Source organism: Callionymus lyra, chromosome 3, assembly GCF_982586985.1.
Source record: "Callionymus lyra chromosome 3, fCalLyr1.hap1.1, whole genome shotgun sequence".
Lineage (NCBI taxonomy): Eukaryota > Metazoa > Chordata > Actinopteri > Syngnathiformes > Callionymidae > Callionymus > Callionymus lyra.
In genome coordinates this window covers 16,905,164-16,977,252 of record NC_141820.1, presented here as the reverse complement: position 1 = coordinate 16,977,252, position 72,089 = coordinate 16,905,164, and the positions used below count along the sequence as shown (strand labels likewise).

The 72,089-nt window shown below is 40.0% G+C and overlaps 3 protein-coding genes and 1 long non-coding RNA gene across 12 annotated transcripts in view; 3 read left to right on the top strand and 1 right to left on the bottom strand.

Moving 5' to 3' along the window:
* Positions 1-3,004, top strand: part of LOC148083576 (uncharacterized) — a 16,565-nt gene extending 13,561 nt beyond the window's left edge. The window contains exon 3 of the long non-coding RNA XR_015710688.1: positions 2,952-3,004. This is a non-coding gene — a long non-coding RNA (uncharacterized LOC148083576). The remainder of the gene's footprint in view (positions 1-2,951) is intronic.
* A 3,930-nt stretch (positions 3,005-6,934) lies between these two features.
* LOC148083575 (uncharacterized) lies at positions 6,935-10,239 on the top strand. Of its 2 annotated transcripts, none has more exons than XM_087786647.1 (2): positions 6,935-7,070; positions 8,437-10,239. In XM_087786647.1, exon 2 carries the CDS (start codon positions 8,451-8,453, stop codon positions 9,531-9,533), a length of 1,083 nt encoding a protein of 360 aa, XP_087642773.1. In that variant the 5' UTR covers positions 6,935-7,070; positions 8,437-8,450; the 3' UTR covers positions 9,534-10,239. The 2 variants fall into 2 exon arrangements, with proteins under 2 accessions (XP_087642773.1, XP_087642775.1); XM_087786649.1 differs by having other exon boundaries at positions 6,943-7,082.
* A 1,727-nt stretch (positions 10,240-11,966) lies between these two features.
* tmem79a (transmembrane protein 79a) lies at positions 11,967-18,518 on the top strand. Of its 3 annotated transcripts, none has more exons than XM_087786644.1 (6): positions 11,967-12,123; positions 12,291-12,336; positions 13,288-13,832; positions 14,303-14,497; positions 14,562-14,784; positions 14,898-18,518. In XM_087786644.1, the coding sequence occupies exons 3-6, from the start codon at positions 13,316-13,318 to the stop codon at positions 15,088-15,090; spliced, it is 1,128 nt and encodes a 375-aa protein (XP_087642770.1). In that variant the 5' UTR covers positions 11,967-12,123; positions 12,291-12,336; positions 13,288-13,315; the 3' UTR covers positions 15,091-18,518. The 3 variants fall into 3 exon arrangements, with proteins under 3 accessions (XP_087642770.1, XP_087642772.1, XP_087642771.1); XM_087786646.1 differs by having other exon boundaries at positions 11,970-12,123; positions 13,288-13,826; XM_087786645.1 differs by having other exon boundaries at positions 12,078-12,214.
* A 1,806-nt stretch (positions 18,519-20,324) lies between these two features.
* mef2d (myocyte enhancer factor 2d) lies at positions 20,325-42,975 on the bottom strand. 6 transcript variants are annotated; one of them, XM_087786641.1, is made up of 14 exons: positions 42,785-42,975; positions 35,062-35,442; positions 33,286-33,489; positions 32,502-32,639; positions 32,241-32,336; positions 32,120-32,180; positions 31,508-31,564; positions 30,323-30,504; positions 29,854-29,883; positions 26,921-27,050; positions 26,670-26,853; positions 24,824-24,892; positions 23,223-23,273; positions 20,325-21,349 (listed from the first exon to the last, which is right to left on the bottom strand). In XM_087786641.1, exons 2-14 carry the CDS (start codon positions 35,113-35,115, stop codon positions 20,884-20,886), a joined length of 1,722 nt encoding a protein of 573 aa, XP_087642767.1. In that variant the 5' UTR covers positions 35,116-35,442; positions 42,785-42,975; the 3' UTR covers positions 20,325-20,883. The 6 variants fall into 6 exon arrangements, with proteins under 6 accessions (XP_087642767.1, XP_087642763.1, XP_087642766.1 ...); XM_087786637.1 differs by having other exon boundaries at positions 32,120-32,336; positions 42,785-42,974; XM_087786640.1 differs by lacking the exon at positions 23,223-23,273 and having other exon boundaries at positions 32,120-32,336; positions 42,785-42,973.
* Positions 42,976-72,089: the final 29,114 nt, after the last annotated feature.

Genomic DNA, 72,089 nt, shown 5'->3' with positions numbered 1-72,089 from the left:
TGAGATCCATTAGGAGCAGGGAAGAGGACTTTTAGACGGCTCGGGAGTTCCCTTAACAGAGGACAAAATGGCGGACGGAATAGGCAGAAGAGATTTTTTTCTCCAAACACTGGATGACGCTGAATAAATGAAACGCTACAGTATGGATCGTGCAGGATTCATGTTTGTTAGTTGATCTTATTAGAGATGCACGTACAGTATTTCCTCATCGATGCAGCCTGTATGAACTTAATAATACTATAAAACTGCTCATTTATAAATCTTTAAAATCGGTAAAACTAGTTCAACCCTACATATATTTTCCTTAAGATCTTTGTTTGAATATCTTTTGTTCTCCTTTTTAAATAAAATGTATATAAAGTGTAATATTAAACAATTGATTTACTTTCAGTATTAATGTAATTTCTTTATCATGCACATTTATATTTTCCTAAAGATCTGTGTTTGCATTTCTTTTTTCACCTCTTTTCTTTTTTATGGGTTTTTGTTTGATACTTAGTGCTTTTAATAGAATGATAATAAATGTAATAAATTAAAATAAAATGATGGCAAAATGACACTTGATTTGCGTTTGATGTATTTTATTTTAAATGGTAAAATATATGAAATATGATTTTTAGAATCTTAAAATAAGATTAATTATATTAAAAATTATATGCAATCAGATTAAGAACTAAGATTATTTTTTAATTTTACTTTTATTTATTTATTTGAAATATTCCCTTCCTCTTTTGTAAATGTATAATTAAAAAATAAAATAATTTTGCTGTATAATGAATTAATATATACATACTTTCTTATGCATTCCTGTGTCTGCTTTAAAGAAGCTGTATCTTTGTGTAGACGTGGCGTCAGTTTAACATGACGTGACAGACGACGGCAACCAAGAGCAGTGACTCCAGAACTTGTTTGACACTGTTGCCATGACCACACGCGCCATGTGTGACACACTTGAACGAGTCGCTGAGAGGCTTTCATCGTATGGTTTCGGCCTGGTAAATCCACCGCGTTAACGACAAATAAAAGTGATGAAATTAAACGCAATCTCTTAGTTCCTGTCAACACCGGTGTCGGTGTGAGATTTACACAAGATTTACGCTGATAGTCTCAGATCTTCCTCTACAAAGAAGTCCAAAAAAAGAATTTCTTTCTGTACAATTTCTCATTATGAGAGTTTATTACGAGAGGGTCATACCTTTAACTTTATAAAGACTTACTCTGAAAATAATCCAAACCATAGTTCACATGAGGGTGAGAAGAAAATGAACCTTGAATTTTGGGTGATCCGTCACTTTAAGAAAACTTGTTTAATTTGAGATTTGACTCAAAACAAGACGATTTGAAGATGCATGGTTTAAAAAAAAGCTCCTTTTGTCCCGCTTGAGTCTCACTCCTCAGGCCGGTTTTCAACATTTGCAAATAGTGTCTCGGTAGCTGGTCAAGAATCAATACGATGCGATCAAAGCACCGAATCCAACAACAGCCCCTCCTCGATGAAGCCATGACTCGTCAACTAGTGAGACTGCAGCAGCGAGAGAGTTCCAAAATACGAGTGCGTCTGATCTACAGCTGGAAAATAGTGACGAGTGGCGGCGGATGAATGCGATTTAAAAAATAATCTTGATTGAAAGTCATTGAAAACGAAAGTCTTTCATCCTTTTATGCCAGTGATTTGTGTGAATAAACGTCGCCGCACATCAGGAGCTCTCCCTCCCTCGTCCTTGTGTAACAGTAGCTGACGACAAAAATGTTGCTGCTGCTGCTGGTGAGAGTCTCATCAGATATTTGGACTAGAAATTACTTTGGCTTTTTTTTTCACGTCGGTCCTACAGCTCATGTCTCTGGAACGCTAGGGTCGGGTGTTTGGAAGACATGGCTGAGAAGTGATCAGCGTCGAGGAGGTTGTGACAAATGAACAAACGGCTTAACGGCTACACGTCTGTGTGCGAGTTGATATGTAGGTGACACAGATTTACGGACGTAGGAGGTCATAGATGGAGGCTGGTGGGGGGTCGGCCATAATGAAATCCATCAGTCTGTGTGTGCGTGAGCGTCTCACCTGCCTGCTCCGGACTCTAATCACCAGGAGGATTGGTGGTGTGACTTGGCACACAGCAGAGCCAGGGACAGCGCCAGAGCGACGGATAGATGAGGAGAAGGAGACACAAAAAAAAAAGGAGAGCGAGGGACGGAAGGGTTGGTGTGCGGGGAGGATAGATTTTCTGCTTGCAGCACCGAGAGGATGAAGACGAGGCAGAGTATGTTATCTTCGTTAACTCTGGATTAAACCGGGGCTGGATTTTTTCGCCTGCGGCGGGAAAAAAATCGGATCAATAACTGGTTCTTTTGTGCATCCGTGCGTCGCCTGTACCTGCTGATGTGTTTTTGGTGTGTTCGGGGGCAAATCGAAAACGAGGGCGGCTCGTGTGTCCAGACGAGCTAATTGATTGACCACCCGATCGAACGGGAGGTTCGGTTGGCAAGTTTTTGGGTTCGAAAATATTACAATCTCGCCTGCAGTTGCGGCGCGAGCAGCTGTGGAGTCGATAAAGTGGGACGTTGGGAGAGACAAAGAAGAAGCAGTCGACTTTCACACAAAGGCGACGGCGTCTGCGTGTGAAGTCGCAGCAAGTTCTCTCTCCGTCTCCAGTCTGAACGACGTCGATCTGTAGCTGCTCGTCGCTCACAGCCACGAGGGAGAGATTACATAATTGTGGGGAGATCAGAGGAAATACGAGATGACGGCGGTGTGTGCAGGAGCAGCGAGTTCGTCTGTGAACTCGCTGAGCGGCTCCAAGCAAATTTAAATTTACGTTTTTTCAGCTTTAGCAATGCTGGAGGGAAATGCTGTCTGTCTGCCAGCAGGGGGCGTGTCAACGCATCCATAGGAGACGGCGGCATATGTACAAGATTCTCCTGTTTATTGACTTCTTTTTTTGCTTTTGTTGCAGCGGCGCCGTCCGTTGTTACCGTGGACCGGGCCAGCGGCGAGGAAAGAGGTAATTATCCGAACCACCTTGACGTCTTCAGGAGCATTTCATTTACCAACTTGAGTAAAAGTCAATCTAATGTCGATTTTTAACAAATATATGCTGAAGTTTAATTATTGTTTCATTATATTTCCATTGGTTTTTTTTTAGATTCTAATCTTGATTTGAAAATGTTCTAGTATTAGGAGAAAATGCTGTGTCATCCAATTAAAAGATGTTGAATTGTGAATACTTAGTTAAGGTAATAGGTGTGGGACTTTATAAAAGACATCACAGAATCCATGTTTAATTTTAGCATCAGATTTTTAATTTTTTAATTTTTTTACATTACTCTGTCAATCCATCTTGTCGACTGTTTTCCGGACTGCGCTCTTCGTGGCAACCGACCAAATGTCCGTGTGTTCGATTGTCCCTGAGACCCTTAACCTGTGATGACATAGAGGTCACAGGTGAGGTCCTTGGGAACAAAGAAACGCACTTTTGTCGTCAAACGTCTGTCGCCCAGTTGTTCTTCAAGCGTCAAGACTGTGAAGGGGGCGGAGCCTGTGGGCTGACTTTGTGTGTTACATTTAATACCATTTGCTTGAAGAAGCAGCTCAGGGCTTTGACCCCGATGGACGACTCACCGGGAATCCAGACAGAAGACGATGTCCACGTCAGACTCTTCAGACGGTGATCAGTTAGACGTGCGAGTGCAGCAGACAATACTGAAGCTAACTGTGATGAGAGAGCAGAACTCGATGTACAGTGAAAGTACAATAAAAAAATGTGCTGAGTAAATGTTTTGTGTCGCTTTTTCAAGATGCTTTTTTAAATAAATAACTTTTGATGATAAAAAGACTATAAACTCAAACTCATGATGTTTCTTAACATGTTAAAAACTCTTAAATGACATCAATAAACGGACTGAGATGGTGACTTTGAACATTTATATATATTATTAATAGCCTCTCACCGGACTTTTATTATTCCATTGTTTCTGCTGTAGTCGGACATGAAACACGTCCTCATACTCATTCTAATGGTTCCGAGTGAGACTCAAACATCTTAACAACACTGATCAACTCGTCTTATAACGACATCACATTAGAAAGTTAGTCTTAAACTGATCTTGTTAAGAACTATTTTCCTGTCTCACCCCCTCTCTGTGAACTCATCAGTGCAACTAAGACTAGTAGATTTTTCAACCCTCAATTCTCTCAAGTGCTTGTGACTACCGTGATGATCGTCGTATGAACACAAAATAAAATCTTCTCTGCCTTCAGACGGTCTTGTTATTTGACACGTTTTGACCATTAAGATAAAAAACAATAGTTTCAAACCTGCAGAACAAACACCTCCATTGTCTCCTGTAACTTTTCACCAAAAGAAAATGGCCCCCAACCATTAAATCGCATAGAAACTCCAAAGTCTGCAGAATGAACCAACGGACGGGTCGTGAGTTCTCAGTTGAGATATTTATATTTATATCGTTCTGAAATAGGACGTTACAATCTCACTGCTCTTCACGCTCTGTTGTAAGTGTTTTAAAGCTAAACCAGATCAACAATTCCGACTGTTTTGGGAGGCTCCTGTTTTTGTGTGCTGTACAGTTAGACAGCCAAGCAATAAACTTTGGTGAAGGCCCTTATGTTTCCATGTATGACTTCTTGTCTGGATTAATATTCTGAAACAACACAAGCATTCATGGTGTTGGTGTGAGTGCACCTCAAGAACGCCTCTGCTCGGCGTCAGCACTGCTGCATCGTTCTGTCAGGCTTTGAAGTGATAAGAAGCCACATCACCACCATTGTCATGGTATCCACAGAAGAAAAGGATTGAACGACGCTTTGTTTCGACTCTTCCAGGCACGTCTTTGAACCGCCCTCCGCCATGATTGTGATTCTAAGACATCATTTTGGTATGTTTTTTTGTCTCTCACACGCGTGTCACCTTCATTGTGTTCGTGCCATCCCAGGATGGTGTGCGGGGGACACATTAGTACCCAGCTCGCTCCTGCCATCCAGACCCACATTAACTGGCTGCTTCAGGAGCCCTGTCTGGTAACCATGGCGAGGATGAGGAGGGAGGAGGCGGCGGGCCAGGCCGGGGGGTTCGGCGGGTTCAACGCTTTCGCCGGGGTCCGGAAAAACGCCGCTTTTTTTTCTACGGCCACGTCTGCGGTTTCTCAGGAGCCTCTCCGACACGATTTGCATATTCGATGGTCTCTGTTGGAGTTTCTCTCATTTATGCTGACCTCATCACTCCGACTCACCCTCCCTCCCATCTCTCTCCCCCGCACACACCGACTCTAATTTGATTGTTCTGCTGATCTGACTTTTCAGAGCCTCCCACACGAGTGTTGAGCCTCGTAATACCTCTGATCACATGACACCCACTTCAGATCCGTCTAGACCAGACCTGGGTGAAGTCTTGCCCGGGGGCCACGTGTGGCCTTTTTGCTTGTGTTTATGTGGCCCTGATGAGGTCAGAATGAAAAGGTTGAGCTGATCTTTCTAGAAATGGCAGCTATCTGAATTCTCCTCCTTAATTCAACAAATATAAATACCTGTATCTCTAGGAAAATCTCAGTCAGAGCAGAAACTATATCAAATGGAATTTTCAAATCAAATAATTTGTAAAGAAAGGTTATCTCAGCTGACATGAATTAAGCTACAATTACGTAACAAATTGTTTACTATTTTTTTTTATATTAGATTCTGGTTTAGATTTTTAAAAATTTAAATGTAAGTAAGTAAGTAATATTTATTTGTATAGCGCTTTTCCAGACCAGGGTCACAAAGCGCTTAAACAATCAAAACAATATTTAATAAAGTATATATTTTATAGATCAAGATAAAACTGATAACACAAGAGGAGTTCCAGAAAATCAAGGAAAAGCCTGAACAAATAAAAACGTCTTAAGATGTTTCTTAAAGGAGTCAGTAGATCCATCAAGCGCAGAGAGAGAGGAAGATCGTTCCATATAACATTTGTATTCTATTTCACATTACAATTATTATTATTTTTTTTACTATACTGTTTCACATATAAGGTTGTTTTAAGGCAACTAATGTGAAAACTCTCCTGACTCACATGTTTCAAAGTCTTCAAGATGCAGTAAGTCTCTCATCATGACCGTGTTTTGAACTCATTACTTTATAAAGTTCATCTGAAATCTCGGCGAACAAGAGGTTACGAGAGCGGAGTCTATTATGACGTAATAATGGCTTCACTCCTCCTCCAGCCAGCTATAATCGCGCCCACTTTGTTTAAACAACAAGTAATGATAATAAGAATAATACATTTGGGGATTGATGATGTGCGGTGACAACAACTTGAAATATAAATCACAGCAGAGTGCTTGGGGTAAACGAGAGTTCATCTCCAGGAGGGCGGGACTTAAGCACATTTTCTTCTAATGTAAATATTTCAATGAAAAGACAGTTTTGTACAAACAGACACACATTGATTATAAAATAGAGGTTCAAGATCAGTATAAGATGCAATTAAATCAACGCATTTGTTAATCGTTTTACTACATGGTTTGTGCCTGGAAATGACTTTTCTAACTCTAAACATGAGACAACACTGCCGTCCTCAGGCCGTGGTCCGCCATGACTGAAGAACCGATCTACTGGTGTACATTGTTCATTATTTGCGGTTGGCATCAATTTCTATGCCTTTTTAATGACAGTAAAACATGAAATGTATTGTAATACATGCAAGTCTTTTTTTTTTATTTAACATAATGTTAATTTCTCAAAATGTACTAGTACTAGATGTTTTTTTCCAAATGACATTTTAGCTACGACATCATTAGGCATATCCTCAGGAGCCTCAAAACTTCTTCTCAATGAACCTCTGGGGGTCACTCTTGGTTGGAAAACGAACCGGACGTGAGTTGAAATCTCCCTCCTGTCCGGTAGGTGGCAGCGACGCTGCAAGACTACGCGTGGCAATCAAACACATAGAAGAAGCCTGGGCGGATACAAATTGAAACTACACCGTCACATGAACAATAGATCACAGCTTTGATTGTCCAGGATTAAACTCTGCGCCGGAAGGTTAATCCATGTTTATTATTTGAAGACATTCGAGGTAAGAGAAAAGGTAAAATTTTCGCTCGCAATCTTTAATTTTCCATTTCAAAACAGTTTCTGTCCTCTGCCGTGTCTTTTGAAACCGACTATGTGCTGGAAAACAATCTGTTCCCTGTAGCATACCGAGCCGTATTTTCCAGCTAGCGCTATAAATGTATTTTTCTGACGCATAGCTCACATCTGGTGAAATTTACGATTTTTATGGAGATATTTTAAGACTTTTATCCGTTTTTCTATAGTTTTCGCGAACGACATAGCTTTATTTTCGTCACGTTTATTGTGACTGTTATTGCCAGCGATGCTTCTTCCCGCCATTCTAGTCCAGAACATGGAAGGTACCGACGGCGTTACTCGTTAACATTTTAATCGCCGTTTCCTTTGCGTTAAATATACTGAAATAAATTATTTAAAATTTCTTATGCGATTTGGTATTTCTCAGACATTTGTACGTTATATATAGCCAATCTAAAATGAATGGTTCGAGTAAAAAAAACGAACGAAAACATTCAAATGAAGGACTCAACCGTTGAGCATGTTGCACTTGTATTTGCACTTTTTAATGAGATTTTTATTAGATTAATTATTATACTATCGTAGTCCATTTTTGTATTATTTCTCATTTAATTACAAAAAAAAACATTTGCTTTGCTTTTACAACAAAGCATGAGCAAATACTTGAATACTCGATAAATACAGGTCCTTCTCAAAAAAATAGCATATTGTGATATATATTACAGTTGGTGTGCAATGAATCTAAAATATATGAAAGTTAAATTATTATCATTACATTATGGAAAATAATAAACTTTATCACAATATGCTAATTTTTTGAGAAGGACATGTATATACTTAAAAGGTCAAGAAAATCAGGGAAAAGCCTGCACAAATAAAAATGTCTTAAGATGTTTCTTGTAATGTTACAGTGTTTAATTTTTTTAAACTTTAGACTTTGTTTTAAATCCAAAATGAGTCCAAAAATCAGTTTTAAAAGCTGCTTAAAAGTTACGTTTGCTGTGAATATTTGAGTGTCAATTGTAAAATAAAACATCAAATGACTGTCTTTTATACACACACTAATGAAACGTAAACCTTAAAATAAAACCTTATTTCAAAGTTGTTGGTTTTTTAAATATTGACGGTGCTATTAAATATCTATACTGTATTTAAAATCAAAATATTGTGATATTTTGTAATATCTATATTCTTAAACCCCCATTTGTAACTGCCTACCAAAACTGATCACTTTACATTTCTTTGATTTGCATCCATCAATCATTGTTTCTCATTTGAGATATCCTGCAAGAACCAGCTTACAATAAATGAAATGTGTTTTATATTTCTACTTTCTACCATTTTTGCTGCAGATAAAACTGAATCCATGGAGGAAGCAAAAAGTGTGGAGAACACTGAGCAAGGTGAGGCTGTCGACCAGTCTGTCGCCGAGGACAACGACAGTTCCCCTGTTAAAAGAGGAAGAGGACGACCGAAGACCTCCAAGGTCCCGCAAGATTCGGACGAGGTCACCAATGGCGACGCAGCGACCCCAAAAAGAGGTAGAGGGCGACCAAAACTCACTGAAGCGGAACGTGCTTCCTCATCTAACAACACCGATTCGACTCCCAAGAAAAGAGGACGGCCAAAGGGCTCACCCAGCAAATCAAGAATTTCCGGAAATGAATCCGATGGAGATCTGGTGAATGGTTCTGACAAGCCAAAGGGGAGAAGAGGAAGTCCTAGGAAATCCACCAGTAGCGTAGGAGGTCCACCCCGGAAAAGGGGTCGTCCAAGTAGGGTCCAGGGTGACTCAAATGGAGTCTCGGCGGCCAAAGGTGGTCCGCTGGTCAAGAAAGGCAGAGGGCGTCCAAAGGGGTCTGCCAAACCGCTAGAAGTTCCTAACAGTTCAGGGAAACGGGGCCAAGCGAGAAAAAAACCAGCCAAGAGAGGGCGGCCAAGGAAGTACCCTGTGTCTGCAACCTTGAAGAAGAGTAACAAAAACAGAGTCTGGAAGCCTCTCGGCCGACCAAGGAAGTACCCTCGCGAGGAGCCTCCAGAGGGGGGTTCAGCAGATGAGGAAGGGTCTGCTCTGGTTGTACGCAGAGGCAGAGGGCGGCCGTCCAAGTCACAGTCCAAGAAAGGCGCCCACCTCCGGAAGAAGGGTCTTTCAGCTAAAGATGGTAGCGAATCTCCTACTAAAGATGTTACTGAAACTCCACGTAAACGAGGCCGTCCTCCGAGTGCCAACAAACCAGAAGTGGAAGCACCAAGTGAAGACCAGTCGCCGCGTAAACGAGGCCGTCCCACGGCTGGCGCCAAAAGAGGCCGGCGTAAAAGCACTGCCGGCGATAAAGAATCTAAAGAAGACAACTGTGAGGAGGATTCCACGGCAGAGGCGGAGGAGCGAAGCAACGGGCCGGAGGAGACCGTGGAGGAGCCCGTCCAGGATGAGATGCTCGTCCACTGAGCACCATCATGAAGCAAGAACGAAGCAGTGATTCACAGAGCCGAGCGTTAAACGCATATAGAAACTACAGTCTCAGTTTTCTCCTCGACGTCCTTCGGATACACTTTTGTACAAACTAACTTTGTTTCTGTCGCCTTTTTCCAGCATGTAGACTAGTGTTGCCATTATAGTCTTAGTGTACTTCTCAGTCTTAGTCCATTTTATCGTAAGACTCCCCCCTCTCCCCCCCTCTCTCTCTTAAGTCGTAGACCTGGACGGCGCTCGATTGTCGTAGATGTCCTTAAACGTTTTCTCAGCTTATTTTACTCCACCTTTCTTTGGACTTAACTAGCCTTCATTGCCAAAGCTCTGAATGTACTCTTGTGTTGCATCCACTTTTCGATTCATTTCACTTTATTTTCTTTTTTTTACGAGCTCACGGTCGCCATGAAGATTCCTCTGCCACACTTGATTTGCAGTAGTGATTCGTCCGCCTCTTAAACACTTTTATTCATATTAAAATGGTTTTATACTGTTAGGAGTTTAGAGTGATTGTTGTTGTTGTTTTTAATCCCTGTATAAACAAATGTTTGCCCCATACGGCCCAAATCATCTTGAGTCATGTGGAATATGATTGATTGGTTGAAACGCCACTTCTAATCTGGTTTAAATTTGATAATGTAAATGTGCAACAAAAATAAAGTGAAATCTTCTTTCTGCAACTAAATATTTTATTTGTTTTCCTTTTCTGGTTGAGGTGTTCTGAGCAGGTCCCTGATTTAAAAAGAAAATTATAAAAAAAATACTAATCTCTCATTGAAATGATCAACACTTTTTCAATATGAAGAAAAATGTATTGAAATCTTAAATAAAAACAATTGTACACCAATGAGCAAAGTTTGAGATGATTTGTACTTTTGATTAAAACAACTTCTGCATATAAGTTGTATTTAAAATGTAACTGGTTACTTTTAAATAGCTGGTAAACACTGCCAAACAATGACTAACTTTACAAGTCTGATCTCACCAGCGAATACAACTTATTTGGTGAAAATGTTATCCATACAAGACCTCCAGCGACTCGTGTCGACACTTGTGCTGCGTCTCAAATCACATACTTGCGTACTCAAAGTTAGTATTTTTAGTGCGTAAGTGCGTCTCAATTCTAACTGCGAAATTTAGTGCGTCATGCACACTAAATTGACGAACTAAAACCCCACAAAACTGAGTATTGTTCGATGGACAATATCTACCCTAAACGGCCCCTGTAGGTACAATATCGCCCCCCCCTGCAATATTGGCCCCCCCCACTTCCTACGTGATGACGTCACACGCTGTATATGCGAACGTCTCTTTAAAATATTTTTTATGGGTTAAAGAAACGTCAACAGAACGTTTACATGAAACTTTTTACCGCATAAAACATTCATATTAACAAAAAGACGATCTTCGTCAACATAATCACTTTCCTTTCTTTCATTTCCTGGTCTGACGATACATGTGACTTTGAGACCAACGGAAGTGCCCGCGCTACATGTGACGAAGCCGCTGATTGGCTGAAGCTGTTTTACTAATAATAACGCACAACTGTACAATGCAATACAAACATTCGAGTTCCGAAACAATTCGCTTATATACATTTAATAATTGATTTAAATCGGGGGAAAAAAATCGAAATGAAAACTAAATAATTACTGAGGGGTTTATGATGCTACAGGTAGAATGAGTTATAGAAAGGGTAATATTCTAAAAATGTTGTTATTTGAAAAGCGAATTATTCAATGACTCAAAGTCACGTGTGTCGTCAGACCAGGAAATGAAAGAACGGAAAATGATTATGTTGACGAAGATCGTCTTTTTGTCAATATAAATATTTTATGTGGTAAAAAAGTATCATGTAAACGTTCTGTTGACGTTTCTTTAACCCATAAAAAATATTTTTAAGAGACGTTCGCATATGCAGCCTGTGACGTCATCACGTAGGAAGTGGGGGGGACCGAAATCAAATAAATTTCAAAAGTTCCCTTTTGGTCGTATTGCAAAATGGACACTTGTTCACGTGCTGTACTGACGTCACCAAAACCAGAGGAAAAGCGTGTCTAGATACTGGTTTGTAGTTTTCTGTCCGTGTGTCTGAAGTTCTGCCTCTAAGGAGAGTGAAACGGAATATACGTAGGTGACGTCATCATCAGTGGTCTCCGAGAACAAAGCCACTAGAGGGAGCCAGAGAGGCGCCAAAGAGAAAAAGGTCGTTCAGTTAAACTAACAAAACATAACTAGTTTTTAAGAACCAGTCCAACATATTGAGATTTACTGTAACGTGTTGATTTTTTTTTTAGAATGAAGAAAATGATTGAGAAGTTACTTATGTTATAACAAATCTTCCATCTGGCCATGATGGATGAATAGTTGCCAAAACAAAAAGTGTCTAAATTGTAATCCAAAAAGTTTAGTTTGAGAGCTGGATGACGTCGAAAAGCATTGAGCGTGATGACGTCACGGACAGTACGCAGCGTCGAGCGAAGTCGTCCCGCCGGTCCAGCCGCTCCAGGTGAGCACGGATCCGGAAATCTAAAACTTTCGAGGCCTCTGGAGAGAGTTTCGCCCGCTGGTGAGTTTTTTATTTCTATTTTCGTTTGTCGCAAAAAGTCCAGCCATAGACGAGTCACAGTAAAGTTGTGAGGCGAGCGAACACCTGTCAGGTGTGTTGAGTCAAACACGTCCTGGAAACACAACTTTGAATTCCTCTCGTTGACTCGTGTTTGTTTGTTTATTCAGTTCCCGAACTTTGACTGTCGGCCCGAACACGTTCTCTGTTGACGAGGTAAGACAATAAAACTACACCTGCTCAGAAGATCCGTCTTATTATGACGTACAGTCATTAAACTCTGAACTATGGTTTATTTTTAAGACGTTTAAACCTTTTACGACCATGTTTCTGGGAGTGACTGTGTTGAGGTGTGGTTGGAATAATAGTTAGTAATAGTTGTTTTCTGCCTTCAAAACAATATTGTTTCCTCCAGACTTGAGCAACCACTGTCTTTATCAAATAGTCGTGAGTCAAACTAGGAATGTAAGAATGTTTCATGCGTCACTCGGTTCATGATATTTTAAATTGATTTATTAATCATCATCTGTTTATTCACGGAAACATTAAAACGTTATTATCATTTTTATTTCCTTAATGCATTTATTTCATTAGTCACATTATATTTAATGATACACACCATTAATTTTCATATAATTCCTATCGTTTATTTATATTAACCTTGTTTAAAACACATGTATCCCATAATAAATAGTTCATTTATTTAATATATACTGTACATACTTATTATGTTTTTATTTTTTAATAATTATACCCATACAAATGATAAAAGTATATACTTTATTGAGTATTGTTTTGATTGTTTAAGCGCTTTTTGACCCTGGTCTGGAAAAGCGCTATACCAGTAAAAATGACTTACTTACTTACTTACACTTTAGTTAAATACAAGTAAATAATATCCATGAAATAGGTTAGAAAACAAAGATGACACTAAATGTATAAATTAAAGAAAATCAATGGTCAAATGAAAGAAACATCTATTTGCAGAAACGATAAAAACAAGTGTTATTAACGAGTATATATAATAGTTATATTACACATTTGTGTTTCTGCTGAGGATCAATGTATATTTGTCGTGAGGCAGCAGAGAATCAAAGATTATCGATCAGGCTGCGACACGCCTTCCATAAACGCAGCACTTTGACCCAGAAACTCTCCCCTTCACAGGAAGTAAAATGAAGGTGTGAACGGAGAGATGGATCCTTCACCTGCTGCGAAGACACGGACCGGGGGAGGGAGGGAGGACGAGGAGGAACTGTATGAAGCTCCAGACGAGGAAGAGATGAGCGTCTCGGCTCACCTGGAGGCCGCGACCCTGCCCTGGCCCGGAGACAAACACCTGCTGAAGAGCGAGGAGGCCGAGGACGGAGGAGGAGAGAGGGATGACAGGAAGAGCCGCTGGAGGGAGAGCATGCCGGAGGTAGAGAAGTGGAGGGACGAGGTGATCCAGGTGGAGCGCCAAAAAGATGGCTCTCTGGCCGACGATGAAGAAGAGGAAGAGGAGGAGGAAGAAGAGGAGGAGGAGGAGAAGTCCTACTGGACGAAGTCGGCGATGAACTTCACACCTCAGGTCACCATCGTGCGTCGCAGAAGCGAAGATCCTCCGGAGGAGAGTCGGCTGCTCATCGAGAAGGAGCCTCAGCTGGAGCCGCTCAGCAGGGGGTACCAGCTGGACCCCGGCGTGGTCCAAGAAGACGACAAGTACTGTGAGTGCTGAGTGTATGTATGTGTGTGCACACAACACACACGCTTGTTCTTCAACAAACTTTGAGTGTCGCATCTTGATATTGACTTGTGTTTTGACCTTCTTTAAAAAAATATATATATAAAATGGGAAAAAATGTATATTTAATTTTCTTTTATGTCTAGTAAATGTATCTTTTTTTGTGTGAAAGGCTGTACATGCAACTTTTATACATTTATAAACCAGATAAAGTAACAGTAAACTATTTTCTAGGTAATACTATTATAATACTTTTCCAAAAGTATTGAAGGATCGCTCTAAATAAACACAACAAAGGCTTCAATAATTTTGACATAACCACACTAAGATAAACAAAAACAACATGATAATAACATTTTCAAAGGAGCATCATCTCTTCACTTAATATCTTTAGGCAAAAAAAAGCATCAAGAATCGCCCCCTGCTGTACATGACGTGACACTGCATTTGTTTCCGCAGACTACTGCGGGTCGTTGTGCAGCGAGAAAGTCCGAGTCTGTCTGTCGACGGCGGCCTCCGCGGTTCTGTTCCCGCTCCTGGTGTGGGGGGGTTTCACCCTGCTGCCCTTCGACGCCCCTCTGCTCCACAGCGCCCCCCTCAGGGTGCTCTACGCGCTGCGCTGCTCCTTCTTCGCCGTCATCCCCGTCCTGCTCGGTAACGCCTGACTCCGCCTCTCTCTGACTCCGCCTCTCTCTGACTCCGCCTCTCTCTCTGACAGGTGTGCTGGTCCTGGGCGTGGCCCGGCTGCGCCACTGCAACATGCTGCCGCTCTACCAGAACACGCAGCCCAAAAAGGAAGTGCTGGTGCACTGGCACTACGTGAACGAGTCGGTCAACCTCTTCCTCCTGTACTTCCTGCAGCTGGCCGTCATGGCGTCCTACCTCAGCCACGACCTGCTGAAGCTGGTCCCGCTGCTGACCATCCTCTTCGCCTTCGGCAGGTCGGTCCAGTTCAGAGAGCAGAACATCTTTATCGTCATAGTTTGTGGCCTCCATTAACGTGTGTGTGTGTGTGTGTGTGTGTGTGTGTGTGTGTGTGTGTGTGTGTGTTCAGGCTGATCTACTGGCTGTGCTTGTGTCTGGGCAGCAGCATCCGAGGCCTCGGCTTCGGCTTCTCCTACTTCCCCATCCTGGTCATGCTGGGCCTCAACCTCTACTACATCTGCACGGTTCAGGGGCAGGACGTCGTGTTCGACGTGCCCCCCCGCCCCACGCTCCCCTCTCCCCGCCTGCGCTGGTGGTGGTAGAACCTCGAGAACTTTGAACAAAATCCTGGAAACTATGCAGCGATGATGACGACGACGATGATTTTTGTTTTTATACAGACGATCCTTTATTACTACGAATGCTTTTTGTTTTCCTCTCCGTGCGTGTCCTCCACCTGCTGGTGGCGCTATTTAGTAAAGTTGATGTGAAATCAGAATTATTTAAAGATGTGTGCGAGGCTTCATGAAGCGTCATTTTCCCAGTGCTCAGCAGGGGGCAGCACTTTGACAACTGAAGTTTTTCTTTTTTTAAACGTTCTTAATTAATTTGTTTACAGACTTGATCAAACGTCATTATGCGTGTTAAGATTATTTATCCTTTTATGTTCGATCTAAAAACACAATAAACAACTATGAAGATCGATATTTAGTGGTTTATAGACAAGTACTTTCTATACCATTTTGTGTTCTTGTTCTGACCAAAGCGCTCCACCAGAGGGCGCCATCCTCCATCCGCCTGCAGCAATGGTGGGCTATTAAGTTTTCTCAGGGGCCACAATTGATACAGTGGCAGTTGTGAGGGGCCATGAAGTAAATGTAAAATCAAGTTATAAAAATCAACCAGAGTTATTTGTTTCGTTATGAGTATTTTATTATCTGATGGGAAATGACTATTATTAAAAAAAAAAAAAAAATTAAGTTAACTTCAATCTTTTTGAGGAGCAATAAACAAAAATGACAAGTTGAGAAAACAAAATTAGCCATATTTAGAGACTAGTAATGGATTAAAAGAACTCAATAAAATATTAGTTTCTACATTATTGTTGACCTCATAAGGGCCTCATAAAACATTCAAAGGGCCATGAGTCTGATCTACAGTTTTAGAATTCTCCTGATCCTAATTTTATATCTTAAAATCAAGATTTACCAGGTTTAATAAATGTAGTGACCGCTTGTTAGATGTAATGAAACTTCATGAAGCTCCATCTTTGGAGCTCAGTTTGTGGCACTCAGTTTAAAATCATGTGAGGTTTTATTAAAACAGTTTTTCAAAGTTGCCACCTTCATAGGTGCCCTTCAGTTTTCCCTCACAACGAGGCTTCATGAAGCGTCACATGCTCGTGGAAAGCACGTGAACACGAGGAAAGAAGAGACTCGAGCGTCGGTCGGCCATGTTTGTCCACAATAAAGAGGCGTTTCATTTCACTCGTTTGTCATTTAATATATAAAATACGGTAAAACATACGCAAAAAGGAGAAGGTTTCAAGGGACTTGGATACTTTGGTACAACAAACACTTTTTTTGTAAAAGCGGTATAGAATTTCAATAACATATCAGTGCATACTTTGTATATGAAAATATACACAAACTGTATATCATTCTCAAAAACAACAAAACATCTTTACAACAAAACCCAAAGCAGACTAGCTCAACACAATATATTAGCTATAAATTTCCTCTTTAGTATTTCATATGCTACATTATTCTGAGTTTGTGATGCACGTGGTTCGTCGTTACCGAGCGCTAGGAAGGTTCCCTCCTCACATGCATCTACACTTGTCAAATCCATGATGGTTCCTGTTTTATAAATATATTCTATATTTAAAATTGCAGCATTTAACTGGTGTTTCCTTCATTTCCATTGCGAATACCACAAAATCGTGCAATTTTCAGCAAGTTGTTCCAAACAAAAAAGGAAACCAGCGACTATGTTTATGGTGGTGTAAAAAGAAGACTGTTGGCTGTCCACACTCAGAGCAGTTTAAAAAAAAAATCCAAAAACATCATCAGAAGAGACAATGGAACTGTCACCAGCACAAAGTAATTCAAAAATAGTAAAACTCTAAAGAACATTGTTCACAACAAGAAACAGGGTGCATTTCTCATATCGATTGTCATGTGACTACACTGCTGGATTGACAGAACTCTTCCCGCGCGTGAAGGAAGCAGAAGCCGAGCGCGGCGGCGGCGTCACGTTGTAGCCGATCATCTGCACCCGGCGAATTCGTTTGAAGAGGAAAAAAAATGGACATGAAAAATGGGATTTTTTACTAATTCTGGACTTGGTTTCTGAAGTTTGTTGAACGAGTGAATGATTTGTGGGCGAAGAGATAATGTGACAATGAGCTTCAACCATTAGCCTGTCCAGCTAGCTAAACTATGCTTTAAACCATTAGCACATCCTTATTAACTGATGCTCCAGTAGCTAGCATGTCCAGCTGGTAGCTTAATTCTTCAACCGTGAGAATGTCAAGCACACTAATCCAATGCGTCGAACATGAGCGAGTCCAGCTAGCTAAATCTAAAAGTACGCTTCGCTAGCTAGCTAATTTATGCCTCAGCGGCTAACATGTTCAGCTAGTAACTAGTTTCTTCATGAGCGTGTTCTGCTCGATAACCAATGCTTGAAACATGTAATCCTTTTAGTTAGCTACTCATTTACGCAGTAGGAGCTAGCAAAACGTACTAGTACAGTCAGTAGTTAGCGTATTCTATTGGGCGAGTTTAGCATCACAAGCTTAGCATGACATCTGCACCATTCGTTTATTTTTCAATTTTAGATACTTAGATGTTGTGTCAAACATTAGCATGCTTCGCTAACGATTAGCATGTCAATGAACACGAGTTTAAGAAACCATTCATTTTTCTTTTTGTCTGAAAATATTGAATCAACAGTTATAGACTGTGCTGAAAGACCCAAATCAGTTTTGATCAAAAACCAAACTAGCCGCTAGCTGGACTCGTGTGAGGAACACAGAACATGTCGCTCGTCAACGTGAAGCCTACAAAGCGAAAACTATAATCTTAAGAATGAAATAACAGTCTGTTCTTGCGGGTTCTTTCTCGCAGGATTTTTCCATTTGCAGAGAGTTCTTGTACAATTAAAGGCCGGCTAGCTCAGCCGCCGTTAGCTTCGCTAGCTACAGCGGGTAAAAAGGACGAGCTGCAGTGTATGCCAGCAAAAATTGAAAAAGTGAGAAGCGTGCCGTTGTCCATCAAAGTCGGTAAAAACGTTTCACAACAACTGTAAACTCTATAGTTAGCAAATGTGAGATTATAAGTTCGCTAAAAGGAGCCAATGTGAGATTCTTAACACTAGCGACCGAGTGGTGGCGTCACTGCGCCACGTTTGTTTACGAGAGAATACAAACATCATCAAGGATATAAAGGTCAATTTCTATTTGTAGACTAGAGAACTTGTGAACACACACTCGTATACACACACTTGTAAATAAACACATTTGTACTAAAAACACCGACACAGCACTTATTAGCCAATTTCAACGTGTAAACAGGTGAAATCTGTCGCTCGTCTGTGGGTCGTGCCGGGTCGTGATTTAAACTTTGATCGTGGGGTTCTTTTTTTTTTTTTTTCGTTTTCTTCTTCTTTTTTTTATCAAAGTGTGGCAAGAGAATATGATGACACCACAACCAAGCAGGCCTCTGTGAGTGAGAAAGTGCACACACCATCAACACGAGCATAAAATATTTGTACTGAAACATGTCGGCCGTCACCGCGGCGCCCGGCTAAACCCCTGCACTGAAACAAATTCACACTCGTATAATGCAAAAAAGATCCACTGAGAATCAACACATTGCTTGTTTTTAGGGATACCTAGCAAAGTCTATGCAAATATATTCATATGTACATACACGCGGTTGAAGCTACTGAAGCGGTAGAAATATAGAAAATGTCTTTACCGTTTTGGAAACACCGCAAAGAGAGAAGGAGAAGTAGAGAGCACTAGCGAGGACATCAAAGCTTCTGTGTAAGGTGTGATTTTTATACAAAGTTCCTACTCGTGGACGACTAACAGACCTTTAAAACCCATGTTTAAAATACCAACAGATAAAGAACAACCAAATACGACCCCCTCCCTCCCTCCCCCCCCAATAACAGCCACTATAGGCTCACAAAATATTTAAGTTGGATGGAATCTACTGAAGCAGAGTCTCTGTGATAGTCGACCCGTTTGCTTTAACCGCTCGGACTGTTGCTGATGCCGTCGAACTGCACACATCGAAGCAAGAAAACTTCAGGGGAAAAAGGGTGCGTACCATTTGTATTCTTGCCCTGGTTTGTTTTGAGTCAATGGAGGAATTATTTCAAAATTTGTCTGTCTCGCAGCAGTGACAAGTCTTCGCTACCCTCGCGTGGAAGTTCAGTATTTCATTTCGCAGGCTAGGAGACTCGTTGTGTACCCACGGAAAAATATGACTGTAGTATTACTACAAACAAATCCAGCTAATATTTTTTGCAAGAAAATTAATTTTCTTTTTTTCTTAACGATCCTCTTGATACTATTACGATATGTTTTACGAAATACAAGTACGATTTCAATTTTTTGTCTGCACTATAGTTTTACACACCACTGCGCACCACTTAGATTTTCTATTACAAAGACACCGTTTCTTTAAAGGGACATCAATCAAATCCTTAGCAGTAGCCAAGGTCTCGTCGTTTTTGGTGGTAAGATAGTCTTAACCAACAACTAATAAATAATTATGTTTTTATTCAACAAAGGGAAGCACATCTCGATGGATGCGATTTTTGCTAGCTTAGCTTGTTGCTTACAGCGTTAGCTAAAGTCATTCTCAGATTAAATCTACCACTTTGTAGATTTACTGAATTGACCTTCGAAGAAATAACAAGTATATATCTCCAGGAAATATGACAAGATTTATGTCTGAGGTGCACATTTTCTTTTTTTTTTTTCAAACGGCTTGTTCAAGACGATTAAGTTTGTCGATCATATGAATTTGTTAGTCGTGGTCACTGACGTAAGAAGAGACGTAGACACTGAGGTTGTCACTGGGAGAGACTTCAGAAAACATCTAAAAATCAGATTGTGTTCTTCAAGACAAGGAAACCGTGGTTTTAATAAAGGGGAGTTATTTGTGTAGAAGCTCGAAAAACCACTGGTGGTTAAAGTGAAGTTCCACGTCTACACTGGACACCGGTGTGTGTGTGTGTGAGTGCGTGTGTAAGTGTGTGTGTGTGTGACGATTCTTGCGCCCGTGACATACTCATCTGTGCAAACAGACGTCTTATCAGAGAGACTCTGGAGAACCGAAGCAACGATTTCCATCCGAGGACGGGCCGAGTCCGAGAGGCTCATCGACAGTCGTCTCCTCCAGTCGCGAGGACGACGTCCCTGCACCGAATGCCTGCAGCGTTGGCATCGAATTTTGACGTAGAAAGGTCGAAGATTGGCACTCTGGCGCGCACCTTGACCCCCCGACCCCCCCACAGCCCGACCCCTCCTTTCCCCCCTAGAGAGCCGCCGGAAAAAAAAAGATCCAGCCCTCGTCACTTAGTCCCTCTCTTGTCCCAGTTGATTCCAAAAAGTGCAGTTTGGAAAATGAGTGATGGAGAAGATGGACAGCACACAAGTCACGTGACGTCTGGATCACCAATCACACCATGGACAATGTAGTGGAGCCGGATGAGTGACGGTGACGTGGAGACCAGCTGAGTGATTATAGTTCTCAGGTGCTTCTCGAAAAATTGCCAAAAAAAAAAGAAGGTTACAACCCTTAATTTAACTGAAACAAAGTGGGATCCGAGAGCCGACCAGCACAAAAAAATTCTACAGTCCCTCGATCCGAAGAGCCTTTTTAAAAATATGCAGCCGAAGCCATCCTCGAATATTTATTATTACGATGAGCCTCTGCAGTCTGCCGGGTGAGTCGTGGTTGGCGAGGCGGATGTGGTTGAAGGACGGGTCAGAGATGCGGGTGTGTGTGTGTGTGTGTGTGTCTGTGTGTGTGTGTGTGAATGGTTAAGTGTCATCAAATCTCCGAACGGTGGAGAGGCTGGAGCGCCGAGGCCTCCTATGTGACCCAGGTGTCTAATCTCATCCTCTTGATGTTGCCGCCCTCCTGCTCGGGTTCGTTTGTGGACCTGAGGAGCTCCGCTGAGCCGCTGAAGTCGCTCGGAACAGATCGGGCTGTACCGACACCTCCGGCGGACGTGATGGTTCCTCCTCCTCCGCCGCCCCCAACGCCTCCGCCCCCCCCACCGGCGCCATCGTCGCGGTCACTGCCTTCGAAGGAACTGGCGTTGCTGCTCACGCTGTCCACGGGCGAGCGTCCGGTCAGCGGCTCCAGGCACAGCAGGGATCCCGGGAACTGGGGCGGCCCGGTCAGGATGGCTGAGGCGGAGGAGGTCGTGATGGCGGACGGCGGCGGGCAGGGGGTGCTGCGATCCCGCCCCGGGGACACCGGCTCCGTCTTGATGCAGACGTTGGAGCTGGTGTTGACGGTCAGCATGGCGCCGGGCGCGATATGAGCCACGGGTCTGCGGGGGAGAGAAGAGACGGCAGAAGGTAAGCGTCGACGAAAAACCATTTACGAGGACCAACAACAGGAACACCACGGAAGAAAAAAGCACATCAGCAACAAGCCACTAACATGGACACACCAAACTAGCAGCTCAGACCTGTGCTGCTCAAGAGGGTATGGTGGTTGAGAACCTGAAACACTCGTGCCGTCAGTTCCACTGAGATGCAGCAAAGCATCCACGCTAACGTCTGGACGATCTGACTTGAAGCCATTTAGGAAACTTTAGGACTTTAACGCAACTATAAGTTCATTTTCGTGCATCATCGTCCATAATAAAAACTAGATTAGGCACTGAGAATGTACATTACTCTGCCAATGAGCTCTGTAGTTGAATGAAAGTTCACCCTTGTGAACTCTCGTCGAGGCTTCAATACAATATGGACGTTACAGACAAGAAGTCTATTTAAGTGTCTTGTAGATGGACATAAAGACGAGGACAACTGAGCTCCAGTCGCTACATTAAAATAAAGAAACATTTTTGTCCATAACTCTCAAAAGGAAGAGATTCGTCTGAAAATAATCCCAACCCTTAGTCGACATGAGGGTGAGTATTAATTCCGAGACATTTTAATTTTGGGTGAACTATCACTTTAATTTCCCCTTCAGTCAGACCTACACTACACTGGGTTGCTTAGGCAGGACATGACTTCATGGTGTCGATCACATCCTGCGCCTACAGTATATTTCACACGACTTCACAAAAGCGAGAATCGATAAAAGCCCTTCTTCTATGAGTCAAGAGTTGTTTGCTCACAGCCAAAAGAATTGACCAGGGAAGCACTATGTCGATTTTAAACTGGCGTACCCATCGGCTATTACAATAACCAAGTCACATGAATGTTAATTATTCCTGTGGTTCTATTACACACCGTACAAGTTTCCAGCGTGAGCCAGAACAGACTCTGACGCATGAGCAACACAGGTAGAAACCACACACTGGCCAAAACCAAATTCTTGTGATAGGAAGTTTTGATTTGATATTGTATTTTTATTTTGAAGGCTCACTCGATCCAAATTATCTCAGAGTTCTCCTATCTAACATTCCCATCATATTCCCAAGACATCAGTTTAACCGTTTTTTCCGGGGTCTAATTTTTTACAGAGGTCATTTGTGTTCCTTATCTTAAACACTGGCATTTTTATGGATATCGATAGATGGGATCCCTTGGGTTGCCTCTCGGTCAAGGTGAACAGGTGTTTTTTGGGCCTTTGGGTCACCTTGACCCTGAGATAACACAAGTGGTAGAAAGTTTTAAAAAGCATCTTTAATCCGTCCACTCAGAACACACGTGTTTCTTGGGGTGAACTGGTCATGCATCTGGTTATTCACATCCTCTAACACAACTATAGAGCAAAAGTACTTTTTAAAATCAGTTTTTTTTGCTGCATCATTGAGATCTTGCACAGGAGTGAAGGCAACTCATCTAGTTTTCACAACACGAAGTGAGATTTCTGATACGGGAACCGAGTCAGCCGAAAGAACCTTTGGTGTGATCACAGCACCGGCGGGCTCATGATCCGACACCTCAGCTCTAGCGTTCAGGTGTTTTCAGGTGTTGGAGAAAAGAGTCGTGAGTTTGATGCGGCGTCGCACAAGCACAAGAGGAGGGACGTCTAGCCCTCGCCACGGATGAAGCAGCCCAGGAAGCATGAAATGAGTCATGACGAGATGGCTTTCATGGACAACATCGACAATGACCGACACAATCCCAGATTTCAAAAACAAAATACTGGAACCAGGCCTCTTTGAAGCAGCAGACGTGCGGACACGAGCCAGCCAGAAGCACACACACACACACACACAGCAGAAAAGAAAAGTGGTACAGTACCGGCCCAACCACTCATCTCTACCCAAGAGCAGGTTGGACGGAGAGCCAACGCTGTGGGGAGAAAACAAAACGTTGGAGCCCAATAACAAGTGGATAAAGAGGCGAGAGTGAAAATGAACCATTATTGCTTAAAGGTTTCTCTGCAGCAATAATGTCAACGACCGGTTAACACAAGCAGCTCCACACGTCCAGTTGAAGTGATGGAGCAGAAAATAACATCAGGAGTGAAAGTATTGATGAGATAAACGGCTAATGGTGTTTATTTGAAATCTGGTTATTTAAACGCTTTTAATCTTCAGATCTGCTCGGACCAAGTGTATTGAAAAAGTGTGAAACTCTCAATTAAACATCTGCAGAATCTTATTAAACTAAGAAGACACATGTGGATTAAAACGTTGACTCTCATTAGCTTCGACTGTAGCGTTGCATTATGGGACTTTTACAGTATTAAGACAGTGAGTCTTGAACCGTATTTAATAACATCAGAGGCCTAAAGAGTTTGACGAGCATCTTTAAAAGAGGCCCCAACTGTCTGAAGGTCGAGTGGAGTTAAGTCAATAAGGTCAAGGTCAGCCGGAGGTGGATTATGACCACATTCATAAAAGCTCTAACAGACTAAGGGAACCATATTACAGAGAAATGTATCATGGAAGTAGAAGAAATTCAAAAAAATGATCTGTAGTTTTCCTGTTTAATCCGAGTATAAATAGTAAGTAAGTAATTTATATTTATAGTGGTAGGACTCTTCACCCACTGACAAACGTGAACCCAGAGGGGGCGCTAGGTGGGCCTTAAGACGGTGGAGTAAAGGAAATAAGTAATTAAGTAAGAACAGAATTGAATATAATTAAATATAATATAAAATGATTTTGAAACATTTGGCCAGAAAATAATAATAAAATAATTGGTAATAATTGTCTATGCTTTACAAGTTATAAATATCCAAACGTGAACAAAAGTAAGGAAATACTAAAAGTTGATGTTTCAATAAATATTTTGAGGTATTATTTTTTTTACAAAGGGGGTTCCCAGGACATAGGCTAATTGGTTCGGGGGGGCGAGGGGGGGGGGGGGTCTTGGCATGGTGAAGTTTGGGAACCCTTATTTAACATACAATATAAAGACAAAACAATATTATTATTTAGATCTAATCAGAATCATCTCCGGTCAAAAGAATCCTCTTTTTTAAGTGTCAACAAATGTATTTATCCTATCAATTCAAGTTTACCATTTTAATTTAAGTATTAATTTGCTATAAACAGATGTAAATGTTATTAAACCAACCACATTCTGCTAAAGACGAAAGAATGATCATTTCTGCTGATAAATCATAATATGTGTTCAAAGTCATCTAATAAATGTGTTCGTCTTCAATAATCTGATACGAAGCACTCAGGAGCTGTCATGTAACGTTATATTCAATAATAATACACTTAATAACAAACCAGCAGGTGTGTCTGCTGCGACTCGTCGGACTGGTTAAAAATAAACGGTGTGATCTGGAGCTCCTCTGATGCTATGTGCTAGAAACACAAACTCCCACCTCACCGACAGACAGCGTGAGGACATTGGACACAAAAGACACACAGGTGGCTGTTCACCTCAGGTTGGCAGCCAGACTGGTGACCTGGTTAGTCAGCTCGCTGCTCTGTTTGTCCACACCCCACATGCTGTGGACGAGAGAGAAGACAGTTCAAACATCTGCTGCGCCCGCCGCTGGACTGGGCAGCTCTGTAGACTCGTGAACACTCGTGAACACACAGACGGCAGCTTTACTTCGGTCATGAGCTGTTCACGTGCTCCGAGGTGGCCGAGCGAACGCTTTTTGACGTGAAAATAACGACTAAAGATTTCACGTCAGCGACCCTGACGAACACATGTATGCAAGTTTCACTTCCAGTAGATGAAGTTACATGCATGCCCGGCATTCTTGTGGAAGTTCTATCCCTGTACGCATTTGCTTCCCGGAGCTCAAGTTCCGAAAGTCATGTGACCCATACGAGGGTCTGAGGTCAGACGTGCGACAGCTGTACTGCATACATGAGTTCAAGAGCTGCGTTTGGCACCAGTCGTCACAATCAGACTTTATTTGTTTCATTTCAATATAACAGGGATTACAGTAACAGGAAGTCAAAATGTGATCTTGAGGACCAACTTATTTGAAAATATGATCAAAATTAAGTTAAAAGGTTCAGCAGCAATGAGTCAAATATTAATAGCATTTAACTAAAAAATAATCTTAGAATTACATGATTTCTGATCAATTTAATTACAGATGTACTGCAGGTTTAAGGACGTTATAACGCAGAAGGGGATATTATGCGTCTTCAAAAAGACTTATCGTGACCATGAGTGTTCTACACAATGACACAGCAGGGTGACCCTAGTATGGAGCTGCAGGACTTAATACTGAAGTGCCTCTGGTGTGTAGTTATATCACCACCAGCATCTTAACCTCCTTGTTAAAGAGGTTCAAAACCTTCCAAGAGACTGATTGACCTCTGAAATAATTGATCATCATTAACAAGTTACTTTTGTCTTGAAACTTCACGTGTAGGTTCTGCTACTGTGGAGCTAGTTCTGCTAAACTATGTTTCTAATCCAGTCAGTTAAAAGCAGACATGATTCTTCTAATCTACCGTTTCTACCCCTGCCAAGGAGGTTATATGACGTGTGGGTTCTAGAACTCTACTGCCACCTGATGTCTGATCAAATAATTGGCATCGACTATATTTCAAATACTAATATGGGTTTTAATTACAAAGACGATATAAAAACAGTATTATTTTACAGTCGAAAAAAAAACGTATGTGGCTGAATATGAGCAGCCTGGCTGAAGTCTCCGCCCAATAAATGATGAATTCCTCACATTACAACTGGTTTAAAATGTCTTTATGAAATAACCTTTTTCAAAGATGTGAATTTAATTGAAATTTAAGTGAAATTTTTGAAGTCAGACATCAAAAACCATTCATTTAATGAGTTAAAATCCTATTAAATATCATTTCTATTGTTTTTACTCTGATAAGGACTTCTAAAGTGTTAATAATTGATTCATATATAAACTGACACCAAGTTTTATTTACTATATTTTTGTTAATTCTTTTTCTTCTAAACAATAGTGTGCACTAGTCGTTTTACTCATTTCTCATCTTAGGAACAGCAAAGTCAATTAAAATGATTTTCAGTTCAAAAGCATACTTTTCAGTATCACAGTTAAGAAAGTATTTATATACGCCCAGTGTCAGATGTAAGTCAACAACATTCAACACTGATAACAACAAGAGTTCCGAGCAAAAAGTCGTGACACGATGTGAGCGTCACTGTGGTTGTAACCGAGTCGAGGTGATCGTGCGATGTTAGGGTTCCCGTCATGACGAGGCCGAGGTGAACGTGGGTTCGTAGTTCAAACGGTGGGAACCGGTTCTCGTAGAGAGGAAAACTTACACCAAGTTGCTGAGCGAGGCCAGGTTCACTTGCTGCTGCTGCTGCTGCTGCTGTTGTGTTTGCTGCTGCGGTTGCTGGGATACGACCTGCTGCTGTTGCCATGTCGACACGCTGGTTGGCAGCAGGCCACCAGGTGACGCCAGAGCATGAAGAGCGGTGATGTCGGCGCTCGTCAGATGGAACTCTGCAGTCAAAACGTCGCAGGTTAAGAAAATCTCCCGAGAGGAGCGCGGACGACCTCGAGGGCTCACCTGGGTTGTAGGCCGTGGGCATGGCGGAGAACGGCAGCCCTTGAGCGAGCAGGCTGGGGGTGGCCACCGAGACCACCGGCGTGGTCAGGGTCTGCGCCATCTGAGCTCCGACTGCCAGTCGCTGGGCGTTCTACGGGAGAGAGAGACGGGTTCTAATGATCGACTGGAGTCGAGAGACAAGATGCAGCTGCTCAACAATCCCATGCTTGGATGAACGTGTGCTCGTGTGATGATGATGATGATGATGCAGAGTAAATCAGTGGATTTACTGCCAGGATGTAGGTGATGACATCATCAATAAAAACTCATTCTGCAGGTCACGGATGTTCATTTCATTAAAGGCAGTACATGCGATCCTCGAGTGATGGAGAGGCCCTACTAGTGACTCATACTCTTAATTTGCCATTTGACACATTTTCTATGTCGGAAGTAAAACCAGGAAGTTGTTTTGTTTTTTTTAATCGAGTTGTGACCAAAGAGTCACATGCAGCCCTTTGTCTTCATTATTTTTATTTATATTCGTTATTAAGCAGATCATGTAAAAATGCCACTGAAAAAATATTTAACAGTGATAAATAATTATAACTAGTTCAATTAAGAATCTAACATCTTTTTTTTACCTTGAGTACCTTCCACCCCATTTAATAATGTTTATATATTTGTCTATAGCTTTTTTAAATGTATACTTTAATAAAACGTATATACAAATAAAACAATTTTAAAAAAAGTTGGACAATGTTCAAATGTGATGACATAACATCATTTGTTATTTGTTGGTTTTAATTGCTTCATTTGGCCCCACAGAACAGTTTCAGTTCATAATACGGACCCCTAGGAAATCAAAACGATCTAGATGCTCAGTAACACCTGCAACTGGCTGATCGACGGGGAAAATAAGCGACTGAAATCTGAATCACGTCGATATTAAAACGGATGATTCTCCGACACGGACGTCCAAGCCGACCTCCATCAATGTCGCTCAAGGTGAGCAGAAGCCAGAGGGTCGGATGTGTAAAGAAAAATATCTCACTTCAAGTCTCACCTCTGCAAGGCTGACACTAATGCAATGAGAAGAGAATATAATTAGCAGTTAGTGAGTTTAAAGCCATCCTGGGCTCAGAGACTAGTGGAGATCATTATATTTTATAAGAGATATTATAATAGAACACTGTTTTCCTCTTGATCATTTTGAAAACCTTTGCATTCTTCTGCTTTTCTTATTCACTTTACCTGAACAACATGTGCTTTAAAACACACAAACTTAGGGTTGTTTACTAAGCTATACATCATCCAGAAGTAGAAATAGGAGGGGATGAATTGAGGAAGCAAAAATATATGCCCTATTTCTACACGTTTCTCTTTTTGTACTTTCCAGTGAAAGGAGGATTTGACCTTTTCATTTACTTTTGAAAAGCGGTCACCCATGCTAGAGCCTAGTGTTCACTCACGGTCACGCTTCGTCATCATGACAGCTGTGATTTTGATGTTGGATTTGATTTAGTGAAACTTCAGTCAAAATATCCGTTATATTTTAGGACCTGTGACCATTAAGTTAAAACGTAAATCTAGGATCCCAGATATTTGAGCGTCTGTCATCGTCAGTCACCATCATTACTTAACTTAAAATACCATTTTTATTGGACAAACATATTCAATGTTCAGGGCACCTCTACTGGTGAGGATGTACGCGAACATGGGTGCAGGATGTTTCCTGTCAGTGGCGACGGTGGAATTACAGCAGCTGAGCGAGCGGATTCAATTACCTTCGTGTGTGACGAGGTGAGTTCGGTGACGGGGTGAGAGGACTGGAAATGAATCACTGTCCTCTGGAAAATGAGATTCTTGCCTGTCAACTATGTTTGGAATTGCGAAGAGGAGGGGGGGGGGGCAGGAAGGGAGCGAGAGTTAAGAAACTCTTGCTACCTTTATTGTGGCAGTGAGAGAAAAAGGTGCCATTTCGGAAAGTGGTGCCAAAAGATTTTTTTTTGGTCATTTTTGTTAGCTTTTCAGTAGTGATTTATTTCATGAAATGTTCAAGATTGTTTAGAAAAGTTTTCACTAAAAAGTGGAAATATTCTGTCGTTAATTTTAACAGCTGAAGGTTTCAATAGCAAACATTCATTTGTATGGCTTCTCACCGCTGCTGCTCACACACACAGCTCTGTTAAGAATTCACAAAAACTTAACTTGATAAAACACAGCAAACATTTTAACCCTTAACCCATGCAACTGTAGTGACTAAATGTTTTTTTTTTGCCAGTGAACATTCTTTTAAGAGATAGTGTTACCATTGTCTTAACTACTTCTGTAGTTAGTGGGTGAGCTAATGAAGCTAATTTACTCTTATTTTGAAAGTTCTGTAGGTAGCTTTCTTTTTAAAAATGGTATTTCATTAAAGAGGTTGTTAAACAGCCAGAATTAGTGCAACATTTCTTAATGCAGGTTGTCAGTACTGTTGTTACAGTCCAACCAGTTAGGTTAGCATATTCCTTCACACCGTTTCTTAGCTTGATAATATCTTTATCTTTCAATCGGATCTAAATTCTTCACGGTCTGTGGTGATATTTGTGTTTGTGTGCGGTGCCACTGAAGTGTAAAATGCCTTCAATGTAATGATGAAAGAAATCTGAGGTGAAAATGGGAGTCAGTGTGGCGTCTGGGATCATGCTGGTCACGACCCGCCTCGTGCAGGGTGTGTGTGTCACATCGGTAAAAAAAAAGAAAAGAATTTACGGTTGTTCCGAGTCTGCGAAACCGAAGGACAAACACAACCATGACTCCTGGTTCAACATGCAGTTCAGGCGGGATCCACAAACTCAACAGCATCCCAGTCGTGAAGTCAAAACTTATAAACACAATGACTCTGTTGTGATCATGCTAATAACATGTGGTTATCCTAGACTCATGCCAGTGAACGATGGGGGGACATTCACCTCGTTTACCAATTCCAGCTCAGCCTCTGTCTGTAAGAGAAAGTCGTAACTCCAAATCATTCCACGATCAGATTGTCAAGGGCAACCATGCGTGTTTAAATCCCAAAAAGTTAAACTCGTTTATCAACATTAACAGTCGGAAATGTCGCGGGTTAAAGGAATCGGCCATTTTCAAGCGGTTCATTGGAGTAGTATTCAAGTCTATGGGGGCCTGACAATACAAATATTTACCTAAACAGGATCTGACCCTTGAATACATTTCATAACGCTGCTTTATCCCGTAAACATGCTGCTAAAGTGACCGATTCCGCAGTCGTTTTATTGGAACCGGTCCAGACCGGAGCTTCCTGTTCAACTCAAGAGTTCAAGTCGGCGACCCACAGTTGCCACGGGGAAATGTTATCAGTGTACTTTCATGTAAGCGCACACCACCAACTAGCGAGTGCGAGCTCGGCCTGGTTAAGCTCACCATCTGCACGAGGCTCTTCCCGCCCTGTGAGGTGATGACTCGGAGGTCTGGCTTGCGGCTGTTGACCATCTGGGGGCTGGGAGGTGGGGGTGGAGACTTGGCCGGAACTACTTTCCCCAGACTGTTGCCGTTGGAAACTGTGAGGAGACCTGGCGAGGCCCGTGCACTGGTGTATCCATTAGCTGCGCAAGAGAAAGACAGGAATAATAAAACAAAACAAAAAAAAAAGGACACATGAAAAAATGAGCAGGGGAAGAAAGAGAGTTTTTTTTTTTGAAATTCCAAATACTTGTTATAACAAAACATCCGTTTACCATCACTTTCAACAAATAATGAATCACGGATACAACACAGGAATTAAACATCAAATTCACTCCGATGTGTAAACCTACTCATTTACATATTGCAACACCTTCAGCGGCGTGTGCGTCTGACTCACTGGTACAAGTGCGACTTGTGTGACTCGGACCTGAATACTATTAGAACCACTAACTTTATCTTTTTTTGTCGTTTGTTTTGTCATTGATTCTTCTTTTCGCCACCATCTTTTTTTGTTTATTTAGTGTTGTTTAGAAGGGAAGCATTTTTATTTTAAAAGGTGTGAAAAACTTCATTAATGAACTTAAGTTTCATTGATCGATGGTTATGATAGTTATAAGTAAAGTTAACTAGATTTCTCTTTCGGCTGAATCAAATCTTCTAATTGACAGTTGATTAGGTAATCTATAAATATTTTTTAACTATTATTATTACATCATTTTTGTTTTTACGTGAAGTCATAACATCGTTTTTCCCTGGTTTCACCAAGTATTGACTATATTTGGTTTCCATGTTTTCTTTTATTACTGATGAATGGGTGCAGAGCTAAAAACTCTGGGTTCTGGAGTTTAGATTAGTTAAAGAAGGCTTTTAGAATAAATGTTATCCACTTGTATGGACTCTGTTCAGAACTTGAATCTGTTGTGTTTTTTTTAATTATTTTTACTATTGCCTGTTAACACTTGAATGGATCTAAATATCTATCGTATAATTTCTTATTATTAACCTTTTAATATCCTTTTATCTAAATCTTTAATGTAGTTTAATTCCAGCAAAATGAAGTAGCTCAGGTGAGAGAAGAGGAGCGTCTTCACCATTTATCAAGTACCACTTTAGTCAATGGGAAATGAATCAAAAAATACTCACGAACTGGACTTGGACATCCACCATTTGAGTTATTCAGGTCACCTCCGAGAAGAGCACCTGGAAGACACGATGCACTTTTTTAATCACGTATGGATTTCTGGTTGTTTACCAATAGTTACGTTTTAAATGTGGGGTAAAAAAGAAGAACATTTGACTGGTTAAATGATAAGATAACAAGATACATGAGAATGACCAAGCATTTTGTTATAACGTAGGGAGGAAGCCACAAATTGAGATCACATATCTGATGCCATCCATCACCGAACAAAGTGTCAGTCAGTGACACGTGTATGAAGATGAGAAAATTATGAATTTATTTTTTAAATGACATGTTCTTACACATAGACACAGTTTCTTTAGGTGACATCACAGATAATCATATTTTATAATAGATATTTTTCATCAGTTTAGTGTATCCTTTTGATATTTTCGGAGAAAATGTATGTTTTAAATGGTTTTAATCTGTGGAAAAAGCACATTTTCTCTCCTGCAAGCAAACAAAGGGGGACAGAGCTCTATTGGCGTTAGCGCTCAAGTTAAGTTAATGGGATCATTGATGTTTCAAAGTATTGTATTATATCTCCAGAAACAGCAGGCTTGCGCTTCGCTCACCTGCGCTGGCTGGTCGCTGTGGCAACCCGGGAGACACTGCATTTCTCTGAAGAGCCGGTTGCTGCGGCGACAGGAGGTGGGAGTCCGTGAGCGACGAGGATGTGACGTAGGAGGTAGTTACCATTGCGTTGCCAGGGTTACTAAATTGCAATGTGCTTGGATTGGACGCCTGGACGGTGACGGGCATGGAGAAGGTCTGGGGCGGAGCTGCCGTCTGCTGCAAAACAGGAAGTGAAAATTCAATTACCTGCTAACACACCAGTCTGCACCGTTTTTTTTGAATGATTTATTCTACCACAGGGATGAGACGTTGAATAGAAAATATGTTCGATCTGACAAATTGACAAGAGTAGGTAAGAAAGGAAATGAAGATCCGACTTACTCCATATCGTTTGAAGAGAACGTCCAGGTCCTCTGTGGTCTTGCGGTACTTGTCATCATTAAGGGGACTTTGATCGATGGAGTCTTCACCGTCCGGCTCCGGACTGTCACAACCATTGAAGCCTTTCTTTCTCAAAGTCTGTGTTTGGAGTGAAAGGAGGAAGTCAACAAGGGCAGCCACAGCGGTGAAATGGCACTGAGGATTTCTAATAAATTTAATTAAAGAATCCGTCTACAGAACAACAAATAAAGATCCAGGTCTATTTATCGGTACAGATAAACTGTTTAAAGAACATTGTGGGTTGGCATATAAAAGTCAAACCTATCCAACATCACTTCTTTTAACACTTTTCTTACACAAATAGATATTTTGTGATGAAATCAACTCATTAAACAATACAATCAAAATAAATTCAAATTGCTGGTTTAACATTTCAAAGGTTTTGATTCAGCACAGATAACAGATTCCTCAATATCCATTCTCCTGATGGGAAACTAAAAAGAATAATAATTTCATTTCTGTCATGTGATGCTGTTGAAGTGAACCATAAATTAAAAATATTGACCACAAACAGCTATTGTGTAGAACAGACATGATGTTTCCATTACTTGAGTCAGTATGGAAATCTCAGAACGTCTTTGGTCGAAGGCCGCTTTGTTATTTATGTATCATTTAACTATCTTATCTTGCTAATGGTCCGAGATAGCTTTTGTTTTGGTAAAGTCATTCCATTTTGATGATAACCATATCAGTTTCCCACACGCTTCAGGAGCGCTGGACTCACCTCGATGATGTCGGCGTTAGTCCGGCTCTCGTGGGGCTCGTTGTACTCGGTGTATTTGAGCAGCACCTTGTCCATGTCAGTGCTGGCATACTGGAACAGCTTGTTGGCGTGGTTGAAGATAATGAGAGCGATCTCGCAGTCGCACAGCACACTCAGCTCGTAGGCTTTCTTCATCAAGCCGAACTTTCGCTTCGTGAACGTCACCTGGGGAAAGACGCACTTGATGGTAATTCGAAGCAAGAGACGGTGAGGAAAACAATCAGAGGAACAGATGCTCGTCGCCGCGCTCGTCCTACGTCGTGATGAAGCCTCCACTGAATTTGTTCGGCAGGAAGACAACCTCTTTGATCAGCAGACCTGTCGCAACCCCTATTCAACACATCTCTGCCGGGAGGTGGGTGGCAGTCTGATGCTGCAAACTCATGGTGGAACGAGAAATTCACCGACGAGACATTTCTAGAATAAATCCTCCTCTGTTTTGTTCGTCCTCAGTGAAGACAAATGTTCATCAAGATAGTAATCATTAGACTCTTTGAAAGAGATATCAACTCATTTCTACATTTATCCCTTTGTACTTTAAACATTTTAGGAAGAGAAGATGGTTGGAAGTTCAGGAAGACACTGTTGAAGCCAAAAAAGGAGCGTAATATTCATCCAACAATTCTCTTATCCAAAGCTGTTTCCGACCATCGTACTGCTGTGAGGTCGTCTTCCCTTGAGTCACATTCATTCCAGCCAGACTGATCTGAGGGGTCTATTTTAGCCGCCATCACTTCATGGTTATGGACTGTTAACCGCTCCATTGTAGACCTACACTTGGGAGGTCTACAATCACAACATACAACTCTTTATATACATTACATTTAATCACAAGAATGGGTTGATTCAGCTAATTTCTATAAAATCATAGCATATTTAAATTTTGTAATATTCTTACGTAATATCCTATATTAAGGATCTTATCATAATAGAGCTCTTGTTCTCCATCTTTTATTTTGGCCCTTCACAAGAGCATTCATTTAAAACAACTGGTCACTGTTCCTCTGCTCATGACAGTTGTAGGTAAGAACTGAAACCAACCGGTAGATTAAGAGCTTTGCCATCTGGTTTAGCTTAGGTGTTAAGATAGGCTAACGCTGCTCTTGTGCCTCAAGAGTTTGCAAAACCACCTGACATAATGTGGTCCTGTCACTCAAAAACAGTGACATTCCAGTATAGTTGGTAGAATATTTGCTCATCATAAAATGAACACCATTTTAAAAAACAACGGTAGCAAGAAAAATATTTATTTGATCATTTAATTTGTTTACAGATAATATTAAAGTCATTTTATTTAAGTTTTCAATTACTTTGTGGCTTGATGAACCACTGTTAAATGAGGTAAAGCAGAAAAAAAACTGATTTCTTGTCCATACACAACACATTGTTCCATTATTCATGACACCTGGTCACCAGGACTGGCATTTAGCATTTAGGTCACAAATGCCTACATGAAAACAAGCACCAATAAGTCCTTTTCCTGCCTTGGATCTGCCATTATCATTTCATTGTGTGTACGAGGTTAAATCCACAACTGCTCAAGTTATGCAAGTATTAAAATTCCCTAACACTTCAGGTGGTCATAATGGTTAAGTTGCCCAGTGTGAACCTCCAAAACATCAAGATTCATTACTTGAACTTGATGTTTGAATGCCGTCATGTCAGGTGCGGATATAATAAATCGACCACGTTCAACGGAACAACAGAAACACTAGAGAAGAGGTTCTTGAATCTCACCTGCTTGTTTCTTTCATCAGTGATCCTTTGAATCTGAATCTTTTTCCTTCCCATGTTTCTCCGCGGTCACAGAATCGAGTCAGTAAAAAGGGAAATGTGTCTCTCTGCGTGGTCCACGGCTTTTTTTATTCAATCCTAAAAAAAAATAATCTCTCAGACACAGTGATGCATCCGAGGACACTTGAGCACACGCATTTCTCTGCCCAGGTGTGGTGAGACAACAAGGTCGACTCCTTCTCCGGCAGGCAGCGATGGTGAAAAGTGGCTGCTGAAGTGTGCGATTAAAGACCCGTCGGATGCTCAGTTCATCGTTCGCTCGGCGGAGATGTAAGCGACAAACTTCCGTGCAGCTGCTGTGATGTGGAGGATGTCACTTCTCTCCTGCAGACACAGAGAGAGACAGAAAAGTCACTTAGATGTTCTTCATCATTGAACATAAGTTGTGACACAAAAATAGAATTGGGTGAGTTGGAGAGACGGAGTGAGAGGAACACGAAGGCTTATATTGCCTATTTTTTGTAGGAGTTTCAAATGTCAGCATTTTTTAGATGGCACTTAATATTCTGTTTTCCAAACCGGTCCTGAAGCTGTACGCATCTATTGTATGACATTTTGAATAAGATTTCAACATTGTTAAAGCCTTTTAAATTTGGGGAAAAGACATTGAAGAAGACCCGGTTGCCAGTCCATCATTACCCACGTCCGTAAAAATATACTCCATAGACTATAGAGTCCTAAACTAGGTGAATCATGTTTGGATTGTAGGAAGAAATGGAAATATACCCGGAAATAAAGAAAACAGGCTCTCATTAACTTCCTAACCATATTGTTGTTTGACAAGATCACACCCTTTACAGTGAAAAGAAAGTTAGCAAGACTTCTGTCCTGACATTGGTAGTTAACATACCACACATTTACTGGTCCTTCTTACACAAATCCCCAAATAAATAAGAATTAATTAACAACAGACAGTATTCTACATTGCTTTCCCCTTTACCAGTTTTGTGTTTCAGTAGTCAGTAGTGTATAAAACAAATCATAACAGGGCACAACAGACCAAAAAAGGTATTACTGAAAAGTCAAGTATTTGATGAAGCTGGAGCCTCTTCCACTCATAAATGAGAAGATTACTTGCTCCTGAAGTGTTTCTAGACGACACATTATTCTGGTGATGAAAATAAACAACCCATTGTTTAATATCAGAAATGGCAGAGGGAGCAGGTATCTGAGCATCTTGAGCCTCCGTGTGAAGTCTGAGCTAGAAACACACAAGTGTTCATATTAAACGGTAACACAGCCATTATTTCTAATAGTTTTCCACTGTAAACAAGATTCCTCCTTCATCCCACACATTCATTTATCCCTGTGGAGGCAACACAGGGCTGGATCATTCGTCTCCACGCCTCTCCGTGGTAATTTCATCAAGCTTGATAAAACAAATAAAAATGCCAGAGGTATGCACATGGGCCCTTCTCTAACCACATTTCCTCGCAGCACTGAGAAAACCTGCTTGAGAATTTATTACAAGCATTAATCCAAAATCTATTACCAATAAAATTGCCGATAAATAACAGGAATGTGTTCAACAAAGTGGCTAAAGTGTTGTTTTTTTAATCTGACATACATTTTACACGACATACATTAAACAAATATTGTTCGACCTTAGATGACCTTGAAATATATCCTGTAAAAGTTTAGCTCCAGCAAGATAATGTCATTTGAATTCACAATCATACTCCTTAACCATAAAACGCACCATCGGTTTCTCGGGACATACCAGGGTCACCTGTTCTTCCTGGCGACCCGGGCAGAAACCACTCGACACTGTCCACAGAGCAGCACATTCAGTCCCCACGACAGCTGACACACATGAATTAACTGCTCATCAGAGAGGTATTGAGTTACTCACAACTGCTCATTTTACATGTAAATATAGCTGAAATCAAAGACGTGAGGTTAAAGTGATACCGGGGCTGATTTACAATCACGCCGCCTCATGGAATATTAGATCAAGAGCTGGAATGAGCAGATTTGATTGAAATAAATAAAACTCTATAGCAATGCCAACCGTTTCCTGACCGAACCTCCAAACATAGAGCTTCCTTAAACGTGTTCATCCATCCATTATCGGGCGTTAGGGGGGTAGGGGGGGGGGGGGGGAGTATGCCTGGATTGGGGCGTGGAGTCGTGCTGGAGCAATTCCCAGCTGAGCTTTGAGCAAGAGGCGGCGGGTACAATGTTTGACGTGTCGCCAGCACATTAAGACAACCATGATGACGGTGAAGGAAAGGTTGCACAGAGTCACGCTCCTAATGGGGGGAATGTCAAGTCCATCTGCCGGACGATGGCGCCAGAAGTGATAAGAAGTTAAGAGCTTTGCAACACAAGAGCATTACTCTTATGACCGGCCAGTACGCCGGTTCTGAATGCGATGCCTTTCGGTCATTTCCCACGGCACGAGTAACACAATACACCGCTGACACAGGCCAGGCTCCAACGCACTCGGACAAAAATGTTTTGCCCATGTTGTATACAATCCATTTTTAAAAGGCCATCTGAGAATCTTTATTGGATACAGCTGCAGTAAGCAATTCTTGAACCAATATCAACGAAAGGGTAGTTCTATGTCATGTTTATTCCCTGACCGTTCCTTATATGGTAGAATAATGCATTATATCTGTATTTAAAAAGCACATATCTGAGTCAATTTAACCCAATAAATCAAACAAGGGATCTTTTCGTTGTCCCCACCTGTTTCCTGACCTCATAAAGAATGTAGTTGGTGCAGTTTGGATTAGTGGGTCGACACCCCTCAATATACCAGTTGTGTCTTCGCATCAGGAATCTCTCAACTCAAACGCTGCGATATGCTCCTTTAGACAGTTGAGTAATTCATTATAAACCACATTCTTGAATAATTTATCATTCAAGCTGGGGAGATAGAAGCATCTATGATCCAAGTCACGCAAAATTTCATACCCATCATCACATCCGCAGTTCCACGGTAAAGAAGCTATCAGTTTTATAAACTGTTGGGTTTCTAACCCTGGTGTGACGCCTCAGAGAACCCTGGTCTTTCACTGTTCAGAAAGTCCACATTTAATGATAATAATTCTGGATCTTATGGAATATAAACCAACTCCACATAATGTTTTCTTAACAAATACACAACTAAGATTGGCACAGAAAGATGTAGGTGTGGTTAAAGTTGTTGAACCCTGGATTAGAAGACATATGAGGGTGAAAGATCTGCCATGTGTTCACAAGACTCTAAGCAGACAGCAGGACACAAGGTCGTCTTTGCTGTTGTTTGGTGATGCCTTGAAGAAAGAAAAAAAAACCCACAACATCATACTTAAGGGTTGTTGAAGCAATAAGAGTCAGCGATGCTAGTCTTACACAAAAAGTGAAAAGAAGATCAAGGAAACATCTACTGACCAAAAAAACAATATCTATTATATTCATCTATCTAACAATAAAACCTCGTATTCTAGCACTGAAATGGTTTCCTTCACTCGAGATTAATATTGATGACTTGTTTAACACAAATGCTGAAGTTAGATTTGGGGCAAATGGAAACATTTTTGAGTCAATCCCGGAAGAAAAAAGAAATCCCCATAGACACACATTCTTTTTTTCTTTTTTTAACATTCTGTTAAAGCTAATCGAGGATGTCTGAAGTACCATATTACAAAAGCCTGTTCCCGGCTGACAGCCCCGATTCTCAACAATGTTATCTTTGATTAGCTATACTCTGGGACAGGGTTTTTTTTGCTAAAAGGCTTCTGTCTATTCTACCGGAGTGCCCTCTGCATGGGTGCCCCCTCATTACTGTAATTGACACGTCCATCCCTCCCTCGTCCCCCCTCCGGGGGCCGACGGCTCAATTAGGTGCAGGCCACAACACTGATTGGATGCCCACATAATGAGGTCAGCGCTAAGCTAGCCTTACGATCGCACCGAACCCCGATCTTGAGTCGGAAGATTCGATCGGATCGGTTTCGGCAACTACCGTTAGTTAGTGACGGAGCCAAAAAAAGGGGGCCTCTGTCATGACTGTATTGGGGGGGGGGAATTGGATTCTCATCTTGAACAATCGGAGCTACCGCCTCAAGCCAACGGCACTACGATTTTTTGCCCACACTGGAAAGTAAATTCATCCAAGCGATGGTTACGCAACCCTTGAATTCTGATGAAGGAGTGTGCAATCACACTCGGCTCAGTCATCTGTTTTGGAGTAGCGTAATTAGTGGCAGTGACCTTTAACGGATTATGCGTTAGCCAATGAAATGTGCCAAAAGCCCTCAGATAAATGGCCGGGGCCTCAATTTGACCATAAACGGTCTCAAAACGGAGAAATGGGTCTCCGTTCTTCAATCTTGACTCGCATTACGCTGATAAGCATCGCTCGATGCCGAGGCACCTACAGCTTCCGTCTACTGGCGAGTTTTAATGGCAAAACACTGAATATGCAAGTAAATATACAACTGTATTAAAAAGTAATTGCTGAAACGGTAAAAACCCTGATTGAAAACATCTAGAGCTCCTTGGCTTTCTAAACTACTGTCTAGTAAACATGTGCAATAAAATATGTTCACAGTTTCCTGTGTACCTTTATCTTTAACTCAATGGAAATGAAAATGACGATGAATAATAAAGATCCAAAATATTTGGAGAAACAAAACGATAAACTTCCAGGACCACCTGGCCCCTCTGCACAACATCCATAACGCTGACCTGACGTCGATCCATAAAGACTGGCATTAATATTATCTAATCCCATCTTAAACCACTTATCCGTTGCCCAGCTATCCTGAGGAAACATTTTCAGCAGGGAGTCCCAGACATCCCTTTTCCCGGACGCATTAGTCATCTCCGATTGTGGCATTATGAGACATTCCCAGGACGGTGTGGAAATACAATACTACCACTCTGTCCTTCCACCGCCTTCTCCGGGGCACCTGGAAAAACCTTTGAAGCAGGTTTACGCATGAACGTACGTGCAAGTCCATCCACCTCATATTTGCAGAAAGTTTGAATTGGGAATAGAAATATGATTAATGAAGCCAGATTATGTTTTAATGTACAATACAAGTGACATCACATTACATGTATAACATACTAGAAAGTGTTGCAAAACCTCACATGGACAACATATTCATAAAAATGGCATGTATATACTATTAACTACATATTATCTTTGAAGCTGTCCAGAGCTATCAAGTTCTTTGAATTTTTAGGTAGGTTGACCTCTCAGATTTCGGTTTTTGGCTGATGAAACCCAAAGAAACTGCACCTGAGGTAAAAGTTTCAGTCCCAAGGGAGACGTAAAAACATCAAGACTGCCATGTCAACCCTGGAGTAAACCTTGAGTCCCACATTCATCAGCATTTCTGAACAAAAAAAAAAAGTACCCAAAGGACGCAAATCATCTTTAAGGAATCCCATTATGTCATCCTTTCGTTGTAGTGTGATCAGCAGCAGGATTTATTGGTAATTTGAGCTAGGTGAGACGTGTTCTATTCAACCTTCAAAAACACTGAGAAAAATCGAAGCCGATTCTTCTGATCATCCTCAGCTCTGTTGTTCCTAGATATACGTTTATAGATAGTTGGCTGGAACTCTCCACTGAAAAGTGTGAGCAGCTTTGATGCAGAACTTTAAACAGTTGTTCCAGAACTCACGTCATACTTTTAACACATCCTTGTCATACTTTTAACACATCCTTGTCATACTTTAAACACATCCTTAAGTGGAATGTTCAGAACTGGAAGCCGTAAATTGGGGATTTTCAGTGAAATTTCAGGAATTATAAATCAATGAGTACCAAGATCTTCTGTAAATGATGGTTTTAAATGATAAGTCTTGGAAACCCAAATGTTCAGTGAAGTAAGGTCAAGTGGGAATAATCAGAAAACGAGGGAACAATAAGTCACCATTTTGGAAAAAAAAACACGCTCCAAGTATAACCAAATTGTGTACATATTCATCCTTCCATTCCATCCATCGTTATTGGGGACAACAACTATAGAGCCCATCTTGAATTACAGTATATTTAAAACGATTGGAAGACAAATATAAAGACAAAAAGTTACAAAAAGACACAATATTAGATGGTCATACATGCTTTAGAAGCATTGGATATTTCCTTATATTGTTGGATTATTATTATTAATGCTCGCAATACATTTGGCTTTCAAATAAACATGGAATAAAGTAGAAAAGTCAGTGAAGGAAGACGATGCTCTCTCCAACTGTCAATACTGTTTGTATCATGTTTAAAATGTGTGTACAGAGTTATTAATAAATAATAATTATGTTATTGTTGGTGCGTAACAAACAGATGACAAAAGTACAGTTTTCCGAGGGTATGGAACACAATACCAGAGATCATTAGGAAACTACTATCATATTCTTGGCTCAAAAAGTGAGCCTGCATTGCACCTACAGTTGGGGTTTAATAAATCAATTGGCCCGGACCAAAGACCAAACTATTGGCGCCGCAGAACAGCTGCCTTGATGCTTGGTTCCGTTTCTCTATTGACTATTTTGTGTGTTACTTTATTTCATCATTTTATTCTGTACTGACACCACAGAACATCCCTATGTTGTATTTACAACACTGGCAATACATTTTTTTGATTACATTAAAGAAAGAAAATCAAAGTATCAAAGCAAGTGTTTGCCTAAAGAACTTTAGGTACGAAAGGTACTAAAGGAAATGTTTCCACATAAAACAGCAGTACAATCTTGAATCCCTGAGAAAGGTCACCATTAACTATCAAAGCTGTCAAGCCACGAATGGAACCAAACGCAAGAAGAGGTGAAGAGCCGGTCCGTAGAACGTGCCATCTTTGTTCCCGTTCACTGATGCCGTACTACCTGCAGATGATGGGATCTGCAGGGACGTTTCACATGGTGCATCACTCTGTGAAACTGGCCTACTTCGAGCAGCTTTCAGATGGCACACCATCCTGAACCACGGCTGCTTTTTTCCTTTCTCCGCGCACAGGCGGGCACACATGCATTCACACGGATCCATTACAGAGGATTGAATACATGGAAGGGGGGGGTGCTGCTGATATTAATCCATTTTGGTCTCCAGATTCTTCATGAAATCATAACCAAGTTCTTACTGGGTCACTTCACACTCTAGAGGGGGAAAACAATCTGACAATAAATACCTAAAGCTCATTCTACTTCATGGAAGAACACGATTCAACCACGTATATGTTGTTGTTTTTTTATTCATGTCAACATGATAAATCTTGAGCAAGTGTGAGCCGCATCCCATAAACACGATGACAGATGGGGCTGAGCAGGCCTGCTGACGCCAGACAGGTACCCCTTACTGGATCACATTTGACAGCCTCCAAGTGAAAAAAAAACAGCGAGTAAAAAAAAGCGTGTGTTCTAATTCCAGCGAAGCAAACGCCACACGCTCGCAACCATTTGACGTTTTTTCTTTTTTTTTCTCCCCCTAGTTCCAGCCGAGCGACAGCCATTTCTCTATAGCCCTCGGTGTGTGGAGCAGCACGCACTACTTTCAACCAAGAAGCGGTTATTTAACAACAAACACGAGTCCTTCTTAGGAAAACACAAATCACAATCGTAGGGGTTTGTTTTCGCTCGTGTTATGTTTAAATAGCCAAAACAGACGGGCTCCTGTGCGAGGAGGTAAAAAAAAAAAGACGCAGGAAAGGAAATGTATCACTCCACTTACCCTGAATTATTGCTGATAAAAACCCTCTCAACGACCCGCCGCCTTCTTCCTAATATGGCGGTTCCTTCTTCGGTACGAAATGGTGTCGATCTATGCTGAGTAAACGCTGTCTTTTTTTTAAGACAATCCGCGGCAATTTATTCCATTTAATGTTAAAGTAACTATACTGTCCACCCAGGCGATACAGTGAACCCAGTGTATGAACGACGTCAGTGACATTAGCCGGGGAGTGACACGCGGCGCAGCCAATGGGAAGGTGTTTTGCGAGTCTCTCGGCCAATCAGGGCGAAGAACGCCAGAGCAGGTTTGACCGCGAGAGAGGACATGACGGAGGTGACGGCCATGTTCTGTGCCTTCGTGCTATGTATCCCTCCGCCACAGTATTTACCTTTTGCATGATTTTTGCATGTGGGGGAAATGTCACCGTAGAGCGACTGTCCTGCTGTGGACCACAACACCACACGCGAGAGCATTTGCTTCCTCATTTTCGCGGTGTTTTTGAGAACCGTTAACTTGTCACCTCCTGCTCTTAAGACTCGTAAAGGTCAATTCAAAGTGTAGGGAAAGATTCTCTTGGAGGCCCTCAGTGGATCATATGCCAGTCCATGTGGAATGTGGGTTAAATGAGAATTATTTACTCTCAATGCACACTGGAATAACAATGTACTCGCCCTGAGTGGACCATGAAAGAATCTAAAGATTATTCTATAGTTTGTGTACCTTCTGTTTCTGGTAGATTTCCTGAACTTGTTTGAAAGTGTCAAAATATATTGAAATATGTAATTGAAGTTTTGTGAATCTCTTAATGTGCTAATAGTATTGTAAATATAAAAAAAATGTTGTCATTTATACCAGAAAATAGACAATTTCTCAAAGAAAGTCACACCTAGATTTGACATATTAATACTTCAAACTTCAAATCAAACTTTATTCACATGATTAGTCAAACATATTTGTTTGGAAATGAAATGATCATGCTTTAAAAAAAATTTAAAATCACCTTTTACCTCCGTCCTGCTGTTTTATATACCACACGTGGTATTAAAAAGACACGGTTTCTTTAAGTCACTCATATGATGTGTCTCAAATCGCATAGTGGCGTACTCAAAGTGAGTATTTTTAGTGCGTAAGTGCGTCTCAATTCTTAGTATGCGAAATTTAGTGCGCCGTGCACACTAAATTGGCGTAATAAAACGCCCATAAAACTGAGTATGGTTCGATGGACATTAACCACCCTAAACGGCTGCCATCTTAGTGACGTTGTAAACGGAAGTTACGTCATATATATGCATATATAAATATTGATATACTTACAGGTGCATTTTCCGCAGCAGTAGAAGGATGACACGTCTTTGGTGCTGATACCAGCTTAAATATCTCGCGAATATTTCGATTCTCATATTTTTTCTTTATTTCTTCTTCCAAACTTGCAAAACGTGCTGCCAGCAGGTGTCGATTGCGTTCAAACAGCTGGTTGAAATCATCGTTAAATAGAAGTAGAAGAAGAAGCTGTCGCGTCATTTCCTGTTAGTGTGTAGCAGCAGTGTTTGATTTGAGACATACCATCCGTTGAGAATTTTCTTTCTAGTTAGTACGTACACTATCCTGATGCATACTAACTTCTAGTATACTAAGAGAAGCATGCGATTTGAGACACAGCAATGGTTTCTTTAAGTCACTCATAGCATGGCAGGAGCCAAGGTCTCAAGAAGGCTATTTTCCACACAATTTGATTTATTTGATTCTTTTGATTGTTAGTCATTTACCTAACCAAAACACTGCATCAACAACGATAAATAAAGACACTTACTATGAAGTATTTTCAAGTGAAGGACATGTTTAAACTGAATGCTATACTTGCTAGCTTAACAGTATAAACTGGAGTCATTCTGAGGTCAGATTCACCACTTACACTTTGTATCTTTTTAAATCTCAATGAGACAAGAATGTTAATTCAGTAGAGCTACAATGAAATAAATAACAAACTAATATTAAATTAATACATTTTATTTCACTACATTGAATGAGGTGAAATAAATTCTTGCTCTGTCAAGATGCTTTTGAAAAAGAAAAGAAAACTTCAAAATAAAACATAAACATAATGTTTTAGCATAAAACTGTCATTTTTCACTTTCAGAACTATTCAAGGTCAGGCTCCTCCTTCCATCAGTGATCTGATCCAGCCTTACACCCCAGCTCGGGCTCTGAGGTCTGTGGATCAGAATCTACTGATGGTTCCTGAACACACTTCCGGACCAGAGGAGAGAAATCCTTCCAGACTGTTGCTCTTAAGCTTTGGAACGATCTTCCTCTCCCTCTGTGTTTGATGTAGTCCGCTGACTCCTTCAAGAAGCATCTTAAGACATTTTTATTTTCCTTTTTCCTGATTTTCTGGGACTCTGTTTAAAGTAAGAATCAACGCACTCTCATCTCATCTTGCTTTTAGCCCTGCTGGGCTGAGATCTTTATTCCTCTTCATGCGAGATGTGAAAATAGACACAGCTCTATCTGTTTGTGTTACATTGCCACATGTCCGTCCAACTTGAACAAAGGTTCCTACTTAAATGCATATTGTCTATTCTCTTTATGAAAGTAAGCCAACAAAACATACTAAGCCTAACAAAATTATAAATAACTCACATGTCCCACTGACACATTTTCCTTCCTTCTGCAACCAATGAAAATATGCATCAACTACCAAATATTTGACCCGTGACTAAGAACTTAAATTGTGCAAAAGTTAGTTCAATTTCCAAACTATAAAGTTCTTATATTGCTGCGGCTGCACCAGCTCAGGTGGTGACAGGGGAGTCTCTACTGCTGGTGTCTCTGGGTGTACGTCCTGCTGTGATAGGGTGAAGGACTCTAGTAGTCTCTGAACTTTCATTTCCCCACTGGAAACTTTCTGACTGACATGAACTGGGTTTGTTTTATGTTGTCTTGGCATTTTCAAAGTCCTGCATCTGTAAATGTTTGGTCATTTTTATAAACATGGCAAAAGGCACAGAATAGATCAAGATGCCTTTGCCCTTGTGTTATGTGGGTCGCCTTGACCAAGAGGATTGAAAACAAATGTGTTTGTGGTATCCCTTGTGTTTGTCTCTGGGTCAAGGTAAACTACCTCCACCACTGCATATGTATTTAAATAGATGCTGTGAATTATCAAACAACGCTTGCTTAAATCGCACCAAACCACCAGTGATCGCCCACAAAATGTATGTTGACATTGTGACTTGTGAAGATTACAGAGTGTAAGCTTTGACCTTTGACCTGCTGTTGCCGAGATTATAAATGTCAAAAAAATTAATCTGTAAACTTGCAAGAGCCAGGAAAAAAAAAAAGGATGCTGATGCAAGGCAACGTGATGAAAGATCGGAAAGCGGACGTATGTTTGTCAGTGTTGTGTTATGAGTCGTAGTAAACACTTGATGAACCTTGACAAGACACATATGAGTAATGATAAACTCAGCCGACGCTTACTGAAGGAGAAAATAACGTTCAAATCAGTTTGCATGTAGTTAAAGAACCTCTGTCACTTTGCTTTCTCACACTTGTTTTTATCCTGTTTACATTCTTTAATTTAACATGATTTCTTACTGTACTGTAAATTGAAAAAAGCAAAAACAAATTAAATAAAACTTTTTTTTTTTAAGGAAGTGACAACGCACAACGCAAACTACATATGCATTCACTGGTATAGCTGGATAAAATAACAGATACTTGATGTCATATGTAATAGAGTGAAGTTTATCAGATAGTTCCAATAAAAGGTATTTTACTTCATAACCTGGTGCGCCCTTATAAAATGTTAGGTATCCTTCGAGGAGAACTGTGAGGTGTTATAATAATAATAATTAAAACATATTTATCATGTGATCTTTTCATCGGAAAGGTTCAAAGGAAGACTGAACACTTCAACCTCAGATTTCACGGTAGTTTGAACCCACTCCTTCTTGCAACGTGAACTTCTGTCAACATAAAGAGAAATTCAACTGTTATATTTACTCCGTGAGACCAGGATCTGAGGAGCACAGCGGGAGAAGCTGAGAGTTGAAGCGCATGTCTTTGAAACAAGGCGTCTCTTAAGAGACGTGTTGGAGGAGAAACACCATAACAGACTGGCAACATATGCACGATTCAAACCCACATGAGCACGGATGACTCACAAAGAAGCAGCTCAAAAACCTGACATTGATGTTCTTAAAAAGGAAACCAAGATTTGTAATTCAGATAAAAAATAATGATTTTTTTGTAAATGTTTGGAGTGATGACCTCCGAGTTAAAACCGGGTAGAGAAGAGTCATTTGGATTTAGTCCAACGGTATCTCATCCATGTCCTGAGGCACAGACTAAATACGCCGTGATCAACATGCAAACATGAAAGATCTGATGAAACCCTTTGGCACCAGCAGAACATAATGATGTTTCATCACCCACAAGACCCGCATGTTATTTTTCAGGTCACAATGTGTTTTATTTCTGGCCCCTTTACAGGCCTTAAGCCCTTTTTAACGCCACAGCAAAATTACCAGGTTTAAGTGGGTCGTCCAGGTACTTCTGTGCCGTTTTAAAAGGGCATCTGGATGAAGGATTGGTATTCTTTAGGTTTTATCCAACGACGGTGGCAACAGTGTTACTGCCTGAAAATAACTCAAAAGAATATAAATAAATTGTAACACACTTGGTCTGGAATACTATATGTTCAGTTTATATTAATTGAGACACACACAGGATGGTCTTTGCCAGGTGAGTTCAGGTGTGGAGTGAAAGAGTTTTTCTGATGAAATGTTTCAACTACATCTTGAATGTGGGATGTAAGAATAAAACAGAACAATATTAATATCGCTATTTTTTATCATGTTACTATATTGATATTCAAAAGCAAGGCATCAATTCATTCATTTTGATTTAATTTCTTCCCTTTTGTTTAAATAGAAAAGAGCGTGGAACAAACACGAGACGTCACTTAAGTTGTTCAGAATATTAAGCAAGGTTATCAAAATATATATTATCAAATCGTATCATGAGCTAAATGTATTGAACCGTATTGTGAGATTAGTGCATTGCTACAGCGCTAATAGTGAATGTCTTTAAGATAAAGATAATTATCAGGGAAGAAGAAAAGCTAAAATAAAGCAAAGAAATTGGTGTGTTTTTTAGTCTGTTTAATACTGTTTATGTCAGAACCACATCCTATTCTAGAAATGGTTCAAATAACCCTACAGAAGACGTGAACATTTCAAACATGGATACATTATATGTATATTTATTCAATATTTTTTATTTCATTTTAAGATATACTGCATTTTTATACTTACAACAACTCACAATACTTTATATATTAGCTGTATTAACTAATCATAGACTTAACATCCTGCTTCTTTTAAAATAAATGTTTTTCCCCACTTGTTAAACTAGCTTACAGAACATAAAAATGTCTCTTTAATACAGACTTTCATTATTGAACTAACGTTAGAAAAGTAATTTAGTGATCCCGAGTGAATGAATAAATGTATTTATTGAGAATCACAGTAGAAATACTACAAACCTCAGAGGTCGTCATTTCCCATCTGCATGTTGTGCGCACTCTCAGTGGTGATGACAATAACAAGAGCTCTTCATGCAGGTCCGCCACTCTCTGCTGCCCACTCACGAGCCCCTCTCACCCTGCGTCAGAGAGTGAGCTCACTGAGCTCTCACTCTGCATCCAGTGTAGAAATATAGATATTTTTCAAGCTTTTCTCGCAATATTTAAACAACTATCCTTGATTCTAATTTTTATTTTAATAATATTCAAGCTTTAAACGTAATTTAAACATTATTATAATCATTATTTTGAATATTTATTGAATATTTTACTTTCTTTACATTTTATTATTGAAAAATATATATATTATTCAAATATAGTAGTTCTTTTTAGTGTTTTTCTTACCTTCACAATATTAACATTTTCATCATGTATCTCTCCTAAATGATCTTTTTTAAATGTCTAAAGGTAAGTAAGTAAGTAATTTGTATTTATATAGCGCTTTTCCAGACTATATTCACCAGAAGAAGAAGACGACCTGAAAAGACTAGCTGTCGTGCGGTGGACGAGGAGATGCAACATGATACTAGAAGGTCTCTGACGTTGTGCCCTCCATCTGTTCATGATTACTCATCTCACAGTAGTACATGTCAGTAACCATCTCGGCCACTAGAGGCGGTAGATGACCACTTGTGTTCTGTAGACGGTGAGCTGTAATACCCACGCTCGACAGACAGTGGCGCTAAAAGACAAGTGAAGTGGAATTCAACAAATTCACGCGTTCATAATTGACAGTGGTTTATTACAAGTGTTTTCAGATCAAAGTGATGTACATGTATCGCACAAGGATGTTTTTTTTTAAATATTTTAAGTGGTTCACAATAATATCCTTTTAAATTCCTTCAGGTAAATAACCCGACACTGTAGAAATAATCTGTTTATGGATTTTATTGTGATTGATTGAGTTTCAACTCAAATAAATACCGATTATATAAATATTTGCGCAGATGTGTAACGCAAACATTTCATAGTCATTCTACGAGAATGTCTGTTAAAAACCTGTACATTAGAGATTACACATGTGTACATTACTACAACGATTATTCGGACCCGGACCAGTGGACCGAACATAGAAGACACGGACAGATGAGATGTTTTCAACGATGGTTCGGTTTATTTAATTTTTTTAGATTTTGTCCAAATCACTTTCAATTATTTTCTCAATTCCAATTCTATATAAAATAAAAATGGGATTAAATTAAATGATGGCTCGCTGTGAAGTTTAGAATTGATGAGACCATAAAATCTTATGAAGCGTGTTTAAAACGATTTTTATTAAAGACCCGAACTGTCAAGCGATGGTTCGGGAATATATACCAGTTTAAAAACGAAGCAACGAAATAATGTGTAATTTTCAAATTATCTCCGTAAAATTGTGATTTTGAAATATAAAATTCCAGTGTTTCGTGCTTTTTACGCATGTCTAACTCATGGTCGTGTTTTAAAAGATCGCATGTTTGAATTAAAAATAAGTTCGTAAATACCTTTTCAAGACGACGTTGTAAAGGCAGCTCCGCAATTTAACCAAGACGCATTAGACATATTTGAAAAGAACGTACGTGTTAAATAAACATCTGAACAAGAAAATAGAATTAAAGTCCAAATACAACCTCATAAAGTGGGTTCATAAACACCCCAGAATAACATTACATTGTATTAATTAAATTGATAAATTCACAAAGATAAATAAAATTACAATCAACCCTAAATAAACCCAAACAGGATATACAAAGTGAACCTATTTACACACAGAACACAAACATAAAGAACACCAGAGTACATTTATAGTATGAACATTATAAGTCTACAGAATAATAAAGAATGACTGAGAATTGATCCAACAAAGAGAACTGCAAAATAATATATTTTAATAATGCACGTTACACCAAATATAACAATATATATAGAGAAAAAACTTCACACATCCTTCAGAGTAACAATTCCACTTTTGAATCGTCTTTAAGATTGTGTAGATATTTTTAAAAGTGGAGTGTTCTGGCTCCTCAAGCCCTGCTGACCCCCCAACAGTCAGTATATAGGACTTCATCCTGGGGCGGCTCCTTGCTGGTCGCCCCAAAGTGCAGACACATAAATCTTTGGGGCGACAGAGTCGTCTGTCAAGAGAAACTTCCTTGATTATTAACATTAAACAAGGAAGTAAGTAGTTTATAATTGGCTACTTTTATAATATAATGTTTATATAAAGGTGTATTATTTGAGACAATACAAAATGTATTTTAATTTCTACAGTGTTCAATAAGCCCAAATCCTATAAATGAAATAAGCAAAAATATATAAGAGAACTTTAAGCATCAATTTCCAATCATTCATGTATTAGTTTAACAATACAATAAGAAAATGTTCTAAATAATCTGAAACTACACTGATAAAAATCAAGTATATTAGCTTTTTTACTTTTTTTCACTACAACTCTAAACATAAACAGTTCTAGTTCTTTATATTCTTGTGCTTGCTTATTTTCATTAGTATTGTCCATCAAAATAAATCATTAAAAGGAAACAGGAAGAAAAAAAAAAGAAAAACTTTTTTCTCCTTGTTACTTCAATATTTTTATTAAGATTTTCACATCTGATATAAAGTTTTTTTCTTTTCTTTGTTCCTTCTGTGTTTTGGCTCGACGGCCCCTCACGACACTCACAGGATATAGTGTTGCTCTAAGGATCTGATTTATATCCTTCTTTTACTCTGGGTTTGTAGCCTAAACTAATCTTCCTGTCGCTGCCCGCACAGTGGCCCGTTCGTGTGCGACCCGGCAGCCCTGCTGCCCCACATTCAAATGTGGAGGCTCTGATTTGAAAAGAGGCTTAATGAGATTTGCTGAAGTATAATAATGAAGCTTTGGGGGGAAGAAGTTGAAGGAATGTGACCTAAAGTTGTTTCTCAGTTTCAGGGGCTGCACGTTTAATCTTCTCTAAATAAGTGTCACAACCCACGGAGTTGAGAACCACAAGACAGAACAGATCCCATGTTGTAAGTTCAGACTCACAACAGAACATTCATCACAATCAGTATTAATTGAATTTATTGACCATGTGAAATAGGAAATGCTAAGTTGTTTTACTTTTAGCTCTTGTAAAGTTCACCCTTGCTGTACGTTATGGTACTCGTTGTCTTTACTAACAGTAAAGAAACTAGTTTTTACTAGAGAATACACGTGAATGATCACATGGTCAAGAATATATTAATTCAAATGCATTTTAATCCCTTCCAGTTATAGACAGAAATTAAATAACGACACATACTGTGCTTGGCAGAAGTAATTATGTCTTTTTAATCTTGTTTAACATATCAGCGTGAGAAAACAAGTCTCTACACACATGGCGTTCACACAATACTCACAAAAGAAAACAGAAATTGTTAACCCCGGTAGAAAATTACAACAACAGTTGAGTTTGGCACCACTTTGAAGATCAGCTCTTTATCCTGCTTTTAGGATTTCTACTGAAAGATACCAAAAGAGACTCATTTTTTTTTTGTAAAAGATTCTAAATTCTTGATCAGAGCAATGTAGCAAAAATACATTATTAAATGTCAACTAATTAGTTGATTTAAAGCCTCTTATATTAGTCTTTAACCTCTATTGTATCATCAATATGTGTCTGTTTGTACAAAACTCTCTTATCATTGAAATATTTAAATTAGAAAATGTCCTTAAGCCCCGCCCACTGAAAAAGTTTTTGTTTTTTTGGAAATTAAATCTTGTTTACCATAACCACACCCACTCTGCTCTGATTGGGGTTTGAGGTTTGTCACTGCGCATCATCAATCCCAGAAGCCTCTACCTTATGAGGGAATCGTTGTATAAACAAAGCGGGGCGTTATTACAGCTGGCTGGATTAGGAGTAAAGGCCATTATTACGTCATAATCGCTCTCGTAACCTCTCATTTGCTGAGATTTCAGACGGGAGTGAACTTTATAAAGTAATAAGTTCAGCACATGGTCATGATGAGGGACTTAATGCATCTTGGAGATCTTTTTTTATTTTTTTTTAAATGTTTTCTTTTTTGTTTAATGTGTGAAGACACCTTTAGGGTGTAAGTTAAAGCTTATGCGTAATTACACATTAATTTATTTTTGGAAATGTCTTAATCGATCCATAAAATGTGTTAATCAATCCTTAATAAACCATCTTTATTTATCATCACCTTTACTTAACATGGGATATAAATTCAAGTATATGTCAGTACAAGCTGATCCTGCTGGACTACTTTTATACAGTTACTCTAGCAAGGACCACTGGACTCACAACATGGTATTTTAAAAATAAATTGTTATTTCTCTATCTTTGGGGGGTTGTTGTGACACATTTTAACGATGATTATTTTTTCATTTTTCTCACCTGAAGTGATTTTCCAGAGTCACTCTGACTCCACTGAAATCACAACATGGTGTTTTAAATACAGCCAGGGCTCTGTTGTGTCCCCATTTTTCCCACAATTCAATTCTGTGCCCCGAAAAACCCTGGACCGAACTCTGTCACGTTCCTTCGTCTCCCAGACGTACGTAGAAGTTCCATGACGTCACCACAGAATGGGAGACAAAGCTCCGAATGACTACAATAACTGAAACTGAAACTTGTCACGCTCTTAATAAAAAGCAGGAGGTCCACTCCACGTCTCACACAGAAGCCTCAGCAGCTCATTAATCTTGGACGGGTCCGCTTGTATCTACTGGATGTTCCGACAGAGAGTCATCAATTTTCGGCCATTCATGCATCAACGTAGACGTCCACTCTTTCTTAAAAGCTTCATTTAAATTCAACCTCTTTCCATCAATTAGAAATAACTACTTTGTACATCTTCTATCTCCCATTAAAAATACATCATGAGCTTCACATCTACGGTTATCAACACCTCTTGGCAGCTGGTGTTGGACCATTGGAAACTGAACTGGGGCAGAACGGTGGTTTGTTTGGGGCCATTTTTGTCATGTTAGTGGTTATAAAAGCAAATTATTTGCTTTACATAAGGTAATAAGGTCATGAAGTTGCATTAACTCGGAGGATTTTACATTTTTTCAGGCACTGAACTTGATTTTGTTTTGTAAAATAGGAAGACAAAGAATGTGAAAACTCTAATCCGAAAGAGGTGGAAGACAAATAAAAGGAAGATGGAGGAGATGATCTAGAAGTGGATGAAGACAACGAATGGAAAAGGAAACAATGTGTTAGAAGACTGGGAAGAAAAGGGGAAAGAAGACGAGACAGATGAAGATGTAAAAGATGACTAATGAAATGTAAACAAACAAGAAGACAATGAAAGTGAACACTCTAAACCGAAAAGGTGGAAGACAAATGAAAGGAAGATGGAGGACATGATCAAGAAGTGGATGAAGACAACGAATGGAAAAGGACACAATGTGTTAGAAGACTGGGAAGAAAAGGGGAAAGAAGACGAGACAGATGAAGATGTAAAAGACGACTAATAATATTAAAACAAACAAGAAGACGAAAGATGACGAACGAAGTAGGTGACGAATAAGAAGTTATCACTGTTGACTTCTCTCTTCGCGATCCGGTCTCAACTCGCGGCGATGAAGCCGAAGTCGGGGCGACCTGTCGCGTCATAACACCCGCTAATGTGTGCGGCGACTGCATTCCGACACTCGTGGTCTAGACTCCGCTGGACTAGACAGAGTTAACTTCACTTATGCAAATAAGACATGTCTACGACACGCAGACCGAGACTCTTTACAAAACTCTTGAAGGATTTGTTTTCTCGTTAACTCAAAGGGTCTGCTATTGTCATGCTAATGAGCCAGACTGGGGGCCCGAGAGCGCTGGTCTGGTTGCTAATGTCAGAGCCGGGGCTCCACCAGCGCCTCCGTCCCCGGGACGACTTTTTTTTCTTGACTCTGAATGAAGCGGCAAGTAGAAGTTTCCTCCCGATTGTTAGCCGACGGCTGCTAGCTTCAGTGCATCGTGTCAGAGATGACTTTTGGTTTCCAGACTCACTGTAGGGATGTATCGTCTGACGACACCTCTGGGAATGAACGGTGGAAAAAAATGGGAAAGTGTGAGTAAGAAACTGTCACAAGAGACTCACAACTCCTGGATTGTCGTACAGTTGTGTGACACAATCGCGTCTCTAGAGGTGCACGATTCTATAGTCAAACTATACTGAGAAACCGACATAAAGTTTCAATGTCATTGTGAATTTGATTTTAGTCATTATAGTAGAAATTTGACATGTTTGTAAGTATGGAAAGTCCCACAAATAATGAATATTTTCATGATTAATTCAAATGTTAAGCCATTTTTTAATCAGAAACGTGTATATAACACAATATAGGATTTTTTTGTGGGGTCAGTACAAGAAAGAAACACAGAAAATAAACGATATAAAAACATAACCACGCACCAAGGCGGCCATTCTGTGACGCCTAATGATGTTCAACTGTTCTTTACTGTATTTTAAAAAAAAAATTGAAGTATAATTTCTGATATAAACATAATAATGAATGTGCATCCCGTGCCCATATACACTGTTTCTTTGAGTAGCAACAGATAACATCTCTCAAACCCTTGTGGAAGCCAAGGTCTAAAGCAGACACACAGATGTGATCTATCAGTTTGATAGAAAACTGATACTTACTATATTATAGTATCAGTTCAAGGAATGTGTGACTCCAAATACAAATGAAAAAAAACATTGTAGGATCTGGTTCTTTTCAAGAGAAGTTTGGATTATTATCTTTTAAATCAACCAATCAATTATATTCAGATTATTTACATCTACTTTTGTTGAATTATCTCTTCTCAATATACTATACTATATACTAGATATATTAGATACTATATTAGCTGGTGGCTAACAATGCAGTTAGTCAGAGGGGAAATGTACTGCTTCGGAATACTTTGTTTCTTTGTATATTTGAAAGATTAGAATGTTGTCAAACAAGAATTAAATAAAATATATAATTGGTAACTTCAAATTGGAACACATTGCATATTGTCTCCAATGGAGTGAATCTGTTCCAGGTTGGTAAATATGAATTCACCTGCTCTCAGTCATATGTTTATATTCATAGATGTTCGTCTGAGGAGGACAATATTTGTAGCTGGACACACAATAAGAACATCTTGAAAAATGGTTTGTTCCACAAATGAAGAAGACTCGCATAGAAAGATCTTCTCATAACTCCTCAAAATATCTATGTTCCTGTGTTACCTGACATCATCTAGTACATTATAATGACACTCCCTCGTCTCCTCACTCTATCCTCCTCCTCTGAGGTCAGTCTTCAGAGATGAAGCATGGATGGAGGCTGCCACCGCGCGCGCCTGCAGGGGGGCGTGTGCAGCGATGCTTTATTGTAATTGCATCTTGCATAACATCATGAAAATCTCGGAGGGTGGGAACAGCCACTGACTCACGCGGGGGCGGGACTTGGACTCGGCATATATGATTTTGGACTCGGAGCGACGTTCACGCACTCGGGGAACCGTCGAGGAGGAGATGTAGCCGCGGAGGGACCGGGAGAGAGAGGCGGACCTCAGACCCGAACATGTCCCCCTGACGCGGGGATGACGGAGGAGACGCGCGGATCCGTCACGATGGAGACTGGTCGAGGAAAACCCGCCGGAAGAACCGCAAACCTGGAGCCTGGCAGGTGTGACCCGCAGAACGGTGAGCGGAACCACAACAGTCGTAACATGTGGATAAAATGCGCAGCAACTATATATTCTGATTTAAATGGGTTAGATCTGTTTATATAGCAATAACAATCTAATCTGTAATATTAAATTAAATTGTATTATTAAAATCTATTTCCAAGAGAGTATTCAATTTAGACGCCACGTTAAATAAAGCTTAAATCAATTAAGTACTTTTTTAATTAGGGTTTTAATTTAAAATTATAGTAAAAGCTTTTGTGTGGCAGAACCAACTGTTTCTATCGTCTTTGCTCATCATTTCTCTCGGTTTTTTTCGTGATGTCTGTGTTCATTCTTTTTAATATATGCTGGATTTCCTGAACTAGTTAAAAGTGCGTGACTTTTACCACTTTTTTAAAAGAGAAACTTGGCAGCTCGTCTCAACACAAGGCCTCCAGTGGAGTTCACTCACCTCACACTGTTGCGTGAGGCCTGACGTCTGTCAGCAGATTACCAGCTCAATACGTCCAGCATTAGTCAAAATCATGTGAAAAAAAAAGAAAAAAAAAAAAGAAAAGAAAGGTGATTATTGTACAACTGCGTGACACTCGATCACACACTCCGTGGATTATGCGCCAGCACCGGGAAGCTCTTACATAAGGCCCGTTAATCTGCGGGACAGACTCACAACTAAGTGCATTATGTGCACTATATTCATCGAAAAATGACATTACATTTTTATACAAAAAAAGTGGTTTCATAATAATCTATATACAATTCAAATTTAATCTAATCTTATTCAGTAAATGCAAGCAAGACACCTTTAATTACATTTGAAGTCAGATGACTAAGTTTAATTTAAATGTATACTTTAAATAAAATGATTATTTAAATGAAACATTAGGACAAAACGGCCTATATTTAATCTAAAAATTCTTACGAATTGGATTATTTAAAAGGGAAGCAAGTTCACCCTCAAATGTTGATATTTATTTTATAACGATACCTGTATAATACATAAATAAATAAGAAAAACCTAAATATGCACACATTTTAATACAGTAATTACGGTCATTTGATGATGCGTTCATGAACACAAACAAAATGGCGGTACTGGTCTGAGTAATTATCAATTTAGATTCTTTCACAACAACATTTACGACAGAAAAGCAACTTTTTACGAAATGGTGTAGAAAAGCACAAATAATGAGGCGTTTCTTCCTCTAGTTACGAATATAAAACGAGCATTAAAAGTAGTTTATGCTAACAACGTTTGAACTACGTTTTCTTTTTGAACATTTTTGGAATGAAGGGGATCATGACGACGTGAAAATAAATCGGGGATCAGGATTATCTGGCCGGGCTTATTAAATTCCAAGGGAATTATGCTGTAAAACGGAGAAAAGGGTAAATGTGTACCAAAGACGATTGAGGGCAAATTAACGGATTGAAATTAAAGTTCTGTTTTAATGTAATGCTTCGTTCTTGTAAGGTTAAAATACATGAAATTAAACAAAGCAGAGGTTACGATATAAAACTAACATATTACAAACTAAATGTTTGCTTGTATCTATTTTGCAAAAAATTCTCATGAAATGTTATTTTTGTTTCCAGGTCTTCCGACAATTACCAGAAACGCTGAATGACGTCATCATCTGACAGCACAGGTGAATACGACAGAAAGGTCTCGACGTCATTCACACCATGTGACTCACTTTGGCCCCAGCAGCAGCACGCTGTGTGGAACCAATCGATTCAGCCGAAAATCATCTTTTAAAAAACCTCAAGGAATCCCTTTTGTGGACGTTCTGCTCATATACAGTGTCTGATAGCCATGACAATTAAATATAAAAAGAAACATTTTCAGTACAAGCTTACCTTCAATTTAAGTCCTGCTTCCCTGCAGGGGCCAGTCATCGATAAACACGCTACAATAAATAGTTTGATTTCACCCTTAAAATCGTACCTTTAGTACAAAATACGCTGCCTACACTAAAATAAAAAATAAATAACAGCAAAATAACTATTAATCCATCCAGTCTCAACATGATGGATTCTTAAAAGTAGAAATCTTACCTATACATTAACGGAGGGAGAACAGAATAACATTCATTAACATTGTGACTTAACTAGTAACAAGTGCTGAATAACATTTTTCAGTTGTTAATGTCTCACACACACACACACACACACACACCCCCACACACACACACACACACACACACACACACACATACACATACAGTGCGAGTGGGGTGTGTTAATAAGCAGCACAATCCTATACTAATCTTGTACAAAAGCTTCTTTAGCAAAAATATATTTTGATTATTAAAACCAACCATATTTGCAGTAAAGTAAAAATTCAAATTATCTGTTTTTCTATTGATAAGTGTAAAAATTGTTGCATTTGTGTTAACACTATTGACACATAGAGAATCATAATGACACCATCATAACCGAATGTTTTTAAATTGTTTTAAGTTTGTGTGACTGGTTAAACCAGATATCTTTGAAATATATCAAAAACAAAATGCTTCATGGTGTTAATGTTCCCAACTATTCAGCTATGTTGGCCTCTAAAGCAGACCTGGGCAAAGGGTTGACCCTGGGGCCACACAGAGCCCCCTTACTGTATTTAACCATCTATTCTTGTTATAATAAAACTAATCAATTATGAATCACATGATTAGCATTAGCATTGTTTGTAGCCATTTTCAGTAATTAAGACAATTCAATTTATCCTTAAAAATATTTACTTTCATTATTTGGTATTTAAAATTATATAATTTCTTTTTTTTTAGAAACTTTTTAATTGGTATCTTTTTGGGAATTAACTTTTTTGATTTTTTAAAAAATAATTTCCATTATTTTATCATTCTTAGAATATTTTTCTTTGCATTTATATTTGTATATTTGAAATAACTTTCAATCTTCTTTCTATTAAACTGTGTTTTAAACTGCCCATCCAATATATATTTATTTTAAATATATGTCATTTGAGAATATTTAGGATAATATTGACTTAATAACTGTATATAACATCTAGCTGGCCACTGGTGTTACAGTTGTTCACACAGACACATAAAACCTTCTTGTTCTTCTGCTGACGTGATTCTGTTCTTCCAGGTTGTGCTCGTGTCGCTGACCCTCGCTGCAGGCATGAGGGGTTGTCTGTTATCTTTGGTTATCTAGCTGTATGAGTGACGTACATTCTTCATAAAGCTAGATAACCGAAAGTAACAAGAATCCCATTACACGCCTGCAAGGCCGATTTAAAAAAAAAAAAGAGGATTCACTGCCGGAATCTCTGATCTGAAGGTACGATACAGACGAGTTGATTCTTTACAATCAGAGCTGAGCCAGAGGGGCTGACAACACAATCGTTTTGTGAGACAGGCAGCTAAACTGGAGACTCTGTTCTGCTCCAAATGAATAGTTATTTATATTGAATTAGACTCATATTTTTTTTTACCACAAGACAAGCTTCACATTGAGAAATGTATTTTAGGATATTCAAGGTATGTTGAATTAAATCAACGAGGAAAAGACCACTGCAGGTTTGAGGGTCTTCCTGTGATGTCACTTAAAGAAACAATGACTTTGTAATAAAAGTCGTAGGGTGGCATGTAAAACTGCGGGGTGGATATATATATAAATATACATATAATATATATACATATAAAATATATAGTAGGTTTTATTTTGAAATCATATTGTTTAGTATCAAGAGCATAATTTGAATAATGAAATTATGATGATATATTGACCATTTTAGAACTTTTTAAAAAACAAATTTGGAGGAACTCAAGAAATGAACGGGAAACAAAAGGCACCAGTTTTATAGAATGACCCAATTACACTCTAAGCCGAGCACATCTATAAATCCGTCCCAGGGGCCACTCTCTGTTCTTGATCAATTGAAATATGGCCTCTTTCATAGAATTGTATTATTTTTGACTTACAACCACTGTCAAGTCAACGAATGTGTGACTCCAAATACAAATGAAAAAACATCATACGATCTGGTTCTTTTCAAGAGAAGTTTGGATTATACTCCTTTAAATCAACCAATTATATTCAGATTATTTACATCTACTTTTGTTTAATTATCTCTTCTCAATGTCTTTTAATTTCCCACCATAGTTCTGTTTATTCAATCATCCAACATTAAGTCAAATTGAAGATAAATGCTGATGATGAACGTATAGACGAAGGTTCGTTGTGGTCAGACGTCGGTGCTCAGTGAGGCAGGTTCGAGATGAACGAGTGAATCTAGACAGAAGTTTGTGTGTAACCGACAGTGTATTTAGGAGAGAATAAATGTCCTGTTTTACTTGATTTAATCAACATAATCATCATATGAACAGCAATAACATGCAGACAAATATGTCACTTTAGGCACCAATTATTATTTTTTAACATTAGATGGAAAGTTTTCCCAATAAATAAGAATATAAAAAGCTCCAGAACCAGCACAGGGGTGTGTGCGTTTGTTTATTCTAATATTCTAATTTGTGGATAATGTAACTCTGCATGCCGGGAGTCGTTCGCAACACAAAGAATGAGGGTGATGGATATTTCAGAGAAAGAAAAAGCAGACTGAAAGAGAGTGTAGTCTTTCATGCAGACAGAGCAGCGCTGACGGCCGAGCGTGTTTTCGGGGCGGGGGGGTAGGCGGGAGGTGCAACAAAGCAGGGTACGCCACAAGAGGTAATTAGCCCCACTTTACTACCATTTGGAGCATCTCCACCGGAGTCGCTGCTCTTCTGCAGTTGATTTTAGGTTTGGCTGCTAAAGAGCTCAATGGACTTGGCAGGAATCAGGCGTCAGCGGAGGCATCTGTGAGGAGGAGAGGGGGTCCTCTGTTCGCCACCATCTGCTCTCTTTAGTCGCACTGAAAGAGTTCACACGCCACAAATCTCCAGTCGCCTTCCAGAATTTTCTCTTTATGTCGTAATATTGCATGTCCGTCCAACATCTTCGTCCATATTTTCTCATCTACAAGCAGATTCCCCCCCCCGCTCGTTTACAGGTTCAAAAACACCTCGGCCGTCGTCCTGAGAGTAGCACATGTGGGCAGAACACCAGTTGTTATGAGGCTTATTTCGTTTATTGAGTACAGAGACAGGCCTCACGTATACTTCTTGGTCACCTCTTTGCTCAGTGAACAATGACATTGATCTTCTTCATCTAGTCGCAACACAAGTCACATTGTTAAATGCATCCCTAAAAAAGTGCCTGCACACTTAAGCAGAAACCTTGAGACAACCAGACCAATTTGAACTCACAAGCAAATTTAGGCGCCGTAGAATTGTTCGCTCTGATTGGTTTTCTTAATACATTATATTTATCAACATAATAATGTTCATTTGTCCTTAACTCATCCTTCTAATTATTTAATTGGACTCTGTTGCACTTAAGCTTTTGTTAATGCGCTTATCCATCTTTAAACATTTTCTCTTTGGAAATGTTAGAGTTCAATTTGCCTCTTTTACCCACGACATCTGAGCAGTGAATTATTTGTTATTTGTTTGTTTGTTAATTAGTTGGAAAACTACTAATAATGTTAGACTCATTAGAGTTCAGGTCAGGTTTGTCATCTGACTACGCCATTTTTTATTTTTTAAATGGTACTGCAATACTAAGCTTTTCTTACATCTTGACTGTCATATTGATATTTTTAATTTTAATTTAAAGCGTGATTAACACATTCCTGTGATTCTGTTTTTAGATTAACATAAAAATCATACTGACAGAGATGATCAAAGGTCTGTCACAATGAAAACAAATTGGAAAATTCAAATATATCTATGTAATATAGTGTATTATTTACATTTGAGCTCTTTAAGCACCGACACATTTTGAAGTAACAGTTTGAAACAAGTAACAGATACAACTGAAATGAAAAACAATATAGTGCAGTAATCTTAGCGAAAGATTTCTACAGCAGCTGAAAAACAAGAGAGCAAGGAAACATCTCTGGCTTTATGTGGCATTAAAATCCGACACATTGCTGTACATTTATAGTAATAATAGTTTAAAAGACGACTTCATATTGACGTGTTGATAAGATTTCATAAAACAACTGATGAAGATTCATGATACAGTTTAATCTACTTTGTGTTATTTGCCTCTGAATCATTACACAGACGACACTGTATCATGAAGCCTCATCAGCTGTTTCACCTCATCTACCCATCACTTATAACAGTTTGGTTAAAGTTTCTAGAGGAAAAATAATCCCAAAAAATGACTCTTCGGATTATGATGCAAAGATATCAATACTGCATGAAACAAAGTTTCACACTGAGGTCAAACCTTTAAAATACACAACCATGTGTTCACGGAGCAGAAGTTTTAACGTCGTCTCATGTGGCGAAGCTTGTGAGGAGGATTGTCGGTTTAGCTCGACACACCAAGAGCTGTTCGGTTCCAGCGTGGGAACATTTTGTCGGGCGGCGGCATAAATCGAGCACCCACTGGCAGAAACATCAATCGGCGCCTATGATCACGCTTTTTTTTTCTTTTTCTTCCTTCTTTAAGGCTTTTCCCTTCGTTCCCTTAATTTTATTCTTTTCTTTTTTCCCAGCTCAGATGCTCGCTGCTGATTTGTATACATTTGCATAATGAATGTCATTTGCATGCTCGGGGGCAGACCCAGGCATGAGAACGCCGGTGTGTGTGTGTGCTCACGCATGGGCACATGTTAGGGTGTGTGTTAATGTGTGCATTGTATATTAAGCGCATGTAAATCACATGTTTGCGCAAAAAACAGTGGGTTTAGCACACACACAAACACACACCCCCCCACATGCTACACACTTTCCACACAACACCACGTGTTTATGTGGAACGGCAGGATGAAAATATGACTCTCCTCCTCAATCCCATAATCCTCCTCTTCTCCAACCCCTCCCGTGCCAGTTTGTCCCTCTCTTCCAACGTCCTGCCACCATCTTAGGTGAGCGACTGGCACAAAATGGCAGCCGGCGGGGGGGTGGTGGTGAGGGGGGAAGAAACGGGCAAACCTACCCACCTTCCCCCAACCCTGGCTTCCCGTTATCATTTCCGCACCATCGCTCGCCGCGAGACACTGTTAATTACCGGCCGGGTGTTAATTGCAGCGAGACGCGAGGCTGGCGTGTCGGAAGAGGGCGTTTTTTCTTTTTTTTTTTAGGGGCTGCGTCACTTTTGTTGTTATCGTGCCCATCGCCGCCGTCGATTTTTAAGACGTCCACGAAGACGCGCCATCTTTTTTCGTCGTCCGGAGCGGGATTAATTCATTTACCCAAAGGGGTCGGCGCCGACGCTTTGTTTCCGTTAATTTGACGAGCAACTAGCGTCTCCCCGACGATCATCGGGAGACGTAAATATCGAACCCCGTTCATTAATCTGGCGTCATCGGCGGTTCGACAATAACAGATTCTTTCATCTGATAAAGAAGTTGTTTATTTGAAAGCCAGTCGTGTATTTTTAAATATGATCTATAATAATAATCTATTATTTCACGTGAGAAGGAATCATTTGTAACAAAGCAGATACATCTTTACTGCCCACTAACAGAAGATAAACTCCATCTGGAACATTTATTTCACAACGTTCAATGTTTTCCTCAATTTGATCTACAGTGAAATGAATCGTCAGCTAGCATGATCAGTTAGCCACCAGCTAATCTAGTAAAGCATTCAGTTAAAAAAATGTCCTTCACTTCACATTACAATCAACAGTTTCTATCTGTCATGTGTCACGGGAGGGTAAGGACTAGACAGTCAATCAATCAAACTGTGTTGGAACTTGCCTGCTTGAGACCTTGGGTGTGCGAGGGTTTGAGTGTTTTGTGAAAGAAAAAGTGTGACAGACTTCAGGACGAACATCATTAGAAACATATATTTTAGTTTCAAGGTCATTTCTTTAGAATTAAATTGTAGAAATTGGTTTAAATGCAACATTGATAACCGTTCTGTATGAATGGACAAATTTGTTTGACATAAAAACATTATCCCATTCACAACACTTTAGTTGACACTCACAGTTGACAAAATATTCTTGAATTCTTTACCATAAAGTGTTCACCTTTAAAGAGAAACTCTTTATTTTCTTAATCACACACACACAAACATATTTGTAAAAACAAATAGAAGAAACAAAATACCCCCAAAAAATGAAAGCCATTGTACAATTACAGATTAAAACAAATCGATACTAACTTCCAAACAAAAAAAGTAATTCATTTTCCCCAATAAAGTCTATGTCTTTTAGAAGTGGCAATGTGAAGGCTGTCATTTCTAAAGTTAAAAAAACAGCTTTTACATGACAGGTACTGGGGTCCCCTTCACTAGTTGAGCCCATAAATATGAAGTGATCGTAGGGCGACGTGTGGTTGGACCGAGAGAATTGGAAAAAGTGTCTGGGCGGGAGGGTGAGTAGAGACGTTGGGGAGGGAGGTGGTGGGTGAGGGGGGGCGAGCAAGTGAGATCTCAATAGTGAGAGGCCTCTTTGTGTTGCTCTGTGAGGTTTATTTTGAGGGGTGCAGGGGCACGGAGAAAAGGAGACGAGGAGGAGAGGGTGGGGATCCTTTCCCCGGACCCTCAGACAAGCGACACATTATGTGTGGCGGCACTTGTGGCGTAACGCCATTATTTAGGCCAGTGGAGGGAGCCGAGGTCTGGAGAGCAGCTTAACCAAAACGCCAATTAGAGCTGGATCGTCCTGATTAATGGACGAGGGAGGTTGTAAACAATGCCGGCCATTGTTCGCCGAGGGCCCCCCCTTTTTTTTCTCTTGCCTTTCTTTCTCACACAAGCCCCTCACAAAGACCCTCCGGCCCGCCGGCCTCGAGCGCACACTAATGTGTCGCTCACACCTCGCTTGTGATTAGAAGATGCAGTCAGGTATCTCCTCCGCTGACGCACGTCGCTCGCCTCTCCATTATGTCACGTTTGAAACAAAGTCCCGGCGTAAACAAAAGCGAGCGGGTCAGTAAATCTGCATCTGCCTAAACCCCGGCAGTAACGCCGGCGTCCACCTCCTCCTCCATGTTAATCACGCTCGCCTCTTGCATTTCAATACGTCCCACTTTTATTGTTTTTTCTAAGCATACGCGCTGAATAATTAGCCACCAAAATACTCCAATCAGGGTGATGCCAATGAAGGGTTGTCATGGCGACCCTCATCAGGGCTTACACCTCCTTCCTTCCCCCCATTTTTTCCGCACCTCCTCCTCCTGTGTGGATGGCGAGGACCGAAGCGTGGGAAAAATCTGTTAGACGGTTTAGACAATGATGGCGAGGATGAGAAGGGGGAGAGGAGACGTATGTGACGGCTGCACTTTTACATCAACTGAACATCTACGCTTAACACTGAACTTAATTTGTCTCTAAAGAACTGAATGACCTAATTTTTTTAAGCTTTCTTTTCCATAAAAAAACATTTTTAAAATAAATTGTTACCTTTTTTTCAAGTATAAATTAAGATAAAAATCCAGGAATGTTTTGTAAATTTCTTCAGGCACAACTAAATGTTTTTTGTAGAAATGCTTTTGACAATGAACTAACAAGTTTATAGTTCACTTGGGAATTGGAAGAATGTCTTTTTGAAGTAATGTGAAATTAGCTCCTAGGTGGGGGTATGTATCTCTGGAGTGCTTTTATAGCTTTTTATTTAATTTCTTACCCCAAATTGTTTTCTCAATTAGTTGTTATTTCATATTATTATTATTAGTTTAGATGTTGTCAAAGCATCATCTGCAGAAATGTTCAGCATCAACTCAGTTTCTGATGTATCGACACATTTTTGTTTTCCAGCTATGACACACCTTTGGAGCGTAACGACGACAGAAGTTCTCGACTCGACCGCTCGGGAGCAGACGACAGAGAACACAACAGACTGGGAGAACATTTTCCTGGGATGTGTGTGTGTTGACACACAGTTGTCATGTATTATATAGAACGTAGAAGAGGTAAAAACTCTGAATTAAACGTCGAATTTCTTTATATTCTTACCCCTTTTAAAAAAAAATCTTTATTGACAATCTAAGATACTTTATGACTTGAAATTTAAAAAATATATATTTGCTAAAAAGTGCCTTTTTGACTCCGACTCTAAAAATTAAGAGAAAGCACTAATCTGCCCATTCCCTGGCCACTCCACCACCGCTCGAAGGATAGAAGTTCCTGCGCCAGAGTGATTATGATTTCTCCAGCTGACAGATCCATTCAAGACTTTTCTCATCATGACGTCTTCAAGGCTTGAAATCACTTTGAATCACTGAAGAGCAAAACTCCGGAAACTTTTACCGGGAATTTTCTTTTTTATTAAAACGATGCCTCATCATCGTTTGAGGACAATCAACGCTGCACTAACTTTTTCTATGCAATATATAGAATATATATATATATATATGCAAAAAGTTTGCACGCTACATATTTTTGTGTTTTAGTTGTGTGTTTGTGTTGTGTGTTGTAGGAGCACTGGTGCAATGAGTTGAATCTTTTATAATCACATGTAAGAAATCGTGCAATTTTCGGGTGAAACGTGTTTTCAAGGTTCGCACATTGTTGCTACTTTGACTTTGATCTATGCAAGTTTGATGAAATCAATAAAGTTTTGTGTTTACAGAGAGACAATTGTGTGTGTGTTTGTGTTCAGTCTTAGGGAACTACACCTTCAGCATCACGTAGGGTGTAATAAAAACACGTTGATACTGAAGCTAGTGACGAGCCAGGAGATGTTGAGCATCACAAGAGTTTATTAAGATAACTAAAAGTTGAATACAAGAGTAGAACCAAGTCTGCCGTTTCATATGGTATCACTTTTACAGACACTTAACCAAGTGAGATGCTTTGGTTCAAGAGAATTTCACATGACTTTAAAAATGAATCCATCATTAAGATGATTTAATATTTGAACAAAATTAGCCAATCTGCTGTAGATACACAAGGCCACAAGTGGAGAGGAAGTAGAGTACAGACCACCTATGGAGGAACTTGTGACGTGTTAAGTCTGAGGAAGAGTTTTCTCAAATTTAAAGTTCTTTTTGTCTTATCAGTTGTTACCAAAGTTGACGCCTCAAATGTGAATTATTACATCATACTGTTCAAAAAACATATGTTTGAATAACTCACAGTCTGAGCCAAGATTGCTTTCCATCGTCTCAATTTCATCTCATTATCAAACTAGTCAAATCCAAACTCCTCCTCTCTCCACGAGTCGACTTGTACACGAAAAGAGGACGTCTGTTGAATGAAGATTCTGGTCTCACACGTCAACAACCTTATGGTGGCTGACAAGGCTAATCTATAATGATCTGATTCTGAATTCATGATGACGACACAAGCCTTACTCGTGGTCGCAGTTTTCTGGCGACATTCCTGCAATTGCTCAGGGTCATCTTAAATAAGTCGGTCGATCTGGAGAGGGGTCTAAGGTTAGTGGAAAGTCAAAATGGCAGATCAGAGGGTCAAAAACGTAGCTTTATCTAAAGTGGTAGCATGAGAAAAGCGAAAGGTTCGACACCCCCACCCTCCATATTGTGGCGCCACAGTCAGTAATAGAACCTCTACAGTGACTTTACTTGTAAATTAGTCGCACACGCAGAACGGAAACTTCAGCGGAATGTGCAGCAGCACTTACGTTTTTTTTAACGATAATGTTCTGCTTGTATTCATGGAGGCAGTGTGAACGTAGAGCCATCTGACGGATAGATCCCAACCACCGACTGGACTTCAGACAGGAGCGCCACTCTGGGAACGCTCCGATGATAATGAACTCAGCAACAAAACAAAAGCCCTCGTCTGGGAGGAGAGTCGTGGGAAGTGCCGCAAAGAGCCTGATTATCATTCTGTTTTGCGAGTCCCTGTAGGCCGCAGGAGTGAAGAATGGCGGCGCGGGGGGGTTAGGATGCTGCAGAGGACCCAGCTGAGGATGCAAAGAGTCAAGGACGACAGCTTCACAAAGACACGCACGGTGCTGGGGGGCCGACGGGGGGCAGCCGTGAAATCAGACGACGAGGGTACTGAGTTCAAGTTCAAGTGCGAGGGTTGACTGAAGCGGGACAAACAAATCAAACAATTCAGTCTGACTCGAGGTGCGTCTGACACGAGTGTCTGCGAGGGCGAACCCTCCAGTCACCGAGTCCATCTAGTCGAGACCATCATGACCTAACATGTTCATTAGGAAAGCTAACGCGAGTTAGCGTGCTGTCGAGCTCAGAACTGCATCAATATTAACCAACTCTAACAAGACTGTACCTAGATAGCAGAAACTTTCACTAATGGTGTAAATCCACAAATACTCTAAAATGTCAAAAATATCACAAAAAATGCAAATATTACAACATTAAGGACAATAACTCGTCACAGAAAAAAAACGAGGTAAAAAATATAACAGAAACAGTAGTTCCTTTTTCAAACTGTTTTATTTTTTATATTAAAACACACAAATTGACAACAATCAGATACGCACTTGAGATGACTTTCCACTAACTTTAGATCCCCCCCAGCAGATCGACCTACTTTTGGATGAATCAGTGGGACGTACTTTTGTCTCAGGAAACCAACAACCATTACTGTACGTCACGCAACAAGTTTGGATTCACACCAATGCAGGAGCAGCGGCTATTACTGAAACATTCCGCTAAAGTTAGACCTGCCAAAATAACTTCTAAATACAAATTGTCTTGCGTTATCAAAGATTAATATTAATATTATGTTATTTGTTGCAGTCCTGCAGGAGGTGAACACATTGTTTGGTGATAAACATGTTTTATTTTTATGATTATTGTAGTATTGTTTTATCATTATTATTATAAATAATCTTGGATTTTTATCATTGATCCATTGGTCAGGTCTGACTAAGGTAAGGTAAGGTAAGGTAGAACTTTATTGAAATTGTTTTTATCCAATAGCCACAGCAGATACAGCAATTTTTCAGAAAAAATAAATCAAAATAAAATAAGAACAAGAACAAAGAGAAATAAAGAGAAATAACAAGATGATACAATTTAAGTCTAAAGATAAAGAACATAGATCAAAGAAAAATAAAAAAGACAAAGGATACAAAGATTAACATAGAACAGAAAATCATGATACTTTTACTCCACTCCTGCCCCCGAACTCAGAATTGTACAATTTAATAGCCCGAGGAATGAATGAGTCCCTGAGTCTATTTGTTTTGCACCTGAGAAGGAGCATTCATGCACTGATTCTGCTTCTCTGTTAAGTGATGACAGTGTTGAGAGGATGACTGTCATCATCTCTATGACTAGCATTTTTAATTTGTGACAAATTAATTCGATTTTTTTAATTTTTTTATATTAAATGTATTTATATGACTTTTCTGACTGCACGACTACAAGGCTAACAGATGCTAAAGAAATGCAAATGCTCTACTTCGAGTCTCTGCAGGTTGCTCTCCTCGGTCGCACTTAAGTCGACGCTGCTGTTATTAAAGACATAAAGGTTTTTTAAGCTGGATGTCTGACTGGATCTCCTCGGTCGTGGGATCCTGTTGGTGTCACTCGTCATCTGTCGCTGCACAAACATTCCTGCGAGCAGTGAGAGTCACACGCAGACACACACTCACACCCACAGACCGTCTGAAGGGCCTTTTCTTCGCCTGTCTGCTCCGTCTGACCCGAGCTCTTTATACGTCTAATTAAGTAGTCGGACCCTCCAGCGCGCCGTGACACACTTGTCGCCGATTTTCAACCTTGTTTTGTGTCGCGGCCTTCATCTGGACGGATGGCTTTTTTATTGCCATCTTTATGATATTGTTTTCCGATCAGCCTCGTGGCCCCTCTTTCAGCAAAAAAAAAGGGAGGACCCACAAAACATTGTGTTGCGTGCACAAGACCTTTTTTGGTGGGAACTCATGGGGCGAGAATGACTTTTGCACCAAAGCATAGTTTTCCCATGATTCCTCTGGTGTCTTTTACAAGCCGACAAAACATGGATTCAGAGGATCAGCGCTTCTTAATTCACAGTCCGTGTCCTCGGCGGGCGACACACTTCATTCTGCTCCTCGGCCATCCGTCAAGACTTCCTGTGACCCCTCCCGACAGGGTCACGACCTCCGAGCTCTCATCAAAAAGTGGGCCAGGAGGTTAAACTCGGAGAACGAGGAGGTCAACAACCTCTTTAACAGGATGTGACCTCGGAAGAGCTGGTGTGTGACGTTTAATACACTTCCAAAATCCCATCAGTCTTCCACGATCGCCTCGCCAAAAATGTGAAACTTCCACACTTGTTTCAGAGCACGACACATGACAGTCACGACTTGAGAGTTCAACTTATATGATCTCTACGTGTTTTAACTGCTTCTATTTCATCTGTGCATTTTGCTGTGGAACCCAGAGTGTACTCTGGGAATCCTACTTAAGGTTTGATGATCCAGGGTCAACCCTAACTCAGATGGATTCAAACCTGGAAACTTGCTGCTGCTCGGCATCAACCAAACTTTCCATTTGTACGACTCAGTGTCAACGAAAATACTCTACTCTGGTTTAGGAAATGTATCGTGACTCCTGGCAAACAAAGGATTGTATAGATTTAAATGATGATGATAAAATATAGATGAAGATGAAGATGATGTAAATGAAGAGTAGGATGAAGATGATGATAACGAAGGTGACGATGATGATGATGATGATGATGATGATTTTGAATGCGATTAAGAGATGATGATGATAATGATGATGATGATCATCACCTTCGTTATCATCATCATCATCATCTTCATCCTGATCTTAATTTACATCTTCATCATCAGCATCATCACCTTCGTTAATGATGAAGGTGTAAATTCAAATTAGGAAGAAGATGATTTTGAAGGTGATGATGATGATGATGCTGATGATGCTGATGATGAAGATGTAAATTAAGATCAGGATGAAGATGATGATGATTATCAAGGTTATGATGATGATGATGATGATGATGATGAAGTAAAAGAAATGGTGATAATAATGATGAAGATATAAATCAAGATTAGGATGAAGATGATGATGATTTTGAAGGTGATGAAGAAGATGATGATGACGATGATGATGATAATGATGTTGATGATGATGATGATGATGATGATGATGATGATGATGCAAATTAAGATTAGAATGAAGATGATGATGAAGGAGATGATGATGAAGGAGATGATGATGATGATGATGATGATGATGATGAAGATGATGATGATGAAGATGATGATGAAGGAGATGATGATGATGATGATGAAGATGATGATGAAGGAGATGATGATGATGATGAGGATGATGATGATGATGAAGATGATGATGATGAAGATGATGATGAAGGAGATGATGATGATGATGATGATGATGATGATGATGATGATGATGATGATGAAGATGATGATGAAGGAGATGATGATGATGATGATGATGATGATGATGATGATGATGATGATGATGAAGATGGGTCATAGACATTTGATGGCGATAATGGTGACGATAGCGATGACGATGAAGAGGAGGAGGATAAAGATATAAAGATGGACAGCAGGTAAATTCAACTGTGTCAGTGCAATATGGGATTTAGGTACACTTATTAAATGTTATGATAAATTATCTTGTTTAAAATGTCGTCTAACGTCACATAACTCACTCATCATTCTTCTTCGTGATCGGTTTGATTCAGCTCGAGTCATCTCAAGTTACTGTGAGTCAACAGGAAGTCATCTCAAGTTACTGTGAGTCAACAGGAAGTCATCTCAAGTTACTATGAGTCAACAGGAAGTCATCTCGAGTCGTCCTGGTCCATCACCTGCGACTCTCCAGCTCCCTCCCGAGACAACAGCGTCACATTCTTCCCTCTCTGCAGGTGTTTGACTTTGGAGCCAACTTGACTCCTGGGTGTTCAGCAATGAATGGGTTCAGAGGTCAACGACCCCCTACTTGACCCCCACACACTTACAAGCCACTCAGTCAATTGTAGGACAGTTAAAAAAAAAAGACCTTTTCGCTTTGTCTTGTCACACTTTGTGTCCCAGGATTGACTGTGTGTCCTAATAATGATGACTCTTCAGTCACAGCAAATGAGCGATAAAACATTAAAAATAGATTTCTAAGTTTACGAGCGGATCTTCCGTG

Bases quoted from the DNA above. Each gene is read 5' to 3' on its own strand.
- LOC148083575 (XM_087786647.1), top strand. From the start codon at position 8,451: ATGGAGGAAGCAAAAAGTGTGGAGAACACTGAGCAAGGTGAGGCTGTC.
- tmem79a (XM_087786644.1), top strand. From the start codon at position 13,316: ATGGATCCTTCACCTGCTGCGAAGACACGGACCGGGGGAGGGAGGGAG. The intron at 13,833-14,302 runs GCTGAGTGTATG...TTGTTTCCGCAG, and splicing joins AGACGACAAGTACTGTGAGT to ACTACTGCGGGTCGTTGTGC. The intron at 14,498-14,561 runs GTAACGCCTGAC...TCTCTCTGACAG, and splicing joins CGTCATCCCCGTCCTGCTCG to GTGTGCTGGTCCTGGGCGTG.
- mef2d (XM_087786637.1), bottom strand. From the start codon at position 35,115: ATGGGAAGGAAAAAGATTCAGATTCAAAGGATCACTGATGAAAGAAAC. The intron at 33,490-35,061 runs GTGAGATTCAAG...GTCTTTCCCCAG, and splicing joins CTGATGAAAGAAACAAGCAG to GTGACGTTCACGAAGCGAAA. The intron at 31,565-32,119 runs GTGAGCGAAGCG...CGTGTCTTCCAG, and splicing joins ACAGCGACCAGCCAGCGCAG to GTGCTCTTCTCGGAGGTGAC.